Source organism: Hyaena hyaena, unplaced genomic scaffold, assembly GCF_003009895.1.
Source record: "Hyaena hyaena isolate Hyena2069 unplaced genomic scaffold, ASM300989v1 scaffold_1569, whole genome shotgun sequence".
NCBI classification, from domain to species: Eukaryota; Metazoa; Chordata; class Mammalia; order Carnivora; family Hyaenidae; genus Hyaena; species Hyaena hyaena.
Window position 1 is genome coordinate 54,554 of NW_024082203.1, and position 71,744 is coordinate 126,297.

General features: G+C 45.0%; 1 protein-coding gene across 2 annotated transcripts; it reads left to right on the forward strand.

Moving 5' to 3' along the window:
- The first annotated feature begins 28,852 nt into the window (after window positions 1–28,852).
- On the forward strand, window positions 28,853–54,281 carry CAPN14 (calpain 14). 2 transcript variants are annotated; one of them, XM_039224226.1, is made up of 20 exons: window positions 28,853–29,077; window positions 30,317–30,386; window positions 31,209–31,327; window positions 31,465–31,601; window positions 32,269–32,443; window positions 33,051–33,116; window positions 35,413–35,498; window positions 36,773–36,847; window positions 37,903–38,066; window positions 39,229–39,401; window positions 42,049–42,254; window positions 43,232–43,268; window positions 44,179–44,235; window positions 45,737–45,794; window positions 48,389–48,453; window positions 49,763–49,831; window positions 50,710–50,788; window positions 51,395–51,511; window positions 51,862–51,917; window positions 54,255–54,281. In XM_039224226.1, the coding sequence occupies exons 1-20, from the start codon at window positions 28,853–28,855 to the stop codon at window positions 54,279–54,281; spliced, it is 2,061 nt and encodes a 686-aa protein (XP_039080157.1). The 2 variants fall into 2 exon arrangements, with proteins under 2 accessions (XP_039080157.1, XP_039080158.1); XM_039224227.1 differs by lacking the exons at window positions 28,853–29,077; window positions 30,317–30,386; window positions 31,465–31,601 and having other exon boundaries at window positions 31,305–31,327.
- Window positions 54,282–71,744: the final 17,463 nt, after the last annotated feature.

Here is a 71,744-nt window from a genome sequence, read left to right on the forward strand (position 1 = left end):
ATGGTGACTGTGGATAACAAAGTTAATCACAAAGACCAGCACAGTCGCTCCCTTCCAGGAGCTCCATTCCAGGTGAGCTTTCAGAGAGTGACCAGGGGCATTCTTTTTGTCTGTATAATCTGAGGAGGGCTTCCCAGAAGGCACAACTATGCTGGATCTCGAGTGATGAATCAGAGAAGCGACAGAGACTTCCAGGCTGTGTAAGGGCATTTGCAGAGGTGTGAGATCATGGAAGAAGTCAGGGTAAACAGTTTCCATAGGCTAGAGTATCAGGGTTCAGGAAGGTAGAAGGGAGTGACCCAGGCCAGGGCAGAAGGTTCTGTTTGCTGGAGCAGAAACCATATAGTGGATAAAGAGCCAATAATACTGGTATTACTCTTACTTGTTAATATTAACGAGGTGCTCACCACGTGCGGGGCCTGGGCTTAGTTCTCAGCAAGCATGTTGCATTAAACTTTCACAGCAGCTGTGATGCAGAACATATTATCTCCAGTGTCAGTGAGGAGAATGGGGGTGGGGACATTTGGCCATGTGTAGGCAAAAGGGGTGCATTGTCTGTATGGAATTTAAACAGTAATAAAACCAACTCGGCGTCATCGGCTTTATCCTAGCTCCATTCTGAACAGTGCCAGTGATAAAGCACTCCTCCCTGCCGGGGCCAATGGCTCCCATACACTGCCTGGCCACAGATCAAGGCAGAGTAGGCTAATGGTCCTGGCTGGACTGCTGATGTGGGCAGCGGTCAGAGGGGGACTGGAGGAGCAAAACAGGCTGGAGGCCAAGAGACTGGTTCGGAAATTCAAAACTTTATGAGACAGCGGCAATTAGGATGAGGATAGGGTCATATTCAAGAGACTTTTTATGGCTTAGAATTGACAGATCTTGGTAGGCAATAAAGGGAGGAGATGAAGGTAAGGCTGAGTCTGGGATGATTCCCAATTTTCTACTGCAGGAGATAAGATGGTTGGAGATGCTGGTCTCCCAGTCAGGGGAGTCAGGGAGAGGGTGGATTTAGAATTTAAAGGTGATGGGTTCAATTACCGGATCCTCTGGTATTTCAGCTTTTAATTCTTTGAGGAAATTCCAGACTGCTTTCCAGAACGGCTGCACCAATTTGCATTCTCACCAATAGGGCCTGGGGGTTTCTTTTTCTCCACAGCCTTGCCAACACCTGGTATTTCTTGTCTTTTTGATTCTAGCCATTCTGGCAGGTATAAGGTGGGTATCTCATTGTGGTTTTGATTTGCATTTCCCTGACGATGAGTGATGTTGGGCATCTTTTCATGTGACCAGACTTATCATGAGGAGCACTGAGCAGTGTATAGAATTGTTGAATCATTATATTGTATGCCTGAAACAAATAGGCCCCTGTATGTTAATTATACTTCAACAACAACAACAACAAATTAAAATACATAAAGATGATGTGTTCAGTCTGAACACATTGGCTGTGGTCGGCAACAGCCATGAGAGCTCCAAGTGGAAAAGTATGGTGAAGCTGCAGGGATTTGGGTGGGGTTATCAGAGATGGGTGCTGGCTAGAATCTCTCCACATGCAGCTCAGATCTCCTGACTGCCTCCTTGAAGCCCAGAGCTCGTTGCTTCTTTGTACCCTTGTTGCGCTAACCACTCAGATTAATGTTTCGCCCTTGGTGTTTATGTTAGCATGGGCATCTGAGCACAGGGGCCAACATCTGAAATAACAACTCATATGGCTGGCTTGGGAATGGAGCCATCAGAACAGAGACACTTGTCTTCCCAGAGGAGCCTGGCCTCAGGCTGTGCTGGGTGTAGAGAAGTAAAGAGATATCACAATACATAAAGCCAACAAAACATCCAAAATATATACTTAATGCCTGTACATCCATCAGGAATAGGAAAACATTCCAAATAGAAGAACCGCTAGGAAAAAAATGCCAGAAGACACAAAAATTCCTTTTACAAAAGTGTTTATGTGAATGTCCTTAACCATAAGAAAAGATGTTAATCCTCAGTAGTAGTATCTGGAGCTTGGGAGGTCTGGGTCTGACCAGGATGGCCATAGTGCCAGGGAAGAAATCAGGGGATTCCACTATGGAAATATTTCAATATTTTAGTAACCAGGACAGCCAGGTTGTTGTGTGCCACTGAATGTGAGTGTCTAATTTCCTGAGTGTGTGCTGACACATCTAACTCTAGCTCTCAATCCTGCACAATTCTTTGGAAAAGGACCAAGCTGTAGTGCAGCATTTCTATATACCAGCAAGAGTGACAAAGAAGAATCTTATTAGATACAGTTTACAAAAAAAAAAAAAAAGAAAGAAAAGAAAGAAAGAAAAAAGAGCTTAGGAATAAATCTAACAAAAGATGTGCAAGAAAATGATAAAAGACATTTGAAGAAGTTCTAAGTAAACAGGAGAGCCATACCAAGTTTAATTATGAAAAGATTCCGGGTCTCAAAGCTGTGAATTTTTTTACAGCATAATTGCTAGACTCAATAATTGATAGGATGTAAATTAAAATCTGAATAAGGTTTTCCCTGGAAGTTAATAAGATGATTCTAACAATAGTCCAAGAATAGCTAAGAAGGAAGAGGAGAGGAAGGAACTGGAGGAGGAGAAGGAGGAGGAGGAGGAGGAGGAAACATAAGGAGGAGAAGACAGTAACACAAATAGAAAACAACTGGATGAAGGGAACTAGCCCTAGTGGACGTCATCATCAAGCTGCAGTGGTGAAGATGGTGTGGTTTTGGTGCAGAGATAGGCCAATAGAACAATGAGCTAGCCAATGTGGAAACCTGATATACAGAGAAATTGTAATAGAGGCCACATGTATATTGCTACAAGGTCAGGAGAAATATTTTCAACAAAATAGCAGAAGTATAAACTGCAAATGAAAAGATTAATAAATTTGACATTGGTAACCCTAAGCACTAGTGCTCAACTGAATACAAAAAGACTGTGAACAGATATTTACAATACATAAAACCTTGGGGCGCCTGGGTGGCTCAGTCGGTTAAGCGTCTGACTTCAACTCAGGTTATGATCTCACGGTTCTTGAGTTCGAGCCCCAAATTGGGCTCTGTACGGTCAGTGCAGAGCCTGCTTTGGTTTCTGACTCCTCCCTCTAGGCCCCTCCCCAGCTCATGCTTTCTGTCCGTCTCAAAAATAAATTAAATCAAAACAAAACAAAAAAGCTCATTAGTAGTCAGAGAAATGCCAAGCCACCATTAGATAACACTTCACACCCACCAAAGCGGCCAAAAATACAAAAAGTTGGATGATACCAAGCGGTAGCAAGGATGTGGCACGTTGTGTGATGCGTAGATTGGCACAAACACTTTGAGAAACAATTTGGCATTATCTGGGGAAGCTGATCATGTGCACCTCCTCCTCTCTGCGGATCTGGAGAACCTCTGCACACGTGCCCAGAGAGATCAGCATAAGGATGATTATGGCAGCTCTGTGCGTGGCAGCAAAATATTACAAACAACTGAATTTCCCTGACCAAGAAGGTGGAAAAATACATTTTGCCGTGCTCATTTCATGAAATAAATTTCTTTTTTTAAAAAAATATTTTTTATTTATTTCTAGGAGAGAGAGAGAGAGACAGCGTGAGCAGGGAGGGTCAGAGAGAGAGGGAGACACAGACTCTGAAATAGGCTCCAGGCTCTGAGCTGGCAGTCAGCATAGAGCCCGACGCGGGGCTAGAACCCACGAACCGCGAGATCATGGCCTAAGCGAAAGTTGGACGCTCAACCGACTAAGCCGCCCAGGTGCCCCTTCATGAAATAAATTTCTTACAAATGAAATAAATTCCACATAATCAAATAAATATGATACAAAAGAGAAAATGCAGGAACAAGAGCAACCGATGACCAAATGCAGCGCCAAGTGAACAGAGTGAGGGGAGAGCTTTTATGTGGAGCCTAACATCACTTCTCTCAACTTTGAAATCTTGCAGAAACCGCAGTGAGCTGTTCACGGATGCGTAGGGGTTTTTGAAATGTGAAGTGAGGAAATATAAAACCATCAGGAAAGGGGTGTTCTCTCGAGATGAGGAAGGGGAAAATGGAACTGGAGATAGGTACAGGGGGCTCCAACTATATTTGCAATATTTCATTTCTTAAGTTTGAACATGGATACTTGACTGTTCATTTATAATTTCCCTATTTTTGAAAAAAAACTCTGGTCCTTGGATGCACAAAATTCGATTTGTTTCATAATCTGTGGCTTCACATAAACTCTTTGTATCTGGCGTTTTCAATTCATTTATTTTTCTATTACTTAACACATTTTAAAATAAGATAATAAACACCTGGTGAACCCATCATTCAATCCAAGGACTAGGAAAATAAGCAATAATTTACATCTATTTACGTGTTTCTCCCCTGTGCTTCTGCTTCACCTGGAATTTGGTGTGCTCTATTTCTTTGCTGTGTAAATTAATATTAGCACATATATGTGTAAGCCTTGAGACACTAACTTACCTCTGAGGGCCTTACTCTAATCCTCTACAAGTTAGTAACCATACATACTTGGTAAGATTAGCTCCTTGGAGCTCGATAAACAGCATACCAGCTGCATGTAGTCTCCTGGAACTCAGTTTTTTCCTACTCACCATTATATCAGCAGGGTTACTTTTCAGACCTCTCTGCTCCTGGGTGCCCCTCTCCCACAAGGTGCCTCTCCCAAACCCAGTACTTGTCTCCTGTATTCTGTCACCCTGACGACTCACAAAAGTTCCCAGACAACACAGAGCCAACATCCTCGCTATGTGATATTGGGAAAGTGGCTTCACTCTCCAGGCCCCAGCTCCATGGTCTCTGGAATGGAGAGAATAACAGGATTTTTCAGGATTGGAGGAGAAAATGAGATTGGAGTGTTTAGGGCAGTGCTTGGTCCATTGAGAGTGTTCAATATATGCTGTTAATTCTTCACATGATGGTCACCCTGACTTTCAGTCACTGCATGTGCACTGCCCTGCGCTCTGGACCTGTTTAATAAGCAAGCACATAAGTCAGTGAGTAGTTCTTTTGGTTCTTTTGTATCTTGACCAGAGATGGCTCACTGACTCAAAAGAATACAATTGCTAATAGCAGAATTTGTGGCCTTCACTGTAGGTTCTTGGGAGCCATACTATCAAATCAGGGACTTTCCCTTCTCTTCCCCTTTCTCACCAAGATCACCAAGGTCTGGCCAGAAGTAGAGGGAGAGATAGAAATTTTAAGGGCAACTTGGAATAAAGGTTTGTGTGGCTCAGGGAGGCTGGAGGAGTTAGGATGGTTCAAGGGAGCACCAGTGTCCACAACCCTAAAACCCAGACCCCTTTCTGCCTGGCCCCTGAGTAAGTCATGTTCACTCATTTTGTTGGCCTCCATTGGAGGGGCAAGTGCTTCGAGTCAGCCAATTCCTATTGTTGAGAATCAGGCTAAGCTATTTAACCTCTTTATGATAACATTATCATCTGCGACACCAGACCTGAGAATGACACTTACAGCGCTATTGTGGGGATAGAATAAAACCGTGTAAGTTGGGGACCTAATACAGTTTTGTTTTTACATCTATATATCTATTTATAGATATAATTATAGACTAGATATACAGCACTCAGTAAATAGTAGTTCACTTCCCCCTTGAATGAATGACAACTGAATACACAGAAGGACAGGGAAGTCTGGAATAAAAATAAAGAGATTAGTAAATCATGCTCCAGAAGTTTATAAACAGAGAAGGAGCTGAAAGACAGGATCAGGCTGAGTGAAGTTGTCCTGTTGTCTAGGAACTGCTTTCTCCATTCATGCCATTACTGCCACACCTACTTAATTGCTGGGACATGTGTCTGGCATACACGGGAGCCCTCATGGGCAGGAACATGGTTTCATCCTTTGGTGTATCAGGAGCAGAGCTAATCTGGAAGGCCCAACAACCCAAAGACGAAAGCCCACACCATAGAGGCAGTGGTGTATGCCTGCGTGATGAGACCTCATGGCTCAGTTTTCTCCTAAGGACCTCATCTCCCACAGGCAAGACATATGTCATGTGGGGGATGTGAGCTATAGTTAGAAGACCTCCCCACCATTACTTTCAACCTCAGACTCTGCTTGTGTAGCACCTGCGATTGGAGGGAGGAGAGAGGAATGGGGCAGGAGGGGGTTTTACTCTTGCAGCATCTGGTCCTCATAGCAATCCTGAAAGTGGAGTTAGGGGTATTTCCCAGGGAGGGACACTCAGGCACAGAGAGGTTGAAAGCTTTGCTCACTAAGCTTCTTCTACTGACCTAGCCATCATTCTACCTCCTTTCCCCTCAATCCACAAAATGTGTGGGGCATCTTACCCAAATCTCTAGAATTCTAAAAGACAATTTAACCCCTGAGGCAGTAGATAAAAGGGGAAAGGACATGTAGGTGGGTGGTGCAGGGAGAATATTGGGGGCAGATGAGTTCATCCCAGGACTCCTTGGAAGTGAGGAACATGGGTGGCTCCCAATTCCTTGATCAAAGCAAAACAGAAGCAAGTTCTTGGTCTGCATTCAGGTGCATCGATCTTTCCCGGCCAGCAGTATTGGACTGCACCATTCTGCTAGACAACCTTCCTGGGGTGAGAAAGTGACAAAGCAGTGAAACACCAAAAGCACAAGAATCCAGAGCTAAAGGAGCCTGGCACCAGCATGAGTCATGAATTATCGTTCGCAGGTAGTAAGTCTTATCCGTCTGTCCACTAGGGGGAGCTAGAGGAAGCTCTTGGAAGAGGAAGGTTGGGCTTGCATCTCAAAACCTAGCCCAGATGCTCATGGCTGGCTCTGTAGGTAGATCACGCAAGGTTTGATTCTGTGTTATGAGTTTGAGCCCCATGATGGGCATAGAGATTACTTAAAAAGGAAAGAAAATCCCTAGCTCAGGGGTAGTGCTGGCCCCCAAGCTTGACTCATGACTGAAGTGGCTCTTGATGAGCAGAGACTAGATATGTGAGCAGCCTGCATCTGGCCAGTGATTATAAGACAGTAAAGTCGGGGCACCAGGGTGGCTCAGTTGGTTAAGCATCCGACTTCGGCTCAGGTCATGATCTCACAGTTCGTGGGTTCGAGCCCTGCGTCGGGCTCTGTGCTGACAGCCAGATGACAGCCAGCTCAGAGCCTGGAGCCTGCCTTCGGATTCTGTGTCTCCCTCTCTCTCTCTCTGACCCTCCCGTGCTCACACTGTCTCTCTTAGAAAAAAAAAAACAAAACAGAAAAAAAAAGACAGTAAAGTCATCACCATCACAAAAGGTGCACGAGCAGAGGGAGTCCTATAACAATAGAAGATATAAGCGGTCATTATTTTAAAACACATATTTTAAATACACATTTTAAAACCAGGCAACAGTGGAGGTTATAGTCTGCTCACATCTGTAAAAGTCAACTGCTCAGCAGCTAAGTGTTGCTTTTTCTCTATTTAAAATTGCATGTGTTTTAATTTTATTTAGTTTGCATTTTGCTTTCTAATTTTGATTATATATTTTTTAACTTACTGAAGTTTACCATTGTTTTATAGTAAAAGCTATTGATTTTGTTCTTTGTGATTCCATTACTACACTAAACTTAGAGAGAATTCCTTTGCTCAGAAACTTGAGGATTTTTTTTCTCAAAATTGTTCCATAATTTGATATTTTTATACGTAACTTTTAAATTCATCATTATCTTCATTGTTGTTATTGTATAAAGTGATTATAGATGGTTCTAGATGCCTTAGCGGTTCTTTGTTAAATAATCTTCCATTCTTTTACATGGCAAGTCTTCTTAAAGATAAATGAGTACAGGGGGGCCTGGGTGGCTCAGTTCGTTAAGCGTCCCACTTTTGATTTAGGCTCAGGTCATGATCTCCTGGTTTGTGGGATCTAGCCCCACGTCAGATTCAGCACTGACAGTGCAGAGCCTGCTTGGTATACTCTCTCTCCCCACACGTCTCTCTGTCCTTACCTTGCTTGCTCTCTCTCTTTCAAAATAAATACATAAACTAAAAAAAAAAAAAAAAAAGACAAATTAGCACAAATGATAGAAGAACATAAAGCCTATTTCAGAATTATCTGCTCTGCTGCAGTGAGAAATTTGTCTATTTTTAATAACATGCCATTGAAATCACTATGATCTCATGATTTTAATATCTGGTATGAATATCCACCCTCTCTTACTTATGTGGTTTTGAAATTTCTTTGATATTCCCTTTCCTCTTGTCCGCATTGTCTTCCTCCTCCTTCTCTCTCTCTTTCTCCATCTTTTGTTTCTTCTAACTGAAAAGTAGTTGTGAAAAGTAACTGTGCTGTTTCCCCCAGTCAACATCATACCAAGAGTATTTCACATATCTTAGAAAACTATTCAAATAATCAAATTGGAATGGATACTAATATTCAACTACATGGGAACTTCATTAAGTGAATTAGCCATACTCAATAATGGACGTGTAACTCATTTGCAGAATTATTGTGAACAACGATAAAAACTCTATTTCAAAGTTACCTATTGTGTTTTAGTGATCGTAAGTGAAAGAGGAGTATTTTTGTGCATATATCTTCATCTATGGTTTTATTTATTTAATATATATTTTATAAATGGAATTATTGGGGGGCACTTGGGTGGTTTAATTGGTTAAGTAACCAACTCTTGATTTTGACTCAGGTCACGATCTCACAGTTCATGGCAAGTTTGAGCCCTGTGTCAGGTTCTGTGCTGGCAGTGGAGGGCCTGCTTGGGATTCTCTCTCTCTTCCCCTTTCTCTCTGCCCCTCCCCTGATTGCTCTCTCTCTCTAAAATAAATAAATACACTTTAAAAAATGAAATTATTCAAAACATTGTTAATGCTTTTGGTACTTATCACCAAATTGCTTTCCAAAAGAGGTACATTAATTTATATCCCTATCACAATGGTATCCAGAGTGCCTAGGGATTTTAACCCTCTTTAGCACTGTATGTTATTAATTAAAAATATTCACCAGTTTGGGAAGTGAGCAATGTTATCTCATTTTTAAAAATTAATGTATGCATCATTACAAAAAAGTTTGAAATTTTTTGTGTGTTTAGTAACCACTTATAGTTCCTCCATAATTGTTTATTTTTGTTTATCCTTCCTTTTCCTAAAAACATGTAACATTTTTCTCATTTTTTTGAACAGACCTCCTTATTTACAATAAGGACATTAGCCTCTCATGTGTTTATTCACCAAGAATAATTTTAAAGAAGTTTTGTCAATGAACTTCTCTGTTTCGTCACCACTCTGCCAAATGGAATCATTGGGATTTTTATAATCGAAATCTCATTAAAGCTATACATTAATTTTAAGAGGATGAACATTTTGTAGTATTTACTTTTTCCATCCCAGATGGTATGACTTCTCATTTATTCAAATGTCTTCTGCATCTCTATAAACTTTTTGTAGTCCCCATCAAATGGATCAAAACATTTCCTTTAAGATTATTCTGTTATTTTATATGTTTATTGTCACTCTGGTTGAGGTATTTCTATTATGATAACTTCTAACTGCTTATTGTTGCATATAGGAATGCTATTAGTCTTCAAATATTTAAGTATAGTTGTTTCAGCTAATACTCATTAATATAATAATTTCTAGTTTATTTTTAGGCTTTCTAGTTATATGAGGCTCATTCAGCATGTTTTTCCTCTTTATTAATACTATTTTGGTTTATAATTATGTTTCACATTTTGGTCAGGATTTTCAGAACATGTTGAAAATTTAAAAGAAAGCATTCTTGTTTTGTTCCCAGTTTCTAGATGCCTATCTAGAATCTTCTTTCTTTGCTCCCTTGGCTTGAGAGTTGTGATCTCTATCAGCATTCTTTTCTTTTTGGTCAGATAAAAACTATTCTACTAGAACAGAACATCTAGGATGTAGCATCCTCTCAAATTTAACAGGCACATAAATTTGTGTGCATGTAGAATCCTACCTACCTAGTTACAATGTATACAGTATGTATGCTAAGTGTTCTTTTTTAGAAGCCTGGGTAGCTGGTGATGCATTAATAGAAATGAGACCCCAGGAGGCCCTTGGGGAGCTATCTAGTGACAGTGGCCAGGACACTGAAGCACTGTCCCAGGATCTTCCCAAAGGGTCTTCCTTTACAGGATGGACCAGAATTCACGTGAGATTTAATTTATGGAAAACTCAGTGTGAATCAACACTTAGGAGTTCTCACACAGATGACTCATGTCATTTTCTTGAGGCCAGTTCAAAGTGTCAAGAGAGAAACTGAAGCTTAGTACCTAAAATGAGGCAGAGCAGGGGACATGCCACAGTTTTTGTGAAGTCTAGGGTCTGAGGCTGAAGCAATATACCCCAGATAAGGCCTGATGTGGCATGTTTAACAGCGAGGGAGAGTCCTTTCATTGTATTGTGAGGAATTTAAAGAACTAAAAAATTTAAAGTTATATTTGAAGGGCTATCACATGGAAGGGCAAACACTATAGATATAGACTGAGCCTGAAATAATCAATCTATTGCTGTGCTATCACCCACTTGCAGATTTCAGTTACCATCTATCTACATGCTGGTTAATCGTAACTATCATATATGTAGGCATCCCTTGGTAGTCCCGTAGACAGCACACTCAGTCCTGGGGGTTGGGGTTCTCAAAGACCCCTCTAAAAGTACTGAATCTAATCATATGGAATAATCATAATCATTTTAACAAAATTTATTGAGTGCTTATTATGGCTAGCCACTGAACTAAGTACTTTGATCCATTACAAAATGAATAGTTGAATTCTTCTGCTAATCTTACCAAGTATGTATGGTTACCATCTTGTAGAGGATTAGAGTAAGACCCTCAGAGGTGAGTGTCTCAAGGCTAGCTGTCTGCCTGAAACCAGTATCCAAAGGGTTAATGGGACTAATAAACACAGCTGCAACTTTTTACCCTGGCCTCTCTCATTAGTCTTTAAAGCTGCCTGACTCTCCTTGGAGAGGAGAATTTGGGACATTGTCCTCCTCTCTCCACATCTGACTTCCTCTCAAATAATCCCTTTCCTTGCAGTGTCCTCCGGGTCCCAGTGGTCGTCTCTGCTGTGCATCAGGAAGATGAACTTGGGTACAGTTACACAACCAGCAAGTGGTGTCGTCGGGTTCAAGCTCCAGGTTCATCTGTCTCTGAAGGTAAGCTCTTTCTAGGACACAAACACCACAGTTCCAGAGAGGCCAGATGAAGGTAGGAGACACTGAGCATTGGGGAGGCCCAGACATGAGAACTCTCTGGGTGACTGATGTTTTCACAGCTGCTGCCTCATCCCAGAAGGCTATCTGAAGCATGCTTTTCAGTTAAAGGGGTGTTTAGCCTTTTATGTTTTGAAAGGCACAGGCAAACCCTTCCAAGAAACTGTGAGAGGACCACCTGTTTAACACAAATCTCTGCCACGTTTCTGTTGAAGGCTTTCGCCCACACAACTCCACAAAAGCCTGTTGTTTTCCGGATGTAGAGAAACCCCTTATTTTTAGAGAATGCGAGGGTGAGGATGGCTAACAGACATGCTGTTAAGTTAGGAATTCCTTTGATTGCAGACCCTGCAGCCTCCTCGATAGAGACACTACTTAAATGGTTATACACATGACAAAACTCTCAGGAATTAGCCGCCATATTGGCAAATCTGGTGGAATCATCACCCACCTGGGATGCTGCTGACTTCAGGATGTTCCCCGCCTTCTTTCTTGGATCTTCTGGGCATTAGGCACCTGTCTTACTCATTTTTGTGTCCCTGGGATTATGGGACATGGTTTATTTACCATCAAGACTTCTTTCCTAGCAGAAATCTTGCCAACACCTCTCGTAAGGAAATGTGGAAATTGTGTTATTTCCCCCAGCCGTCAAATTTCCCTATCATAAGCATCATAAGAGAAAACAAACTTTCTGCCAAGAAAGATAGGCCAGGTCACAAGTCAAAAGGAAAATAAACAAACCAACCAAAACAGAGATATAAGCAGCGGTAAAATTATAAGACACTTAGGGGAAAATGATGTCAGGAACAAAGTAAGGGGCAGGGAAAGGAATGGTTAGAAATACATTCCACAGATGCATATTGATTTGGACAGGCTTAATAATGCCAAGAACACAATTAAGAATAGAAGCAGAAACAAGATGTATACAGTGAGACACTGAAAGAAAAAAGTCTAGACAATATTTTTTTAATCTGTTAGGGAACCAGACCTAGAGCCAGAAAAGAAATGAAAACAAATCATATTGTAGACCTTTTTAACATTTTCTGTCTTTGGATAGTCTTTCTTTGAAGGGATAGCCAATAGCTTCATAACTGTGTGATTTCTGGGTGTGCTAGAAGGACCATCTTACAAAAAGGATCTCCCCCAGTGGCTTACTATTAATAGATGAAAGTCTATGCTTCAAGGTCTGTATTTTGTAATTGAATCATTGACACTTGACAGTTAAACTATTATTAACAATGAGCATCTTTTCATGAATTAGGTTATCAGATTCCTTCCAATGGTCATGGGAGAATACATGTCAAAAAAAAAGGGGAGGAAACAAGGGTGCTGGACGAATGCATGTTTCACAAACTTGCAACACAAATGCCAGAGTGTACTACCCATCTAAGTGAAACCTCAGGTGCCTGTTGAACATAAGCGTATCCCACATATTGTCCAGTATGACTCCCAGTGCTATACAGACCTGCTCCCCTAGACCAGTACTAGATCAAAGAAGGTAGGGTAGAGAGGACATAGCCAGAATGGAAGGTGATGGAAGGAGGCTCCTGCTTCTGCTTCCATTTAGCTTCTTTCTACCCATAATTTAGTGTCCAATTCTGACCCAAGACTGAGAAAATAGCTAGGTCCCAGTTGTGAGATTTTTGTGGGGCCTTGAAGTCTGTTTAAATATCTCTGCTTGTTTGCTTTTCTATGACCAAGCCATTGCCTTGCATCCTAGTACCTCAAAGGGCTCCCTGCCCAGGACCTGCTTTCCAGTTAGATAGATATCAGATATGCCTCTGCCACCTTTCTAGGAAGCCAGTTGTGCTCTGTGGTCAGGTCAGTATTGCTGTTTTGGACCATCTCTGGTGCTACCTGCCTGCCTGGTGCTTAACTTAGCTTATTTCTGCATTTCTTCACCCTCTCCGACCCCAGACCATCATGCCCCATCTCCCAGATCTGCATGGTTCCCAATGTACCTCCAGATTCAGCAAATCTTGTCAATTCAAGTTCACTTGGGTTGTGAGTTAGAAATAAATGTCCTTGAAATTCTGGTAAGCACTCTGACAATTTAGGAAAATACTCTCTTGTTGAAAAAACAAAACAAGACAAAACTTGTCTGTTTTTATTTCCAAACTTCATCGTGAATTTCTTAAAGAATATCTTCCTATGACATTCTGAAGATATTTTGAGTGTAAAGAAATTAATAACTTAGGTATTAGAACTTACTTTGGATTCTTGGAGATGACTCTTAATTTTTGAGTTAGCCCACAAAGCTGCTTTTTATAATCTTGGTTTTTGGATGAATTTCTAATGTTTGAAAGTTGTATATGGAATCACCAATTTTTCCTTGCATTTTTCTGAACCTGATGTGGTCCTCTCTCCCAGTCTCACAAATCAAAGCCTTTCCTCTTACCATGTTTGATCCTAGTTTGGAAAACATGGAACCAATGGAACAAAATTCAAGCGAGGAAAAGCATCAGAGAATAGTACAACTGCTCAATTGTTTTCATGAAGCTTTGGTGCTGCCAGAACTACCAAAAGCTCCAATTCCTACCCGTAGGGCTACCAGAAGCAACCTTTGCTAAAGCAATAATCCCTCATGATTGTCTTTCTTTACTCTTATACCTGCACAGAAGGCAATCGGTGCAAGGAATAGTGAGAGCTTACTCACAAGTACTTTAGTGGCTTTCTCCATTTACAGTTGTGTTGAACACGTAACAGTTTTTTGATGTGAGCTGAGTTAACAGAAGTGAGCATGAATGGACACCTTTGTGCAGTTCTATTTACCCTACTTGGCTCCTGAACTTTATCCTCAACTGACTTTTTCGCTTACTGAAATAATAAAAAATATTGCCCGAAATTCCAACAATCAGGAATTGGTTTGGATAAGGAGTTCCCCATTTTTAAAAAGTATAGATCCTTAAAGTAAGGTTAAGAATGTATGAGCTGTTCACAGATGTATGAGAACTAGTTTCGTCACATGGTTTTCTGGTAATCTGAAGGAATGAGAATTTTGCATGGAGGAAAAGGAAGGAGCTGCTTTGGAGGGAGCACTTAGGAGGGAAGGATGGGTTGGTGGAGGGAGCTTGGGCTCTTAGAAAGGAGAGTCCTTAGAGCGCAGTAAGAAGGTGCTAGCGGAAAACTAGTTCTCCTTTGAATGTTTGCTCAAGGCAGGTCCCAGACAGAGTCATAGAATCTTATAACAAAAAGCTGAGAGGTGATGGAGCATAACTTCCTCATTTTATGTAACTGACGGAGTCTCAGAGAGAGGAGGTGACTTGCCCAGCTTCAGAGTCAGTGGCAGAATTTGGACCTGAATCCACATTTCTTGACTCCTGAGCTAGTGCTCCTTCTCCAATGTTCTGCTGCATAGCACACGTTAGGAAGCACTCCTTTCCCCCTGGGATTTTCCTCCAGGACCCAGAACTCAGGAAGTGCTTGGGTCCTACTGCCCCGGAGCTTCCATAGGTCACCAGAGCCCCCCCACCCCCCCGGGAATGTCACCACTTTTTAAGTCTTGTTTCCACCAGAAAATGGACTCCTGGATTTGCTAAACTGCTCGTGGTCCACAGCCCACTCCTGGGTCAGGAACTGCCCATGCCATGCAAAGACAGAAGGACTCATCCCTAGATGGGGAGAGGATATCTGACTTCTGAATGACTGTAAGTCATAGGACTTTTGTGAGAGGCCAGTGAGCCTCCCTGGCGATTTGTTTCCTTCACGTCAAACAGAGGTGTGTCAAATTCTCCGGAGTGTGAAAGGAGGAAATGGCCCCTGGGCCTTGCCCTCTTCCACACAGTTTATCACAAGCCCAGTGACAACCTAACAAAAACAGCTCTGATATAGAGGGAGCCCCAGCCCTGTGCTAGATATGGGGCAGGGTACCCAAGGCTGAGGGACAGCCCCTAGCCGGAAGTTCCTGAAACGATGACCAATACCCAAGGAAAGATCAGTGCCAGGGTGAGGAGATAAAAATGAAAGTGTTATGTCCGAGACATAACTTGGAGACTAATAATAACAGCAGTCCTCTGGATGCACATTGATCCCTGCAATTTTTATAAAACATTTTCACATTCAAGCCTTCAGCAAACATCATCCTCAATGGGGAAAAACTGAGAGCTTTCCGGAACCCTGAGATCAGGAACAAGACAGGGATGTCCACTCTCACCACTATTGTTTAACATAGTGCTGGAAGTCCTAGAATCAGCCATCAGACAACAAAAGGAAATCAAAGGCATCAGAATTGGCAAAGAGGAAGTCAAACTTTCACTCTTTGCATATGACATGATTCTCTACATAGAAAACCCGACAGACTCCACCAGAAGCCTACTAGAACTGATCCAAGAATTCAGCCAAGTTGCAGGGTACAAAATCAACGTACGGAAATCGGTTGCATTTTTATACACCAATGATGAAGCAACAGAAAGAGAAATCAAGAAACTGATCCCATTCACAATTGCACAAAAAACCATAAAATACCTCGGAATAAACCTAACCAAGGATACAAGAGATCTGTATGATGAAAACTATAGAAAACTTATGAAGGAAATTGAAGAAGACACAAAGAAATGGAAAAACATTCCATGCTCATGGATAGGAAGAATAAATATAGTTAAGATGTCATTACTACCTAAAGCACTCTACACATTCAATGCAATTCCAATCAAAATTGCACCAGCATACTTCTCAAAACTAGAACAAACTATCCAAAAATTTGTATGGAACCACAAAAGACCCCGAATAGCCAAAGTAATACTGAAAAATAAAACCAAAACGGGAGGTATCACCATCCCAGACTTCAGCCTCTACTACAAAGCTGTCATCCTCAAGACAGTATGGTATTGGCACAAAAACAGACACATAGACCAATGGAACAGAATTGAGAACTCAGAAGTGGACCCAAAAGTATACAGCCAACTGATCTTTGACAAAGCAGGAAAGAATATCCAATGGAAAAAAGACAGCCTTTTTAACAGATGGTGTTGGGAGAACTGGACAGCAACATGCAGAAGAATGAAACTAGATCATTTTCTCACACCATGCACAAAAATCAACTCAAAATGGATAAAGGACCTGAACGTGAGACAGGAAACTATCAACACCCTAGAGGAGAAAGCAGGAAACAACCTCCTTGACCTCCACCGCAGCAACTTCTTACTTGACACATCCCCAAAAGCAAGGGAATCAAGAGCAAAAATAAACTGTTGGGACCTCATCAAGATTAAAAGCTTCTGCACAGCCAAGGAAACAACCCAGAAAATTAATAGGCAACCAACGGAATGGGAAAAGATAGTTGCAAATGACATATCAGATAAAGGGTTAATATCCAGAATCTATAAGGAACTCACCAAACTACACGCCCGAAAAACAAACAACCCAGTGAAGAAATGGGCAGAAGACATGAACAGACACTTCTCCAAAGAGGACATCCAGATGGCCAACAGACACATGAAACGATGCTCAGCATCCCTCCTCATCAGGGAAATACAAATCAAAACCACACTGAGATACCACCTCACGCCAGTCAGAGTGGCTAAAATGAGCAAATCAGAGAACTCTAGATGCTGGCGAGGATGTGGAGAAACGGGCACCCTCCTACACTGTTGGTGGGAATGTAAACTGGTACAGCCCCTCTGGAAAACAGTGTGGAGGTTCCTCAGGAAACTAACAATAGAACTCCCTTATGACCCAGCAATAGCACTGCTAGGAATTTACCCAAGGGATACAGAAATGCTGAGGCATAGGAGCACATGTACCCCAATGTTCATAGCAGCACTCTCCACAATAGCTAAAACATGGAAAGAGCCTAAGTGTCCATCAACAGATGAATGGATCAAGAAGATGTGGTTTATCTATACCATGGAATACTACATGGCAATGAGAAACAATGAAATCTGGCCATGTGTAGCAACATGGATGGACCTTGAGGGTGTTATGCTGAGCGAAATAAGTCAGGCAGAGAAGGACAAATATCATATGTTTGCACGTATAGGAGGATTAGGAGGAACTTGACGGAGGAACAAGGGGGAGAAGAAGGGCGGAAATGGTGGGGGAAAGGGAGAGAGGCAAACCATGAGAGACTCTTGAATGCTGACAAAAACTGAGGACTGATGGATGTGGGGGGGAGGGGGGATGGGCATGGAGGAGGACACTTGTGGGGATGAGCACTGGGTGTTATGTGGAAATAATTTGACAATAAACTATTTGTATGTAAAAAATAAATAAATAAATATGGTCCGGAAGTAAAAAAATAAAATAAAACATTTTCACATTCATGACCTGATGTATTATTAATAGGGCTGAATCATTATTCTGATTTTTCAGAAGAAAACATTGAAGTCTTCTTAACCAAATAGGATTTTATCCCATCTTTTGAGTCCTAAGCCCACTACCCCGCTGTCCACATAACACCTTCCGACCAAATAGTGTAAGGATGGGTTGGCTGTTTAAACACCAGATGGAGCCAAGATCCAAAGAGCTCTGAACTCAGGAGGAAAACTTTGTGTTTGACTTATCAGTGACAGAAAGACATGATTTCTTGATCAATATGATGAAAAGTTAGTGGACTATGATGCCCCTGAGACTGAGTTTTGTCTCTACTGCTTAGTAGCTGTGAGTCTCTTGGCAAAGTAACGCTCTGTGCCAGTTTCGTTTTTGTAAAATGGGGATAATAGTACCATCTCAAAAGTTGTGCAGATTCAGTGAGACTCTGCATGCGGTGTACTTAGCATCGTACCTGGCATGTTACAAGTGTCCCATAAGTGTTGGAATGTTGGGTATTGTCTTAGTCTGCACAGAATGTCATAACAAAAAATCATAGACTAGGTGGCTTAAAAAGCAGAAATGTATTTTCTCATAATCCCAGATCAAGGTGTGGCAGGGTCCATTTCTGGTGAGATCTTTCCTTCTGGCATGTGGACAGGTGCCTTCCCACTGTACCTGCATATGATACACACGCGTGCGCGCACACACACACACACAGATAGAGAGAGAGAGAGGTACTCTTCTATTGGATAGCATGTCACCATGACCTCATTTATTTACTCATTTAATCCAAATACACCTACACAGAGGGGTTGGGGTTTCACCTGTCAATTTTCTGGGAAACACAGTCAGTCCTTCACATTTATTATTACCAGTATTATACCAGTATTATGTATTTTCCTTATCAGCACTAAAAAATGAGTGAGGTGATAGACAGTTGCACAAAAAGACCAAGGTATGTAACATTAGAGTCAGAGCAAATGCTGCTGCAGAGAAGCTGGTAGGAAGGAAGAGGAGGAAGGAGTTCTAGAGGTGAGGGAATCTTTACCACTGATGGTATTGAGAACCTGCCAGGCATTACTATGTCCTGGGAACCCAAGGAGTTCAAGTGTGGAGTCAGGAACATGAGAGCTGACTTATTCTCTGTGCTGAGCTCTGTATGATCTGTGCTGGGAGATGAGCATGAGGGTCCTGGAAGAGCCAAGAAATTCTCATTGAAGGCAAATATGGGAGCACTACGCAAAACTTTGAGGGAAGAATAATCAGTGTGGAATGCAATAAAACCATCAACAGAGATCATTTCTAGCCCTGACTGGCCAAAGACAAGAAGACAAAGTGGACTGAAATGGAAGACCCAGAAAGTAGGGTTGGGAAAGAAGAGGGAGATCTCTCAATAGCACAGAAGAATCAAAGTGCTCCTTCTCGGCAGAATACGTCCCCAAGGGTGGCATCAAACTCTGAAGACCACAAAAGAAAATAAATGTTGTATTATTTCCTGTGATGAAATAATGTTCTAATCACACTTCCAAATGCCCTCCCTTATCTGGAAGTGAGAAGATGACTAACTCTCTCTTGTTGAGACATTACTGGAACAAGTTCTGTCTGTATGGTTTTCTACGAAAATAATTGGATTTGTGTAATACCTTCACAAAGCCTGGGTATCCCCTCCCTTCCAGAGAACATACCATGGGGAGGAGCCAAGGCTCTGGGAGCCAGGAACTCAGACTCACAGCAAAGTGCATGTATCTAAAAATGCCCATATATAAGGTTCGTCTTGGGCAGCAAGACTAGAGGCTGTCCATTTGCTTTAAGAAGCAAGATCTTCAGTGCAGGTAAATTTCTTTAGTTCCAAGAGTGGGTCCAGTTTAGTCCAGAGCCCCTGGGGACCTCAGAAGAGTCTGGGTTCAGAAGATGAGAGAAAGATGGTTGCTTCTCCTGGCTTGAACTTTGCAGGTTAGAGTGTATATGGGAAGAGCCTTGGAGTCTGGAGACCTGAATTTTGTTCTCAACTTTGTCATTTGCTGATCTGTGTGACATTAAGGAATAGACTTCAGCCCTTTGGCCTCAGTCTCATCATTAAAATAAGGGGGTCTTTGGGTCTAGGGGATCTCTGAGGTTCCTCCAGCTTTGACTTCTATCCATGGTTATTTTGTGGAGTAACTCATGCTTCTAGGTGCTGACATTTCCCAGGACTCACAGCATTCCAGGGGGCTTCTGAGCCTCCTTAATTTTGGATGGGATATAGAGGTGACTGGTTTCTGTCTGGAGCCCGGTGAGATCCTGATGTTCTGGGAGGTAGGCTGTTTTCTGGGTGCTAAGAGACAGGGAGGCTCGTTTGACGTCTGTGAAATCAGATGTGAAGATGATACTAGTGCTGCTGCTCACATTCTGTAAGAGGAAAATAGTCCCTGAAGGAAACCAGGATATGCCTCCCTAAAATGTGCCTCTTTGTTATAAAAATTATTTTGAGCTGAAGGCAATTGAGCAGCAGTAAACACAGAAAAAGTTCTCCCTTTTCTGCCTACAGGCAGGAAATAAATTTTCCTTTTATTTGGAGACACACTCTTACAGGCCCAGAGAAGGTGATAGAGAAATCTACAAACATAACTAGTTAAACTAACCCTTATCTTCCTTGTTCTTGTTTTAGATAAGGAAGTTCCTATCTTAGTTAAAGAAGATAAGGACTAGCTAGTTTTAGTTGGGTTACTGCTAGCCCAAACTCCTTTGTCTGGTCAGTTATTCGGATTTATTGTTTCTTTGTCTAAAAAGTATGAAAGCTTCCTGCTCTGGCCACGTTGAGTCTTTATCCCATGTTCCCATATAAAGGCTCCCATGTTCATGTAAAAATGCAATACATTTGTGTGCTTTTCTCCTGTTAATCTGTCTTTGTCAGTTTAATTTTCAGACCCAGCCAGGACCCTAAAAAGGTTGAGGAGAACTTTTTCCTCCCCTACATCTCTCACATAGTTGTGATCAGTATGGTGCTAGGACTCATTTAGAGTAGAAATCTAGAAATCACTGTGGTTGGAGCCATTTGCTGGCCTCTGGACATTAGAAGTCACTAATGGAAGCTCTGGATGATTCTAGAGGAAGGTAGTCAGCTCTCAGCTCAGTTTGTAATCCTTTTTTGTGGTTTGGGGTGGGATGCATCCTGGATATGGGTTAAACATTGTTGTTCCAGAAATGCCAGTCTTCAGGAACTGAGGACTAGGACAGTGATCCCAACCTTGAGTCAGTGGAGTGGACCTAGATTTTTCAATCTGGGGAATCTCCCTGACAAGATAGGGTGAGAGGGTGTCTTTGAATTTTAGAATGAAGATTCTTAGACCTGGTGGGTGCCAACCATTATACAGAGTGAGCACCTTGGAGTGAAAAGAAGAAGGCCATCTCTAGAGGGAAGCCTGGCCACTGATCTTGATTTCCTTGTGGGCAGAAATTAATTCATCCTGTGCTCCTATCATCAACAGCAATGCCTGGCCCATGCAGAGGCACTCAATAAAGCCTTGTTTAAATGAGTTGAATCTACCACTTTTCAATCCCCTTGTAAATTTCCCTACTGACCAATCAATCGAAAGGAGTAAAATAGATTCACCTCTTAGTGGTATAATTGGCTTTGTGATAAATGTGTCCACCCCAAGGGTAACCAGTAAACTGATTTCTAACACATAGATTGGTTGTGCCTTTTTTTGAAAGTTACGTAAATGTCATCATAGGGTCTTTGTGCCTGTTTTTTGTTTGTTTGTTTGTGAATTCCATCCGTATTATAGAAAGTAGTTCTTGTTTGTTCATTCTCAATGCTGTATAGTAGTCTGTTGTGTGAATGTAGCCCATTACTATTTATCCATGTTCATGGGCATATGGGTAGTTTCTCAGTCCAGGCCTACTTTGAATAATGCTGTGATGAATACTATTGTATATGTACTGTGGTGTATACATTTAAGCATTTTATTGGGTAATATCCAGGGATTATTGTGTCATGGGATGTATATATGTTTAGCTTTAGAATATATAGACAAATAGTTTTCCTAAAAGATGTTTTTGATTGACTTTCTTTTTCCAAAGTTCTGCATTAGATTCTAACTGCCCAGCTTGGTATTCTAGAGTGGTATAAATCATAACCTATGATGCAGGGCCATCATTCCTCAAGTCCAGGACTGAGCCTTCATGGGAACAGGGATTGCTCTTACTCAGCATCCTCCTACCCAGTTCACACACCTGAACAATGGTCAAGTAAGTACTAGGTCATAACAGATTCAGGACTGTTCTTTCCAGACAGCTCCTTTTACAATGGTCTCTGCTTCTCACGTAAGATCAGAGACCCTTAGAATACCTTTCCTAAGGTGAATACATTGGTACATCAGTGAGGAGACTCAGCTGTGAGGAGAAGATCAAATGTGCTGGAGGGGCAGAGAGGGCTCGGGGAGGAAGGGAAACCTGAGCTGAACTTTGAAGGATGGATGCATTGGAAAAGGGAGAGAAAGAAAAACCTTGTATCTGTGTGCACATAAAAAGATAAGCTGAGGTAGAGGAGAGGTATGTGCTGCAGGCTGTTTACACAGAAAGAGGCCAAAACACCAAGAGGTGGACCATTTGCTTTGAAGCCATGGGAAGTGTGGATCTGAGGGGAGTGGTGTGGAATGGCCACTCAGAAGGTAAATGCAGGATCAGTTGGAAGAAAAACTACGTCTATCTTACCAGGTAATGTAACACTAAGTCTTTGACTCTTTAAAAAAAATTTTTTTTAATATTTATTATTTATGTTTAGTGAGAGATAGATAGGGAGGGGCAGAGAAAGAGGGAGACGCAGAATCTGAAGTAGCTCCAGGCTCTGAGCTGTCAGCACAGAGCCTGATGCAGGGCTCGAACTCAAGAACCATGAGATCATGACCTGAGCTGAAGGCGCTGCTGAACTGACTGAGCCACACAGGCGCCCCAGTCTTTGACTCTTTTAAGATGCAGATACTCCGGAAAAAATAAGAGGAACTAATTTAGATCTGTTTTAAACCTCTTCCTTATTCCAATATGTTTTGAAATGTTCAGAAAGGAGAAAAAATCAAAGAGGTTGGTCCACTAAAAGTGTGGAAGGTGGTGGAGAAAAAAGGGCAGGGACCGACCCTTGGTGGGAGCTGTAAGACCAGAAGCAGGCTTTGGGGAACAGAGTGACCCCACTCGGGTTCTGGATGAGGGGCTCACCCCCACAAGGGTAAACAGGCCAAGAGAGCATTGCACTTCCTCAAAAGTCACACCTGTACACAGAGGTGCTGAATAGGGTAACCACCAAATTCCTTCTAGCCTGATATTAGGTTCATGTGCAGTGAGTGACATCATTCCACACAGGCTAAGTCAATATTCCTAAGCCCAAAGAAAGCTATCTCCCCAGAGGGTTCTGTGCTTCTATGAAGCCACAAATTTGTGTCTGTGCAGTGTCCCATGGAATCAGAGGGAAGATGGGGCAATTGGGAGTGGGTAGAGAGCTTCAAAATAGTTTAACATCTCTAAGTAGGCATGCAATCGGCCCATAGGAACCTTCAGCAACACTAACTAAGCAGGGGGCTTTCTCCCTCTCGTACCCCCAATCTACTCCCAAGGTGTATGTTCCCTTTGGAGACTCCTTTCTCCTTGAAGGCTGACCTTGATTTTACTTTGTTCCCCAGGGTGTTTTGCCTTGGAACCTGCATAATTCCCCTGGAACATAACCCCAAAGCCAGCATGGATTAAAATGGAGGGCTATTAATGAAGCCCCCAAAAGCAAACCTCAACCTAACTCAGTTCTCAGGGATGTGATCAGGATGACAGAAGAGAAGCCAAATGATTGACTGCTCAGAAAATAAATTCACATGCTATATCTCATTTCGGTTTCACATCAGGAGGGGCAGAGAGGGCAGGCTTTATCATTCTTTACATTTTGCAAATGAAAAACCATCCATTTGTTCATTTAGTCAGCCTGTCAGCAAGCATTTATCAAGCATCTGTTTATTCATGATATATTTCCTGGCTTTGTTGAATCCAGAAAAAGATATATACCATTCTTATCTTCAATAGCTCATAGTTGGGCCACATTCCTCATTGTTTTCTCAAAGACAAATGTCTTCTCCAATAAATAAATGAAGGAATGCTTGGGGTCTTCTGTTAAAAACTATATCTAAACTAGACCTATCTAAATAGTAAAAATTTTCATGATCCTTTCAAACCATTAAGTTTGCTATTGGGGAGGAAAACTTTACTCTGCCTTCCCCAACTTTGGCTAGTCTAAAAATTAAATTGACATGAAACAGATTAACAAGAGAAAATCAAATTTAGTTATGTAAGAGGGGTCCATAAGAATATGGCAGTCAGGAAATTGAGGCTTATATGCCATCCACAGCTAATGAAAAGGAGGTAAAGTTCTAGGACTTGAAAGGAAGGAGAGACAATCAACAGGAAGATGAAAAAGAGGAAATATTTGGGGAACAAATGTTTGCTGGGCCTATAGCAACAATGGGAGATAGAGAGGAATTTTAACCAACAGACTTTTCTAGGTCCTATCCTGTCTACCATACCTATTTCATACTGTACTGTACTTATCGATGTAAGTAAGTAAGCCCACATGCCAAAGAGACATTGTTTGGGGTGGCAAATTTTGCTCCCCTACACTGCAAAGTAATTTCCTCTTTTACAACCAGGTCATGATATGTACACAGAGATGTGGGTTTTCCTATTCATAATCAGTACCCACAAAACCACCTGAAAATTGCCCAGGAATGTCTGATGTCATTACACCTAAAAAATGAATTAGAGACAAGACTTTGGTACAGAGAAATGGCAGGACACATCATCATGTCTTTTTGAGACACAAATGTAACTGTAAATGCTAAGAATATATAAAAAGTTAATGAATCAATTAGAGATAAAATTCTGTTCCATTAAGATAAATTCTTAATGATGGGCCCAGTTAATCACATTTTATTCTCTGAATTCCTACTTGGAGCCTACCCCTGTGTCTAGCAGTGTGCGATAACAGTCTATGTGAATTAGTGCTTTAAGCAAACTTGTCTATAAAGGGCCAGCCAGTAAATATTTTAGACTTGTTGAATATATGATCTCTGTTGCATGTAATTACTCTGCTGATATAATGTATGTTGCAGAAGTAGCCATAGACAGTACATAAACAGGTAAGTATAGCTTGTTTCAATAAAATTTATTTATAAAAACCAGTGGTGGGCCAGACTTGGCCCATGGGCCACAGTTTGCCAACTCCCACTTTCAAGGTTTTTCAAACTACTTTACGTAGTTATCTCTTTTGAGTTCTAAAAGGGGACACAGTATATGTCAGCTCAATTTTACAGGTAAGGAAACTAACTCAGAGAGGGTAAGGGGTCTGCCCACGGTCACATGGTAAGAAAGGGCAAACTCAGCCACCTCCTGGGTTCTCTAATCCCAAGCCGAGTGCTCCATGACCACTGTACATCACCTGTGACACAAAAGAAGTACAGTCCCTGCCCAAGATAAATCAGGCAGGGCTGACACTTTGTCTTGTTCTTTTGTTCCAGCTGTCGAGAGCCCGGAATTGATCATGTTTCTAATCTGATGCTTTTTATCATGCAGACAGACCATTGTACGAGAAGCCTAGGTTTCTTTTCCAATTTTGCCTCTGACAGCTTGGTGGGTTGTGGCAGGATGCCAGAGTCCTCTGGAAATCAATCATCCCCTAAGAGGATTCTTTAGATCCATAGCACCTCTGAATGAGAATGTGGCTCTTGCTTCTTTTGTTTCTTTTCCAGAGCCCTGTCTCTACTCTTATATGAGTTAAGGGCTAGGTGTCTGTGCCTAGCATGGGTACACTGTCTGGCACAGAGTAGGTGCTCAGGAAAGATGTGGAATCTCAGGGCAGGGACTCAAGACATGGAACACTCAGGTGTTTCCGCTGGCAGTGCCCCTCTGTTCACCAGCCCGTTAGCATGCAAAGACCTCATCTGGATTAGGAGCACTAAGGACACCCCTCACCACCATAAATCTCCACCTTGCCTCTACTGTCTGTAGAGAAGTCAAGGACAGCCAATGTACAAAAGTGAAGACGGAGGCTCTGAATATTTATTTGCTGAGTACAAATGAATCTTCACATGAATAACATGACAGAGGAGTCTAACACTCTCTGGGGAGGCAAGAGAAGGATGCACAGACATGGATGGTATGCCTTTAGGCTGCACACTTGGATATTGTGTGCCCCAGTTAGCTTTTCCACATTCATTTCCATAGTCTTATGCTAATGGCCTGCTTCAGCACTGTCTATTTACAGTAGTTAAAATTAATTTCCAAATACAACCAGGATGCATCTGGCCCTTGGCTGAGAGCTGTGGCAATCTGAGAATAAGCTGATTTCACCCACAGCTTGTAACATACAGAGGACATATAAGAATTGCCAACTGCCCAGGTCTGGGTCTAGACTCTCCTTAAAGTGCCTTAGGAATACTTATTTACAGATAAGATATTGGTGTGTGGCCTCACTCTGAAATTTGGAGGGTGAGAGGCTCTTGTGTTGGGCACTTTATCCTCTGAGCCCCACAAGGCACCAAGACTTGTTATGAGATGGCATGTTTTCAGGCATGGAGAGGAATCTGAGTGTGACCCAGCCCATTGGAGGGAAGACATGAGCCTGGGTCAGGTTCTGAAGCTGAGGGACCTGTTATTATCTGTCACGTCACAAGCGGTAAAGGATTGCTTTTCAGGCTTCAAGGGACAAAAGAAGTAAGATTTAGCCTCTATGTGGTTTTGTGTTTGTTTATAAAGTGTGAGTGTGGTGGAGGAAGCTTTGCCTGATCGTCCATATCAGGAAGAAACTCAGGGGGAAAACACGACGCCCCAGTAACAGCATTCGGATCCCTGTAACCCTGGCTAGGATCATGCTGGGTCTTCCCCCAGGAAGTATACATGCACCTGTGACAAAAAAGAGCAGCCGGGAATCAGATTGCCCTAACCTCAGAGAGAGGTCAAGAGTGCGAGACAAACAGCATTCCACTAGTGTTAATCCTGTGGGGGATGAAAATGGGTATTAGGCAGGGGAGGTTTCAGTGTGTGAATCACTCAGAGCAGAGCCCACAGAGAGATCCAAGGACAAGGCCGTTTCATGAACTGGTCCCTCGCAGTGCCCGATGAGCTAAATACAAAACTAAGGGTAAGTGTCCAGGAAGTTTTATAACAATTGACCAAATAATTTTATTTCTGTTGAACCTGAAAAGAATTTTTAAAGGAGGGCTTGTATTTTGTATGTCTTTTTTAAAATTTCATTTTTCTAATAATTTATATTCATTAATTTCTGTGACAAGCTGAAAATAAAAGAATATACATGCATCACTAGTGATAATTTGAGAAGCACCAAGTAGAGGAATGAGTGTCCTAGGTGGTAGGCAGTGAGTCAGTAGACAGTCAGGGTGAGGGAAACTTAGTGAAGGCCAGGTAGTCAAGGAAGGCTTCCTCGTGGAGGAGATAAAGTTGGACTTTGGGGGATGAGTAAGATCCCCCAAATGGGGGGGTGACAAATGGTGAGGACCCTCAGATCACCCTACGGCTGTGAGGAAGTACTCATACTTGGCATAGACTTGTTTGCAGACTGCTTTTAGTGCATATACAATCTGTCCCAAGCACAAATGGGAGCTGTTGGCACTGAGGGCTGAGCACTGTTATGGGAGTCAGAGCCCTGGGTTCTGGATGGGTTTCTGATGAAATTTCCCCCATGCAACCCTGGGAAGATCATTTGATCCCCACTAGGCTGGAAAAGCCACATGGGCAGGGACTGTCTCTGATGATGCCTACTTAGCTCAAGCCCGCCAAATGACAAATTCTCAATAAAATTTTGGATGAGCCAATGGATGAATGGGTTTTAGTTTTAATACTTAAAAAATGAGAGGGGCTAGATAAGACTGGTGGGTTTCAAACCATAGAATGAGAAACCTTGCAAAGATGTACTGTGGTACATCCTGCTTCTACCATTGACTTTCTCTACAATTTCTTTTGAAGAAGGAACCCTACAGCTAAAATAATTTTGGGGAAAATTTGATGATTTCAAAGGCCTATTCTAGCCTGACATTTTCAGATTCTAAGTAGATAGGAATGCAAATAATAGAGGCCATAAAAACATTGACTTCCTGAATCACCACTGCACAAAGATAGATGTAGGAAATGTAAGAAAGTGCTAGAATATTGGGGTTGGTGGGGTCCCATTGGCTTGCAGAGCTCTTAATGTGAAGCTTCTTGATGAGCTTCAGAAGGAGGATCCACTGATCTCCCAAAAAGGTATGTAAACTTTTACATGCCATTGACTGTCACTTGCGAGTGCCGTGGTTGCCTGTAACAGACACAGACAACAGTGGGTGATGTAGAGGACACTGCAGAGTCTGGCCACTACTATTGCTTAAGTAAGCCAATGGCTTATCTTTCTCATGTCATAAGTCTAGAGGCAAGCCACCAAGGCTGCTATGTTTGTTCAAGGAAGTCCTCAAGATCCAGACTCCTTCCAGCACGTGGCTTTTTCCTAGTGGTTCCAAGACAGCTACTCCATCTCCAGGTGTTACATCTGCTTTCCAGGAAGAGGAAAGTCGGGGGAGTCAAAAGTGGGGCCAACTGGGAAAGTTGGAAAAGTCACAGCTTTTCCAAAAGCCCCATCTGGTAGACTACCACCTTCATCTAATTGGCCAGCACTGTATGGGTGGCCAACTTGTCCTATAAGAAGTTCTGGGAAATCAAGTTTTGTAACTGAGTGATCCAAACTGGGATCTTATTAATAAGGCAAAGGAGTGAATGGGTAGGTACAGACAACTGTGTGTATTTGCCACGATATGTATATGAGGTTTTTTTTTTTTTTACGTTGCCAAAAATGTCTTTAAGGAAAGAGTTAATTTTGAAGAGAATATAGAATGAGGAAAGCAAGAGATGGGTAAGACAGAGGAGGGTGTTAGAGCAGGAAGAAGGACATGTGTGAGCTTAGGGGTGACAGCAAGCAGGCTCTGAGAAGGAGGACAGAAGGGACAGCCACCACTCCTTCCTTGTCTGGCACTGGGACCCTCGAGCCCAATGAACTGAGCTTCTGCTTCCTGTCGCTCTTCTCCTCACCTGTCCGCTAAATAGAAGTGTTCCAGTGACACTGGTGTTGTCATGGGCCCAGGACCCAGCCTGAGGCTGGAAAGATCCTTCTTTTCCTTCAGGCCTTGGTTGGGGGAGCCTGGACCCCCAACTCAAACCCCAGCACTGGAGCAAGTGATCGAGGACCCTCACTCTCTAGGATAAGAACTGGCCCAGGGGCTCCAGCCCATCTGACCTTCCCTCCATCCTCCTCCTCTCTGGGGGAATGGCCAAGTGTCAGGAGGCAGCGAGTAAACTGAACATCAACTCTCCATTCCAGGAGCAACAGAGACCATCCCAGAAGACCCCAGGGGTCCGTATCCACACTCTGCCATGTCTCTGTGTCTGCCTTTCCCAGGCAGATGGAAGATGGGGCAGAAGAACTCATTGGGAGGCTCCTCACAGCTCCCCAAGCAGGACTACGAAGCCCTGAGGGAAAGGTGCCTGATGGAAGGCCGCCTCTTTGAAGATGACAGCTTCCCGGCCAGCCTGTGCTCCGTGGGCAGTGGGCCCCTGCTTCGGAAGCTGCCTCCTGGCCTGCAGTGGAGGAGGCCTCCGGTAAGGGAGGGAAGCATCTCCTCAACACACACAAACACGCACACACAAGAGGTCAACCTGGACCAAAGAATGGCTGCCAAAGAATGTTGGGTGTTCCAGATGAGGTGTCTTACTGTCATTGATCTCCACGTCAGGGGAATGGGGGAGTGCTCATATTCCTATTTTCCAGATGGAGAAAAACAGGGGTGATGCTGAGAGGGGTCTGAGGTGTGGCTCTCCCTCAGCCCCTACCCAGAAATACACTGGGCAACTGTGGCCAAAGTACAGTTTGGCCTCATCTGAGATGGTAGGGACCCCTGAGTCTCTGCTGAGGCCATCTGCCAGAGAGACACATTTTCACATATCTTCACTCCTAACCCCAAAATCGGGCCCATGGAACATGTAAATTAAGAAGCTATTCATCACGTTACAACAATGTTCTTCACTTTATAAAGGGCTTTGGCAGTTCCTTTAAAAGGCAACTTAATGTGTTCAAAGGCAGTCTAGCCCCCGCCAGACTTGATTTACACAAAAGATTTCCCAAACACATCTAGAACAAAGTAAAGTCAGCATATGCTACAAATTCTCCATTCTTCTGTGTCCTGTCCAGCCTTCTCATCAAAGTCTGCAGCCCCACACCAAGTCCCTTCTGTGTATAAAATTCCCAAGTGGGCTTCCCAAACTAGAGAGCAGCCATGATCTACTTTTCCCAGAAAATTTGGAAACTGCTGAAATAGAGACTGTCATATACCTGACCTTATGAAGCTGTGAGAGTGCAGAACCTGAGGGGTGTAGTGCTCCCCATGGACCAGAGTCCACCCCTTCCCACCTCCCACCATCGTCTCACCCAGTATCTCAGCACAGAAAGGCAAAGAAGCCATTATTTTGGGGGTGGGGTGGGAAGGAGGAGTAGGAAGAAAGTGAGGAGGATGTGAAGATCTGTAGGAAAAAATGATAACACCTTCCAAAAGACATACTTCCATTTTAAATGGAAACTCCAAGAAAAGGCATTGTGGGTACAAGCCCTGTACCCCAGTACCCACGCAGAATTCTCCAGGACTCTGGTTTATGTGGGCTGCAAGAAGGAATGAGAAGTACAAAGGGCTGTATCCATGCCAGATTGTCTGGACCAGCCCTGATTTCATATGAATCCTATATCTATGTCCCCACAAGTCCAGTCCTCGGGTATGGGACACTATGGTCGCTGTAGCTCCAGGAGCTTCTTCTTGGTCAGAAGGACAATTCCATCTATCCCTGCAGGAGCTGCACAGGAATCCACAGTTCTATTCTCCCAACGCCAAAAGGCTGGACCTGTGCCAGGGAGTGGTAGGTAAGTCTGCACAGCCCCTGGAGACACAGACCTGGTACCTACAAGCCTGGCCCAGCCCAGGCAGAGTGGGGGTGGGGAAGAGGGGAAGTTAGAGGTCCCAATGGGGGAAAATGGCCACCCTGAACACCACCTCAAAGTGTTGTGGCCTTGCTGGGAAAATAACCACAGGCCCTCTGAGGACATATGAGAATGCCAAAACTTGCCTAACGATAATCCTCATTACCAGCTGTCAGGTATAAGTTTTGTCTTTGGAGAATGTGCTCTCTCTGCTCTAGTCCCCTTAATGAGTCCTTTGAGGCACACCAGATACCCCAGATAGAGGCCAAGTAAGTCCATCCTTATCTCAACTTTCTTTTTAGGGGAATAGAAAAAAACTTTGGCCACAGGGAAGGGAAATATAGTAATACTCATTTCACAGACAGAGAAATGGAGTCCAGAAGGGTCGAGACTTTCCCAGGAGAACATAAATCACTTACAGAGGTAGAACTTTAGGAAAGTTTGATCACGTTTGGGTCCAAGTTCCTGAGGATGTGGCATTCAGGAGCTAAAAGCTGGTCCAGGAATTCGGCTCAAGGAATCTGGCTCAATTCTTGGTGTCAAGTTGAAACTCCAGCCAATGCTCCTCCCCACCTCCTGCTCACTGTCTTCCTCTGAGTAGATCTTTCCTTCCTGCTAAACTAGGCTATAAGCCCACAGAGGATAGCAATTGGGACCAGACATTTCTTACATGTGATAAGTCCTCAATGCATTCATGCAGACATTTGTAGAGCGTACGTGCACGTGCGGCACATCCACGCAGAGACTGTGTCCTCTCTGGCTTAGGCGACTGCTGGTTCTTGGCTGCTTTGCAAGCTCTGACTTTGCACCAGGACATCCTGAGTCGTGTTGTTCCCCTGAATCAGAATTTCACTGAGAAGTATGCTGGCATTTTCCAGTTCTGGGTGAGTATCCTCCTGGTGCCCCAGCCTGGAGGAAGCCATAGGAAAGAAGGTTCTTGGAAGAGTCATGTCTTTGCCTCCTGAGATGACTGCCTTTCCATGGCAATCTTTACTCACCAGTGGGCACTTTCTCCTTCCAGTTCTGGCACTTTGGCAAGTGGGTTCCTGTGGTGATAGATGACCGACTTCCTGTGAATACAGCCGGCCAGCTGGTCTTTGTCTCTTCCACCTACAGAAACTTGTTCTGGGGAGCTCTTCTGGAAAAGGCCTATGCTAAGTAAGACAACCACCAGAAATCTTTTCCCTTCCCTTCCCTTCCCTTCCCTTCCCCTTCCCTTCCCTTCCCTTCCCTTCCCCTTCCCTTCCCTTCCCCTTCCCCTTCCCGTTCCCTTCCCCTTCCCTTCCCCTTTCCTTCCCTTCCCTTCCCCTTCCCCTCCCTTTCCTTCCCTTCCCCTTTCCTTCCCTTCCCTTCCCCTTTCTTCCTTTCCCTTCTCCCTTCCCCTTCCCTTCCTTTCCCCTACCATTTCCTTTCCCTTCCTTTCTCCTCCTCTCCCCTCTCCTTCCCCACTCTCTGTCTTTCTGTTTCTATCTCCTCAATGCTGAGAGAGAGACCAAGAGGAAAGAGGTAAATTTGATGAAGTGAGACACTGAGGCATGGCTTCTTGAATATAGAAGTGATGTATTCAGAGTCTCTTATGTAGATTTTACCCCATCTGAACAAGCATTCTGAAATTTTGTCTTTTCCCTAATGGACGGAGTTACTTGACAAGGAGGGGAAGTCAGAGTGTAGATTTTCCTTTGCCCCTGGGATGGAAGGAAGGAGTTGCAGGCACATGCCCAGAGAAGAGCCAAGCAGGGGTTCATTAGACTCACTTGGACCATCCCAGGCTACAGTATAAATACCCCTTCCCCTCTTCTTCCATGTTTACTTCTTCCCTGGACAGGCTCTCTGGCTCCTATGAAGACTTGCAGCATGGACAGGTGTCTGAAGCACTTGTGGACTTCACTGGAGGGGTGACAATCACCATCAAGCCAGCAGAGGCCCCTGGAAACCTCTGGGACATCCTCACCAGAGCCACCTACAGCAGAACTCTCATTGGCTGCCAGACCCACTCAGGGGTATGAGCGGGCTGTGTACTAGCAGAATGTCCTCTCCAGCTCCCATCAGCTTCATCCACCAACTTGTGCTCTCACCTCATTGTGGGCCCTGAGACTCCTGCCCAGCTCCTACACCTAGAGTCCTGATGTTCAAACCCACGTGGCCAAGTGAGCCTCGGGGCATGCAAGACCACAGTAGAATGCAGACGGCATGCAGGAAAGGTTGCTGACAGTGACTAAGTGTCGACCAGGTGCAAGATGCTTTGCTAGCACAACTGGTCTTTACTACCCGATTTAGTAATAACCAAGGACTTGGAACTAGAGTGGGGAGTTCTGGGTTCAGCTTTGCCCCCAGGAGAAAACACCATGTCACCCCACATGATGGTTTAGCAGCTCTGAATCTGAATTTGTCCTGTGTGAATGGGATGGGGACCACTGCGGAATGGCACCCTGACTTAGAGGCTCTAACGAGACTATGGGTGCTGAAGAGCTTTGACCACAGTGAGGACACAACGTGTTTCTCTCCCAGACCTCCCTATAAGCCCTTGCTTTGGCCACACAGGTCCCCATGACCCCCAAATAAACTGTACACAACAGTGGGCTGACAGGAGCTCTCTTGTCTCCACAGAAAGAGAGGGTGCTGGAGAACGGGCTGGTAGGTGGCCATGCCTATACCCTCACAGGAATCAGAAAGGTGGGTAGAACTAGCCCCTCTCTATCCCTTCAGGCTCCCCCTTCTCTCCTGAGGCTTCTCACCAAGGTTCTGGTGAGTGTTACTAGCTGTGCCCAGTCTAGAGAGGCAAATTCTCTGATGGGTTTTATAGGCCGTCTGCTAAAGCAGGTGGTGGGCTCCCTGCACCTGTGCACCTATGTCCTGGAGTGATGAGGTGGGTTCGGCCTTTGCCACCTGCAGGGCACCATCCTGGCCCCTCTTGCCCTGTGGCAGCCCAGTCAATCAGCCATTCAGCCCTGCTGATTAGGGGCTCCCAATCCTTCCTTGAGACCCCTTCACTCTGGGCTGCCACTGATGACCTTCATATTTAGAGCTTCCCACCCAAATTCCTGCTTCTTTCTCAGAATTTCCTTTTCACCAACCTCTCAGGTTCTTTTCATTGCTATTCATCTTTCAAGTTGTGTTAAGCATTGAGGGAAAGATGAATTGAACAGGGTCCCTGCCTACACAGAGCTTATAGTCAGGCATGGAGACACATCACACAAGAATGGTAAGAAAGCAAAGTAGAAGGTGGGGACTGGGGGTGGCGGGTAGAATAGGCAAAAGGATTTCGGGGTTCAGAGGGAGGAGAGAAGACATTCTCCTGGTTGGGTTAGGGTTGGGGGAAGTCAGAAAAGACTTTGTAGAGGAGGTGACATTGGGCTGGCCCCTGAAGGGTGTGTAGTGAGGGTGCTCCTGGTGGAGGGGGCCACACAGAAAAGCACGCAGGTAAGAAATCCACTGGTTCTGTCTTAAACACCCTCTGATGTCCTCTGGAGAGCCTGATGTCCCCAAGTCCCCCAATTCCCTTTAAGTGTTTTAAATTTCTTGAACTCCACTGCCACCTGATTTCTTTTTCTTCCCAGATCTGTTCCAGTTGTGTGTGTGTGTGTGTGTGTGTGTGTGTCAAGAGCTTTTCACTTATTTTCACAGTCCTTTAACAAAGAAACAGAAAAGCTGTTGAGTAGAAAAAGTGAGGGACAGGAGAATTTATATCGTATGCTACTTTTTCTTTAAGAAAGAAAGGGCACTAGGGGCGCCTGGGTGTCTCAGGCTTGGCATCTGACTTCAGCTCAGGTCATGATCTCATGGTTTGTGAGTCTGAGCCCCTCGTTGGGCTTTGGATTCTGTGTCTCCCTCTGTCTCTGTTCCTGCCCCACTCACACTCTGTTTCTCTCTCAGAAATAAACATTAAAATTTCTTTTAAAAAAGAAAGGGCAGTAATGATATATATTCTTATTTGAATACAGAAGCATTCAAAGGGTATGGAAGGAGAGTGGCTAGAAATGGAGTGGTCTAAGCAGGCACGAGACTGCTAATAGAGGCCTTTTCATATAATTTTTGCTTTGAACCATGTATTTTTACCTGTTAATAACCATCTAAACAAATAAGATATAGTCGACCTGACATTTCATTGATGTTCATTTTCTTTAGCTGATAATTCTACCCTGCCTGTGCAAAACGTTAACAACAGGGAGTACACGGTGAGGTCAATAAGAAACTGTATTATTGTTTCAGCTTTTCAATATAGCACTTATATGTTCATGTCTGTATTTTGTTTCATGTTTATTTAACATATTTACCAAAATTACTATGCACTAACTAGCGTCATAACTGCTTTACAAATGTTAACATTAACATTTGTAGGTATATTAGTAAACTGGGGCTGGCGTAACAAATTACCACAAGGCGGGTGCCTTCAGACAACAGAAATGTATTCTTTCCCAGTTCTGAAGTCTGGCACTCTGAAATCAAGGGGTCACGAGAGCCTCTGAAGTCTCTAGGGGGGGGAATCTTTCTCGCATCCTCCAGCTGATGGTGGTTCCGGCTTCCTTAGCTTGGAAAGAAGAACCTAATCCTTTTTTTCATCTTCACATGGCCTTCTCCTCTGTGTCTTTCCCCTTCCCCTTCCATTCCCTCATCCCTGGATTTAGGATCCACCCTAATCCAGGTTAATTTTATCTCAAGATCCTTAATTTAATTACATCTGCAAAGACCCTTTTTATAAATAGGATCACACTGACAGATTTTGGGAAGACTGGTCTTTTGGAGGCCCCTTCAACCCATTGCAGCAGATGTGACTATTAGCTTTCTTTTGCAGATGAGAGAACGGAACGGACACAGAGAGGTTAAGTTAGTTGCTGTTCCATCAATGCTCAGGGCCTTGAATCTTCCCTTTCAAGGTCTCATCTGGCAGGCACGAGTCTCATGCAGATATCTGCAGCATTTGCATCTGGCACTCAGCCCAAGCACCTAAATTGCTTCTCCTTTTGCACAGGTGACCTGCAAACTGGGACCAGAATATCTAGTCAAGCTGCGAAACCCCTGGGGCAAGGTAGAATGGAAAGGAGACTGGAGTGACAGGTGAGCGCCCCACACCCACTGGCAGGGGCGAAGAAGCGGTCGGGCAAGCCTGCAAAGGAGGTTGCCGTCTGCACACAAATTCCAACATGTTCTTTTGGTCTCCAGCCTGACCAGGAGAGCTTTCAGATTGGCGAAGGTCAAGCTCTCACATTTATGAGATGCTTAATGATATATAAATGTTTTCTCCTTCATTATAATAATTGAGCTAATGTTTACTGAGAGCTTGCCAGCACTGTGCTAAGCTGCTTTGAATTTTTTCTCCTTGCCCACATTTATTTATTTATTTATTTGAAAGTAAAATTACATTTACTTCAAATGTGCAGAGGTCTCCCCTATTTGCAGTCTGGCATATTTCCATCAAGCACTTTGAATTTTTATTATCTCTTTTATTCTTTAGTCCTCTGAACAATGCTCTTATAAGGTAGAGAGTTTTGTCCCCATTTTACGGATGAAGACTCTGATGCTTGGTGAATGAATTCCTCAAGGTCTCACAGCATGACTTGAGCAAGGTGTTTGGTGTCTAACTCAGTGTTCTTTCCCTGGTTCAGTGGGCTCTTGAGCTGCTGAGTCAGAGGTAGACCGATCTAGATTGGCCTCGACCTTCTGGTGACTGGTCATGACCTCTGGGCTTTCTGCTCATATCGGAATATGATTCCCTGGGTCACCCTCTAGGTATTTAGTTTTGGGTGGAGTCTAGCTGACATTAGTCTAGATGACATTGTTTCCCTTCTCTTAGGGGTCAGAACACTGTGCTGCCTGCTATCTAACATCTGAGGACAGATTTTTTTTTAAATGTTTTGTCCCATTTTTGGTTGTTTATGGTGAGGAATTAATGTGGAATTGATGCAGGGAAGCCTTACTCCTTCACGGTCAGAAACAAGTTCAGAATGACGGGCTTTGAAAATACAGAGTACCAATGTAGGTTCAATGTTCTCAGACATTTTGTAACTTTGTGACTTCTGGAAAGTGACTTAATGTTTTAACCTCTGTTTCCTAATCTCTAAAATGGCAATAAAAGCCCCTACCTTGAAAAATTGTTGTTAGCCTTAAATGAAATAAAGTATGTCAAGAACCTGGCCCAGAGCTTGGGACACAGTGAGGGATGAGTTAATGTTACGTGTTGCTTTTATAAAGCAGGACGTGAGCTGTGGTTGTCTGCAAAGCAGCATGAAGATGAGGTAGATAATGACATGACAGGCATTTACTCACGCGTTTCTCTCATGTCCTCTATAACCCTTTCATTCCCCACAGAAACATCCCTTTTCTGTTTTCAGCTCAAGTACGTGGGAGCTACTGAGCCCTAAGGAGAAGATTCTGCTCCTGAGAAAAAGCGATGATGGAGAATTCTGGTATCTGACTTGGGGCCTCGGGACAAATGCCTTGGCTTACATTTGGATACCCAGCCTGCAAATATTTATCAGGTGTCACATGTATGCCAGGCACCTTGTGTATAGAGATCAAGAAGACTATTCTAGCAGGCAAACAGCCCCTGCAAATGGTCACAGTCTCTATGGTGAGAACTGTGACCCTTGCCATGGCGTTCAGTGGACATCAAAGCTAAGCATGGGGCTGGCCATCTCCTTCTCTCTGATTTCCGCTCTGTATCAATACACTCAACCCCAAGGTTTTGCCTTTCCTGGCCTTAAAGGAAGATGGGGAAAGATGGCGTTATAAACTATGAGCCACCTCACTTGCATCCACCCTCCCACCCAGAGCACCATGATATGACTCCCACCCACCCAAAAGCCACTCACCTCTTTTTATGAAAAGCCACCAAGATGCCCTGAGCTAATACTGTTTCTGAGTATCTGACAGGAGCCCCATATCTTCCCTTTCCCCTTCGCTTTTTGCCCTTACTATTAACTTCCAGTCTTGTTCCCACGGCTCCTCTTCTCCCATTCTGCACCCTTTCCAGACCGCTGTGACCCCTCTCTCTTTGGAAGTTGTCACTGAACTCAAGAGCCCTGAAAATACTATTATTTCCACTTTACAGATAAGTAAACTGAGCATCGACCAGTTCAGGTAGTATGCCTTGAGCCCCAAAGTTAGCAAGTATAAGCTAAGAATTTTATCAATTAATAATTGAGAACCGACTTGTCCATTATTATTGAACATTTGTATCTTAATTGGATAGTTATGAATGCCTCAGTTCAGCCTTATCACCACAATCAGCAAAACAGGAACACTGCCGCTGCTTCCAGCGGTTGGGGGGGGCATCTCCCCCAGTGCACTGGGGTCATGGGATCATCATGCTGAACTAGCCAGGTCTGCTCTCCTGCGTCCAAGGCCAGCTCAGCGGTACAGCAGGGTGTGGTGTGGGGCTGGGGGCTGGGGCAGCTTGGTTCCAACCCCTGCTCAGGTCCTGATGAGTAGACGTCATGCCGTTCCCTCTTCTTCTCCACAGGATGACACTGAAGGACTTTAAAATACATTTCATGCTTCTGGTCATCTGTAAACTGACCCCGAGACTGCTGAGTCAGGATGTGGGCCAGAAGTGGGCATACACCATGTGGGAGGGGAGATGGGAGAAGGGGATCACAGCTGGTGGCCCGATGAAGGCGCCCCGAGGTAAGCATGTGCACAGGAGCCTGGACCCTTGGGGCTAAAGTGGCAGCTTTGCCAGGCAAGGGTGGGGAGGGGGGCAACAGCTGCTGTGGATGGTGGTGATGCTCTTGCCCTGCACAGGGCATCTGGCTGAGGCGTGAGGGACTTTACTGGCCAAGCTGCGTGCTCTGGCCTTGGGTTGTGTCCTCCTTAGCACCAGGAGGCCACAGGCACACATCCCATGGTAAAAGGGTGGCTTAAATCTTTGGTTTTAGGACAAGGTCATTTCCATGCTGAAATAACCACCTTTTATTTATTTATTTATTTACCACCACTTATTTATTTATTTATCTTTATTTTTGAGAGAAAGAGAAACAGTATGAGTGGGGGAGGAACACAGAGAGAGAGGGAGACACAGAATCTGAAGCAGGCTCCAGGTTCTGGGCTATCAGTACAGAGCCCGACACGGGGCTTGAACTCACAAACTGGGAGATCATGACCTGAGCAGAAGTCAGATACTTAACTGACTGAGCCACCCAGGCGCCCCGAAATAACCACTCTTTAAAGGCAGGATTGAAATAGTAACTGAATCATCTGTATCAGGCCCTCCTTGCCTAGAGTTTGATTGTGAAATAAAATCAAGGATTCCTAGCTCACCAGTTACAGGAGACAAACGTGTCTGAATTCTCCAAGCGGAGAGGTTCCGTGACTACGTCCTTTCTCCACAATGGAGGTGCTGGGCCATCTCTTTGGAAGGAAAGACCTATGGGCTACAATCTCAGCTGGCCAGGCGCCCTTTGCTCCAGCTTCCTCCTCCTGCCAGACAGGTCCTCCCAAAGTCTCAAGCTGCCCTGCAGCTAAGGCTTGGTCCCTGTTAAAATGCAAACCTCCCCGAGATCATGGACACGTTCTCCTCCATGAGCTAATACAGTCACTTAATCGGGCAGTGAATGCACTGGGCAAACGGCCTTCAACAGCGAGAAGGCTCCCCATCTGGGTGTCTATAGAGGAAGGCGGAGTGGAAGAGGTGGAGTGGGAGGGCGGATAGAGGTGAGGCTGACAACCTGACTCTGTCCACATGGGCCTCTGGGTGGGAAGGAATCCCAGGGGAGGCGCCCTGAGTCTGTGGGGGCGATATGTGAGGGGCGCGGGGAGGCCTGACCCACCTCTCTGTGCTCTGCTCCAGACACATTCTGGAAGAATCCGCAGTTCCTGCTGTCCGTCTGGAGCCCTCAGGAGGGCAGGAGGTTCCGGATGCTCTGCAGCGTGCTGGTGTCCCTGCTGCAGAAGCCCAGGCACAGGCACCGCAACTGGAAGCCACACCTGGCCATCGGCTTCTACCTCTTCAGGGTAGGCATGGCCTCAGAGGGCGGGGCACGTGGCCTCATGCGACATGCCCACCATTGGTCATCCTTTCTTCCTGTTCCCTGACTTCCTCCCCATCTGCCTCTGTCTACAAAGGGACCTGGGTGTGGGCCTTGGCTCTGTCCCTTAGGAACCTGTGATCTGGAACAAGTCACCTCCTTGTACTTGAGCATCAGCTTCCTCATCTGCAAAGTGGGGACAATGATATTTAGGCAAAGGGTAGAATAGGAGAACGTCACGTGCCAGTGCTTCATTATGGTGCCTGATGCGCAGTTTGTATAATCAATACTGGTGTAGGTGTTCTTTTCCTTTCCCAAAAAGCCAAGATTGCCTTCTTTCCCAGAATTCTTGATGATGGATTAAAATGTCACTGACTACAACAGCGAGTCTTACGGGAGAGAAGGGGGCCTCTGGCTAGAGCCTCCTTATATATCAGCCTCTAACACTGTGGGCTTGTGCAAGAGTTGGATTCGTGCCTAATGAGGTCTCTCTTTTTTCTGTGTTTCAGTTGAGCGAGGTGAGTTCCACACTTGACCAGCTGGCCCTGGTTTGGAGTGCTATCCCCCGTGAGGTTTAGCTTGACTGTAACAGCCTTATGTAAGAGCTATGAGGATGTCTGGCACAAACGCTGGCTGCCCGTGAGTGTGGAAGAAATGAGCACTTGCCATTCTCTTATCCAAGGACCCTGAGAAATCCTTCCACGTCTATAGGGAGGTCTCCGAGCCTGGTGTAGAACCAATAAATCTTAGAATTTATTAAATCCCTGCATAAATAGCTAGAGGCTGTTGCAGCATAGGAAGAATGGTAAATCACATTCTTGCCTGAGTTTTGAAGCCCATAATAAAACAGATCTATAACATATGGGACCTTGGGAGACCATGCAGCCCACCTCTTCGGGGACAAGGGACAAAGGCTCAGGAAAGTGGGACAGAAACCCAGGCAGAGGGCAAGAACCATTCTGTCCCTCGTCTGCAGTGGGAGCCTGGAGGGATCAGTTAAGAAGGTGTGAGGTATCCCAGCCTCCAAAAGGGTGGTAGCTATTACTTTGTTTCCCAAAGAAACCAGAGGTGGAAAACTTAATTTTTTCAGATTAGACTGAATCAAGTAAAAGGATATTTATAAAAGAAACTATTAAAAAGAAAGAAACCATTTTTGCATTAGGTATCTTGGGTCAGTTTTGTTTTTTTCCCTCCTGTGGGAACACTGAAGGCTTCCGAAGTTGGCTATAAATTTTTAAAAAGACTTATTTATATCATATATGGGTCAGTCTACAATTAAATTGTAGACAGAACAAAACTATAAGCCAGTTAAAAATTTAAAAGGCAAGAGGCATCTGGATGGCTCAGTCAGTTAAGCATCTTACTTTTGATTTTGGCTCAGGTCATGGTCTCGTGGTTTGTGAGTTTGAGCCCTCCATCGGGCTCTGTGATGATAGTGTGGAGCCTGCATGGGATTCTCTCTCTCCTTCCTTCTCTGTCCCTCTCCCATACTCTCTCTCTCAAAATAAATAAACTTTAAAAAAATTTAAAGGCAAGAAAAAAGTCATACATGGATAAAGTAAGCAGTTAATTCTACCAGGAATCCTAAACGTAGGATAGCTAAAATGGCTGATTATAAAATTTAGTTCTGAGATTCCTAGATGCCAAGGCAAAAATGGCAGCAGGATGGTTCCCTAGTTCTCATTGTCTGAAAAAGAAAGCATGCATCATCAGGAGATATATTTTATTTCTGTAGCCTTGAGTGGAATCTGTGGAATATGTTTTTATGTGGGTGGGTAATTTCCTTGTTATCTGTACATAAACTGGAGGGGGGATCCTGCATATGGTCCTTGTCTCCCTCCACAACCCTGAGTGAGAACAAAGGGGAGAGGCAGCAAGAGAGAAAGATAGGGAAAGATAGAGAACTAAAGGAGGGAGAAAGGAAAGAGTAAGTGAGAAATGACTGAAAGAGAGAGTAAGAGAAAGATAATACGAGATAAAACAATAACAACAACAAAAAAAACCCACATGTTCAGGTGATGTCAGAGCCAGAGCCCTGATTCAGGTCCTCTGAACTTTTGTCCAGATCTCATTCTCCTCCACTGAGATGATGTAGAATGTCCAGTTTATGAGTACGTAGCTGTTATAATGTAGGCAGGAAGATGTTTGGTGGTCGACCTGTATCTATGACCATAATCATGTCATAATTAGCCTTGAAATTGTATTGCATACATGGAGGCCACAACAAGAAATGTAAGGAACATGGACATTGGTGGCTCAGCTGCCCTGAGTTCCAACCCTGGCTGGGACTCTTACCAGCTAGGTGACCTTGGGATATGACCTAACTTGTCTGAGCCTCCTGTAAAATGGAAAGTACAGGCATGGTGATGTTTCTCCCATCATTTATATATGATGTTGTTTCTAATGTAAAGTCAAAGGAACTGACATGTCTTTACTCAGCCTCACACAGGGTTCCAGCAATGGTACCCATTCCTGACATGTTCTGGTTTTTCCTCTCCACTCCTCACCCCTCCACCCCTCCACTGGAACAGGTAGGGTTTGGCTAATCAGAGACTGCCTGTATCCTATCTCCTGGACAATGGCCCCAGGTATCAGGCCCTGGGTATCACCTGACCTGGGGCTCTTCCATCCTCCACCCACAGTACTATGGTGACCAGAGGAGACTGCCCCCTGAGTTTTTCTGGAAAAATGCTCCCATAAGATGGCCTGAAGCATTTCTCACAGAGAAAGAAGTGAGTCAGGAACTGCAGCTGGAGCCAGGGACCTATCTCATTGTGCCCTGCACCTCCAAGGCTGGCCAGGAGGCGGAGTTTGTCCTGAGAGTCTTCTCCAGGAACCACATCTTTCAGTAAGGACACGGGACTTCCCTGGAGGTCGGGGCCTACTGGGGCCAGGGGTGGTATGGAAGGTGAGGTGGAAATGGCAGAGGACAGGGTCTGTGGCCAACACAGAAGAGGGGTAGGGAGGCTCTCCCCGCATGGAGAGCATCCTTCTCCTCTTCCTCCCCACGCTTCTTCTAGCAAATGAACAGCCTGCTAGACATTCAAGAGAAAGAGCTACAATAGACTTGGTCCCTGCTCTCCAGAAGCTCAAGTCCTGGAAAGGACAGGGACATATGAGTGGTTATTTTTGCTATCCTGTGTCCAGTGTAAGCATTTATCTGTATAGGGTATTATGAGAACATCAAGGAAGAGCATCTGAGTCAGTCTTCCATGGTCCTGGGGGGAGATAGGGGTGACTTCAGGAAATGTTAGTTACTAGGAGATGCATAGGGGTTGTTCAGATGAGGGGAGGCTGTCATCAATGTGCAGGCTCAGATGTTGTCAGTGTGTGTAGGTAAATCAGTATACAAACACATCCCTGCCCAACTTATTCTTCTGCTTATGATTGTTTAGACACGACAGCCCTTCAATGCTTAGAATCTAGTTCTCTTTCTTTTTTCTTTATGGTTTGGCACTAGGTAGTTTGACTTGACCTCAGGCCTCACTGCCTGTCAGTGCCAAGTCATACATATGAGCAGGAGTAGTTTGATGTGGGTGGGGAAGATAAAAGGCATACGGGCATAGGGCTTGGTGTGAGCAAAGGCATGGGGATGAGGAACAGCACCAGGCATGTGGGGAGGGACAAGCAGTGTGCTGGGCCACGTGGCTGGTCTGTCGACTTCAAGCAGGAGAAGTGGGGAGTAAGGCATGAGAGCTGGGCAAGGCCCACACAGTACATCGGCTAAGGAATGTGGAAGATGTGTTCCCAGGGGAGTGAGAATGTTGACCAAGATGCTCCCAAGGTGGTTCCCAAAATGTAATTCTGCCTTTTGTTTTCCCTCAGTGAAATTGGCTGCAATTCCAGTGCTGTCTTCTCTAAGGTACATAGGCATGTGGCATTCCACATGTGGGACTGTTTCCAAAGCCAAGATGGTGGGCTTCTCCCCTCACATTCAGGCTTGACGGGGGAGACAGTTGGCAGATCCCGCAGACCCTACTCTATGGCACCCAGACTACGTTGCCTGCTGTGCCCTGAGAGCACCTGGGTTCTGCTGTTTTTCTATAATTAAAAAAAAATTAGGGGTGCCTGGGTGGCTCAGTCGGTTAAGCGTCCGACTTCAGCTCAGGTCATGATCTCATGGTTCGTGGGTTTGAGCCTCATGTCAGGCTCTGTGCTGACAGCTAGCTCAGAGCCTGGAGCCTGTTTTGGATTCTGTGTCTCCCTCTCTCTCTGACCCTCCCCTGCTCATGCTGTCTCTCTCTCTCAAAATTAAATAAAACATTAAAATTTTTTTTAAAAAATTATTTTGAGATAGAGAGCATGAGTGGAAGAGGGGTAGAGAGAGAGGAAGTGAGAGAGAATCTGAAGCAGGCTCTGCACTGTCAGCACAGACCCCAATGTGGGGCTTGAACTCATGAACCGTGAAAGCATAACCTGAGCTGAAATCAAGAGTCAGACCTGACTGAGCCTCACAGGTACCTGCTGTTTTTGTGACAGGAGAGCTGCCCTTCTGGTCACATCCTTGTCTTTGAAGGCCCAGAGCCCCAGGCACCTGGGTGATACATTTACTTGCTTTTGCTTCTTTCTACCTGGTGTTTCTTTTGACCATTTTATTGTTTGCTACTTCCCCAAAGGCAGTGATTATTGGAGAAACAAAGGATGTGTGAACACTGTAGTAGAAAACTTAAGACAGTGCACAAGGTCAAACTTAGGGATCATAAGATGTGAGGGTATGCATGAGCGTTCATTTATCCAAATGAATAAGTCTTTCTGTGTGTCTGTTCCTATAGGAAATAGTGGACGAGAATGAAGGACAGGATGAATTCTTCACTAAACTCTTTGAAAAGGTAAGTTGGCCGTGTGTGGTGGTGAGCAGTGGGTGAAGCAGGGGACTGTGTACTGACCCTGTGTACAAAGCATGATGTATGGTTACTCTTCCCCAAATTACCACTTTCTATTCAAGTCCTCAAGTTTTCAACAATTGGGTAGAACTGGATTGTCTCCAGTAGGCTCCTGTAAAATGCTTATCTGTTCTTGGAAGCAATATTGATTAGTTGTAGGAGAAACAGCTTTAATCTGTAATCCCCAAGAAAATGGACTATAGTTGAACCAAGGGTCCGTGTTGGCAGTGGTGCAGAGCATGGTCAAGACAAGCCCTAGAGCTCTGGGGGAGCCCAAGGAGAAAGACCCCTAGGGTGGTCACTTAGAGACCGGATAGGGCTGGTAAGAGGGCATCAGGGAAGAGTAGAGCCTGGGGCTACGTATTTGGTTCCTTGAGTTCTTTCCTTGGCTTGACCCAGATCAGGAGGCCAGTGGTGTGAGCACAAGGCTCTGGAGGCCACTCTGTCCCTAGCCTGTAGGACACTAAATCCATTGAGAAATAGGGCAATAAATACACAAGATATCTGGGGTCTGACACCTTAGTGAGGTCATTAAAACTAGAAGACCATGAGCTCCTTGTGTTAGTAACACTCTGGATTTAATTCACAATATGCCTGCACCCTGTGTTCTCTCATATTCACCCCTGGCATTTTGCCTAATGTAGCCAGAGAAGATAGTCAGACTCTTACATGTGTTGTTATAAAAGTTTTCCTCCATACCAGGGGTTTCCAGACATTTTTGGTTGCAGTTCCTTTATCTAATGGAATCTCACTGAGAAACTCAAATTGTAAAAAACAGATACGAAAGGTATATTGTGAATATGTATCTATTTTATAAGCTCAACTGTATGTTGCTTATATTTCATTTATATTTTTTAAAGGTAAGTGTTAATGTAAAGGGTGATTCTGATAAACCCTAAAATTAAAATTTGGAGCCTTGGCTGAAGATGTCTTATTAAGAATAAAATTCAGGGGCACCTGGATGGCTCAGTCAGTTAAGCGTCTGACTTGCATCTTCAGCTCAGGTCAGGATCTCACAGTTCGTGAGTTTGAGCCCTCATTGGGCTCTGTGCTGACAGCTCAGAGCCTGGAGCCTGCTTTGGATTCTACATCTCCCTCTTTATCTGTCCCTCCCCTGCCCATGTTCTGTCTCTCTCTCAAAAATAAATAAATGTTAAAATTTTTTAATAAGGATAAAATTCAAACCAAATAGTTTGCTGAACTTTGGAAGCATCTTGATAAAAACCCAATTTGAAAATCACCATTATTAGTCTGCTTCTTAAGAGTCCTGCCCTGCTGGGACCCCTGGACTTGACCCCCAGCATCACTTATTCCGCCCAGAAATGGCACGTGTACACGCTGAGCTGATGCGAGAGTGGATTCCCAGCCCTCTTTTGCGGCTGCTGCTCTGCATCTAATGAGCCTTCAGTAATGATGGTTTTCTCCCGCCTCTCTGCTTCCACTTTAGTATCCAGAAATAAACGCAGTGCAGCTGCAGAAGATCCTGAACCACATGACCTGGTCGAGTGAGTATTTCAGAGTCATCCTGTATGTAAGACTCCAGGGACACAACTTTCCCAAACTCTGGGTCTGTTCTCTTTCCCCTGTGGGGCACGTGAATTGCTGCATGATGGTCCCCCTGGCAGCTGTGTCTTACTTCAGGGTGGGTCATGTGGTCTGAGAAAGCAGTAGAGAAATTTACGTAGCTTGGAAAATAGTGTTTTTGGTTTTGGAGGTTTTTTTTTTTTTTTTTGCTTAGTTTGGGTGTGTAGAGATATATGGCTGTGAAAATAAATATTTCTGATGTTTTGCAAGCTTGAGAATTTGAGTAGAATATCTGAGCACTTCTTTCTTGGCATATAAATTCCATGTGGAAGACTGTACCTGACCTGGTACATAAATATTAAGTATTGACAAGCTGACCAGGGAATTTTCTAATGAACTCGTATTTAAATTGACCAACCTATAAAAATCTGAAGGAGGGGGGCACATTCCCTTAGGGGGCTGCAAATGGCTAGTGTGGATGCCTTTATAGGAAGCTTGAGATAAATTATTAAGAAAGCATAAAGTCCATGGAAAAAATTTTATATGTATATTTTAAGAGAGAAGAACATGCTTTCTCCAGGGAGAAAGATGGACTTCAAAATGAAAAAAAGTAAACCAAACAATTAAAGGGTATTTGCCACCTAAGATATGTTATGGGTTCTCCTTTAAGTGAAGCCAAGACTTCAAATCCAAACAAATTATAGTCCAGGGTGTTGTATAACTCCAGCTTGGAGTTATTTCCAGATGGTTCCTCAAAGCCAATTCAAGTATCATAAAAGAGCCAGAAGGAGAGATTCTAGAAATTATAGACTGCAAGAGTTCCTCCACATATTGGAAAAAAAATTCTAGGGAAATTATCTAGAAGAGATAGTTTGTGCACATTTACAATTTTTAAAAAATTGATCACAAGTATGCAAAATGGTTTTCCAAAGAATGTATGGAAAAATTGCTTTCTTTTAGTTCTTTGAAAGAATTTCTGGATTGGCAGATCAGAAAACTACTGTGGGCTTGGGAAAAATCATTGGTAAAGTATCTGATGATAAATGATGACATGTGGGTTGGAAAGTAGCACCATGATATGAGTTCCATTCCCAAGAGTCATATAAAAATAAAACCAGAGGGGTAATTCCATGATACAGATGAAGAGTCTCTAAGTATAGACGAGAGTCTCTGGTTTCTACCCTTGGTGCCCTCCATCTCCCCAGCTTTCATCAATGACTCAGAAGAAGACATGGGAGGTAGGCTTTTCAGATCTGCAGATGGTACAAAGCTGGGAGGAATCGTTAATATAATAGATAGCAGAATTGAAATTCAGAATGCTCGCAACAGGCTGTGCCCAAAACCAAAAAGATGAAACAGAGTTGGGATGATAATTATAAACTGCCATTTCATTATTTTTTTTTAAAAAATTGATTGCATAAGTTCCTAACAGAAGAGATCTCATGTTTATGACAGTTTATGTGAAAGATATCTGGTTAATTTAGTTGACCTGGAGCTTAATATGAGCTAACAGTTTCAAGTTGTTGCTAAATAAGCTAATTGAAATTCAGTCTACATTTAATGGAAACATTTAGATTTGTATTTTTGAAATTGTGTCCAAGAAAGATTAGAGACTAAGAAGTTTTAGAAAGTGTTCCATGAAATAAAAAGGGTTAGATTCTGTGGTAAATTGCTCTTGGGAAACTCTGCATTAAACAAAAACAAAATTTTCATGTTGGCTCCTCAATACCTATTATATGCTAAGATGCATGGTGAATGGAGAAAAAGAATCTATATATACAAAATATTTCAAATATTTGAACTCAAAACACTTTCTCTGTAGAACGTCATCTTTGGAACATAATTTGGGAAATGCAGCTTGAAATTTTGGGAAGTCATAGACCCATTGTACTCTGCTTCATCAAACTGTAGATGAAGGGGTGCATTCCAGTCTTGGTTCCACATTTAAGAGAGAATGTGGCAAAGCACTGGGTCTAGATGAAGGTGGAGAGGGTTTAGAAGCCATGTTTAGAATGGAGGGGAAACATCAAAGAGCAGACAGATGCCTGTTTATGTTTTTCTGGAGGCTGAACTTGGACTAGGGACTGAATTTTGCATGTGGTTCTTTTGCAATTAACATAAATTTCTCCTGACTGGAGCTGTCCAACCCTGTGTAAAAGTGAGCACCCATAACTGACTCACCATCCACCAACCATCCGAGGAAAGAATCCCCCCATTTAGGTGGAAATCCAACAAATTGATCTCTCAGATCTCTTTCAGATTTGGGGAGCCCATGACTCTGTGAGGGTACCTCTCTCCTAGGTACATAGGACTCCATTCATCTGACCCACTGTGGAAGAAGACCAGGCTAGAATCAGGTGTTCTCTGCAGGGTTTTATAGTGCTTCTTGGGTATAGGAATCACCACTAGGTCTTCTGTTTCTTTACTACCCTCTCGTTCCTACTCCGCCTTGTCCGCCATACATGACAGTCATTAGAACCTACAGACGGCCTAGATAGTGCTGCCTCTTTCTGTTCAGAAAAGGGCTGTGCAGTTTAGGCCCAGCCCCATGCAGACTCCTTCTGTCCCTCTGCAGGTCTGGGGAGTGCCCAGCCTTTCTTCAGCCTGGATGCCTGCCAGGGGATCCTGGCCCTACTGGACGTATCTTTTCAAGGTTTGTGGCAGGACACACGCTGCCGGTGGAGGGCTTTGCTCTGGGCCAGGATGCTTGGGTTTGAATCCCACCCCAAGCACTTACTATTTGTATGATCTTGGACACACCGCTTAGCCTCTTTGTGACTGCAGGTCCTCATGCACAGCATGGAGGTGCTATTAAAAGCTCCTCTGTAGTATCAGTGGGAGAATGCAAATGGGTAACCCATGCAAAGTTCTTAGTGTTGTCATCGATTACGTTTTCAGTATTAGCGATTACTAACAATAATCTTATTTCCTGATAGTGAGGATGAGGCGGCTGCTGGGTGGTGGTTAGTAGCAATCCCCCAAGTAACACGAAGCTGTTATAAGAGCCTCAGGGTTACAGGTTTTCCATTTGGTGCCAGGGCAGTGGCTGCCCCCATTTACAGATCAGGAAATCAGAGCTCATGCCACAGACTCTGCCTTCCTGGTTCTCAGTCCTCTGATGTTTCTAGCAAACCCTCTGCCTTTCTACGTGAACGATTTAATCACAGTTTAATGATCTATACTACAGAGAGGTATGTAGAATGCATGGTGGGGGCGGGGGGTGAATCCAAAAGCAGTTTTATAGAAACTTTGCAGATGGCATGGTCAACACGGGACAGTAGTCAGGTGTGCAGGCATTGGAAGAGGTCCCAGCCTCCTCACCAGATGCAGGAACTTCAGAAGCCCCCCTTTTATCATCCACTACAGGGGGGCCTGAGTACCCATCTCGCCTATGAGGTGAAAATGAAGCGTGTAGTTAAGTGGGTAACTCAGCACTAGAGCTACCCTAAGGACTCAGATAGAGGTGTGTGTGGTGATACTTTGACCCAGTCTCTCTGATGCAGGGGTAGTTGGACATGGTCCCAAAGCCAATCATTAAGCTTTCAACTTTTTATAAAATGACTAAGTAAAAGAGCCACCCTGAAACTGACTCCTTCTGAAGTTGGTTTTAACAATAACAAAATAAAAGAGTTACTGTATTTTGTTTAAATCATATCCAATTGGCTGTGTCAAACTACCCTGTCTCCCTAAAGGGTAGCTGTTTCTCACCATCATCACCACCATCATCAGACTTCTCCCAGTGTGGCTGTGTTCTGGCTCATTCTGTCCTTTCCCAGCAAGGGCGAGGGAGACCTGGGCTGGACTGACCAGCCAGCAGAGGCCACATAGGCATATCAGACATGGGACAGGGCTGTCCACAAATTGCACATTGTTGTGTGGAGTGCCAATTGCTGCTCTCAGAGGTGTGAATGCAACTCCCCTGGTGGCTTTAACCTTAACCTATTATCAGCTTAATGCGACAGGCACCGTGAGCATCCAGGAGTTCCGGGACCTGTGGAAGCAGCTGATGCTGTGTCAGGTAAGAGCAGGTGTTAACCACACCTCCCTGTGGGAGGAGCAGAGGTGGCAGTTCTGCAGAGCTGTGAGGCACTGCTCCCCTTTTAGCCCTGTACCAGCAGTTCACCCAACCTGCTCTCCCCTCCCTGCAGTGGGCTGGCCTTCCTCTTTCCCAGACTCAGAGAGCCTGTTGCAATAATCTTCTGGATTTTTTTCTAAAAAATTTTTAAGATTTATTTATTTTTGAGAGACAGAAAGAGAGAGAGAGAGAGAGAGCACAAGCAGGGGAGGGGCAGAGAGAGAGGGAGACACAGAATCAGAAGCAGGCTCCAGGCTTTTGAGCTGTCAGCACAGAGCCTGATTCAAGGCTTAAACCCACAAACTGTGAGATCATGACCTGAGCCAAAGTCAGCTGTTTAAACGACTGAGCCACCCAGGTGCCCCTGTAGTTTCCTGGATTTCTAATGTGCAAGTCTGATCATGCGGCTTCCTTATTGAAAGCTGTTTGAGACTCTCCATGATCTTCAGATAAAGTCTAAACTCCTTAGCATGCCATTTAAAGTCCTGCATCAATTGGCTTCTTCTGATTTTTCCAGTTATTACTCACAACTCTCCCTCTCGTCTCCTGAGTCAGAAAGTTGGAAGCCCTTCGAGATTTGGATGATGTGCCTAATCAAGTTCTTTTGCTGTGCCCATGACAAAAACAGAAGCAAAACACGCTCCCTTTCTCCCAAGTTGGGACCCTCTGCCCATTCCTGTACTGGTAGCAGGCCCTGCTGAGGGCACCTCACACTGGCCTGGCTGATAGTGCACCGCAGCCTAGATGCTGGGACATGAGGGGCTCTCAGGTGCTGCATGGAAATGCCTGGTTCCTGAGCCTTTGGTGTGTCCTCCCCGCAGGAGGTTTTCCACAAGCACGATAGCAGCCGCTTGGGATACCTGAACAGGATGCAGCTGCAGGCCGCCTTGGGGGATGCAGGTAGGCACAGGTGGAGCAGGTGCCATAGGGGAATGGGGGAAGGGAGGGGTGCGCGCCTTCTAAAGTAACTCTGATGTGCAGAGTTGCTCCCTGAGTCCAGAGGCCCAAAGATGTGAACCTGCAAATAACAGACACATTTTTTATTTCTTTCGCTATAGTCATAGCTAACTTTTTTGAAAGTTGGGACATCTGCTCTCTCCTGTAATCTTCAACACCGTGTGTTAACCCCCAATTCACAGAGGGAGAAGTTAAAGCTCAGGTGATTTAGGTGAGCTGTCTAGAGTTTGAATCTGGTATGATCAGGCTCCAAAGTGGATGCTCTTGACCACAGCTGAGCAGACTGCCTCCCACCTTGAAGGCCAGTAACCCACTCGATAAAACGATCCTTGTGCTGGTGGCCTAAGGGGGCAGGAATGGGGAGTGGAGATTAGACAGATAATGAACTAAATAATTAAACAGTTCATAACGAGCCCCATAAAAGAAGATCCCCATGTTTTTGGGATTCAGGTCCTGGAAGGGGAGGGACAATTTAAATCAAGGGGCCTTAGGTGGAGGAGAGGGGATATGAGGTCCCTGGCACACATGGTGGGTGTGTGTCCAATGCAGGAATCATGCTCAGTGATGATGTCTGCCAGCTGATGCTTATCCGCTATGGCGACCCCAACCTCCAGATGGACTTCGTCGGCTTCGTCCACTTGATGCTGCGTGCAGAGAACATGGAGGGTGAGCTGGGCTGGAGGGGACTTCCTCCACACTCCTCGTGGATTGCCCATTTGGCCCCAGTTGAAGCAGGAGAGAAGACAGCTCCCAGGGCAGAAACAACAGGCCAGGAGCTGTGGAGCATGCTGGCTCTGCACCCGAGAAAGCCGGCTATGTCGCTCCAAACTCATGTAGAGCCTGCCTGTCCCAGAGACAAAGGTCTGAGGCAGCTCACTTAGACTTTATAACGTGTGGCTGCACATGGCTGCTCACAGGCTGACACTGGGTTTGCAGGTGAGGGGATGGATGGAGGAACCAGTTTGTAAAGTCTCTAGCACACATTATCTGTGTTCCTTTCTGTTGCATGTTCACAGATGCCTTTAAGAACTTAACCCAAGATGGCAAAGGGATATACCTCCGGAAGCCAGAGGTAAGAGCTTCTCCATGGGGTTGATGTACCTCATCTTAAGCAGAGGTGGTCACAGCATGTCCAGTCTCTTGTGAAGGAGCAAACTTCTGGGCCTTCGTTCTACTGAGTTTGGGATGTAGCCCTGATTTCACTACACCTATTCGTCTATTTGCCAGCTCTTTACTAAGGACTTACTCTGTGCTGGGCACATATACAGGGACCAGGAGACTGACTCAGGGAACCTGATAACTATGACCACAATAATGCCATGTGACAAATCCACCCAACTTCAGCAGTGACGGCAACACTCATCGAGCTCCCCCAGTCATGTGGCTGGGGGTCAGTGGGTCTTAGCTGGCTGGCTCATGATCAGTGGGTGAACGGAGGCTTTGCTGGAGTACATTCATTGAGGAAGCTCTGGCCAGGCTGGTCTCAGGGTCTCATGACACTGGCAGAAGCACAGGGAAGCAAGCTTAAACACACAGGGTCTCTGAGATCAGGCACATTGTACTTTGCAGCTTGTTCTGTTGTCCAAAGCAAGTTACATGGCCAAGCCTACTCCCAGCATTTGGGGAAATAGCCTCATCATCTGTCATGAGAGGAGCATCCAAGTCACTTGCAGGGGGCATGGACACAGAGGGGGTGAAGACCCAGGCCAGCAATGAACTCTAGCACAGACATTAATAGGAGAGCTGGTCTGAATAGGGCATTTCAGAGTCCTTTCTGGAAGAGGTGACATCGAAGTTGAAACCTTGAAGATCAGAAGGAGCCAGGGAGGCAGAGTGGAGAGTAGGAAAGGCTCCCTCCTCTAGAGGGAATATTGTGTGCAGTCCTGGCTAGAGTATAGAGAATGACAAAATTGGCTCAAGATGTCTGGAAAGATCAGGGTCATATCTTTTTCTAGAGCTGGTCTAGCTTTCCCCATAAAGGCAAGGATTCTGATCTGTCTGGATGGCCTCTCCTTCGACCTCATGCAGTGTGCTTTGCATGTAATAGGAGCTTGACAAATGTTTGTTGAGTGAATGAGGTGGAAAACTGAGAAGACAAATCTGTGCCTGACACTGATTGTCTTCCCTGATCCTTCAAACCTCATGGATTTACTGAGCACCTGTTATGTACCAGATGTGATGCCAGGCAAGGTTTGCTGCAACGACATTGGAGTCTGCAATTAAACCATCTGTTCTTGCTTTGTAAAAACACATCTTCTGTATGGGCTGCTTAAAAAGGTCCTAGTGAAAGCTGAGATTTCTTCCTTGACCTCAAATGTCCATTGTTCACATAATATTTTACCAATATATTGGGACCCTCAGCATGTGTCTCACCTCAATCATGGCCACATTTGAGTGTGAAGGTAAGATTCAGCTAGAGGGACAATAGTTAGAATCTTCTGAGCCCATCTCTGTCTCAAATTCCCAAGTTCAGGTCAAGATCCCAAGCAGTGCTTCCATAGTGCAGACTCAGAGCAGGACGTCATGGATGTGCAAGTGACACAGGGCAGCCCACATCCTGAGCAGGCCCCAGCAATGTGGGAAGACAACTGGACTGGGTCCCAGGTAGAACCCACAGCACTCCTTGTAACTAGCTGTGAGATCCTAGGCAAATCAACTTCAATATACCTAGGCCTCAGCTTCCCCATTTGTAAAGTGAATGAGCTGGGCTAGGTGATCTCTAAGATCCTCATCAGCTCTGACCACCTCTGGCTCCATGAAAGGAGATCCTTAGGGCCATCCAAGGAGACCTACAGGGAGTGGCAGCCAACTTGTTAGAATTTCATGCTGGTTTTCTCTGATGCCATTGGTAACTTCACATTATCATTTTCATCACCACCATCAGCAGCATAACCATTTTGATATAATTAGCCTGGGGAGTGGATTCTCCAAAGGTTCTCTCTGTGTGAGTTAGAGGGACTGTTCATCACACCCACATAAAGCTATCAGACAAATGGGATCTTAAATGTAAACATGTAGAATATACTCTAATGTATTTCTGCTACCCAGTTGGTCCACACACCTGCACACCGCTGTCATGAGCATACCAAATTGAATTCATGGTGGAAAATTGCATTGAGGACTGAATACAGATTCAGCCTGTATCTTGGCTATCATCATTCACTGGCACCATGAGAAGTCAAGGTTGATTATATTTCAGGTTGATTTATACTTACTACCAGATGGCGTGGTCCCTCTGGCTAAACCATCCATTAATGTCCTGTCTCCATGGCTTCCCAGGAATGAAGGGGAGGAGGTCTTATGTCTTGTGTCAGGCTCCAGGGTCCGGCGACAGAGAAATGAAGTATCCTTAGCTGAATGTCACAGGTGGGCCAGCTCTTATCATAATTTGCTTCCCCATTATATCCAGTGGCTGATGATGACTCTGTACTCCTGAGAAGGCTGGAGCCCTGTGTGCCTTCACTGAGGACTCTGCATGTGGCTCAAAGGTAGCCTTTGGCTGAGATCAATCCACACTCAGAACATTTACTATTCTTCAGGACCGCGACTCCAGTCATCGCCTTCTCAGCTGTGAAGATTTCTTTTCTGCAGATCTTCTCCTTGGATAGGCAGTGTGCAAAAAAGAGAAAGGAGTTAGCAAAGATTGCCCTGGACTTGTAAAGACTAACTGTCATTCTCTGGCCACAGTCTTGTAACAGCAGGGATGTTAGCTGATGTGGTCTAAGCAGTCTGACTCCAGAGTTGGTATCTCAACCTTTAATAATACTGCCTCCATGGCTGTCTGATTTATTATTTTTTAACTTTGAAAAAATAAATATTTATTACTTATAATACCTGGAAATTACATAGCACCCCTAGGGCCACACATTGGGGTCATTGTGAGAGGGAGAGGGAGCGGGAGAGAGAATGCTTGGGGTTCTCCTTTTATTGGGGTTGAGGATGAGGTCTCATGCGTTCATTCTCTATTGGTGAATTTTAACACAAGAGTGGGAATTTAAAGTGTAAGAAGAGGGGGAGAAAAACATAAACAAGAGATTCAAATGGTCAGTTAGAGAAATGAACCAAGATCTCTCTCTCTAGACCTGTGACTGGCAAATTATTTATTCAAGATGCCTGGTCACCCAAAGCCTAAGTCGGGCTCTTCCATTACAAAAGAGAAAATACCAACATCTCTCAAGGCCAATGCTACAAGGCTGAGAATGAAACCCAATGCATGATGAAGGCATAGTGGATGAGTGGAAAGAGCCTCAGCCACTGAGGATTTTATTGAGCCACTCAACCAACTCTGGAACCATCTATCTCTAGACTTATTGCTGATTCAATGATAAGCCTTTTTACAGTTTATGTTATTATCGATCACATTTTTGTCACTTGAAGATGATGGCTGTCCAATTTAACCTTAGCCAAATGCTATCCCATTTAGAGTATTAGTCTAGGTTTCAAGATCTAAAGAGGGACTAATATGTCCCTAAACAACTGTACCAGCACCTATATATTGGTGGAGGCATTGGCTAAATTTCAATTGTGTGGAGGTGGGGTGGGGCTATATTGAGCTTTTAAGAACACAGAATATGAGAGGATTGGCAGAGTCCAGGTGGTTTGGGCTGGCTCTGGCATTTGAGGTCACTGGATGGTGTTGTGCTACAATGTCTTCAGATGATTGAATTTGGGGACGGGGGAGGTGGGTATAAACCAATGGATTTAAAACACCTGAATTCTCAAAGGCCTTCCTTCATGTAACAAATGTCAGTCTGTTTACTTGACCGATGGACTATCAGATCCATTTTAAATGAGTCTCCAGACCTTCTCTGTACCTACTTTATTTTTACATTTTAATTTATTTTTGAGAGAGAGAGAGAGTGCAAGTGGGGTAGGAGCAGAGAGAGAGGGGAACAGAGGTTCTGAAGCAGGTTCTCCATGGACAGCAGAGAGCTCTATGTGGGGCTTGAACTCACAAACTATGAGATCATGACCTGAGCCAAAGGCAGATGCTTAGCCAACTGAGCCACCCAGGCAGCCCTCTGTGTACTTACTTTAAAGAAGAACAACAAATCTATGCTATATCATAGAGTTAATCAGTGACTGGGGAGTATATCTGATTTTCTGTACTACCATGCTGGCTCACTTTTACAGCATTTCTACCAGCCCAGAACCTGGAAGAAAACCAGTATAATAGCCGTTTCCCAAAGCCCATATATTTTATGCATAGGTTAGCAACTCAGAGCCACTCATTAAAATCTTATTTATTCTCAATTTCCAAACTGTTCTAATAAACATGTCTGATTTCTAAACCCATAAAAAACTAAAGGAGGAAGCTGAATGATGGGATAAAAGGGTGCCCACTGGCAGAACAAAAGGAAACTTGACGGTTTGGATAAATGGGCCCTTAGCAGGAGCAAATGCTTTCTAAGCCTGGCTTAGGAAGTATAAAGGTATTCTACTTAGAAAAACCTTTAGTGATTCCAAATGATGAAATGTGAAATGGTTTTCATGAGGTTACAGGTACATGAGGTATTACTAATTCTATAAATGATTATCATGTATTGTAGCCAAGATTTTTATGCTTATTTATTTCTCAGTATCCCTGTCTTTACATTTTGGCACTGTAAATATTTGTTTTAATTAAATAGCTATTGCTTTGGTCCCACAAAGGCAATTTGGAAGATATTTGGGGATGACCATCATCTTGGTCATGACACTTGGGCTACAGTGTGATGGTTTGCTTGGTGCAGATGGTATTTCTATCTAAGTTAGTTAAGTCTGATAGAACCTCCCTTCTAGCTTCTCGATGGTCTGAACTGCCCTCCTGTGTCACTTATGTGTTACCTTCACTCACCTGAATCTGTCACTGTGGCAACTCAGAGATGCTCTATGCCCTGTTGACCCCCTCCTCCGTTCCTTCCAGTGTCCTCCCAAGCTGAGTTCTGGAGACCAGGAACAGAGCCGTTTCTTCCCCCAGATGTTCCTTCCCCATCCTCTGTCACTCCAGGGCATGTGAGGCAAGTAAAGATCCGGGACAGGACACACCACACAAGGGTCAGAATGAAGCCAGGTTGAAGGTCTGAGAGGTGGACATCTGTATTTCCCAGAAGTCAAAAGCCAAAAGTTTTATTGTGACCAAGATGAGCGGGAAGCATGCATACCTGGAGCCCAATGAAGGAAGAACAAGGAATCAGTCCTCAGGTGCCAAGACAGGTGAAGTTAGGGAGCCTAGAAAGTTGGGTTGTCCACCATCCAGCCAAAGCAGGCAGAGAATAATGGGATGAGCACTGGTGCAAGCTTTTAAAATCTCAGGGAAAAAAAAAAAGAAAATAAGGACCCTCCCTGGTGAAAGAAAAGGAGTTACAAGAGGGAACTAAAATATCTGTCCTTCCTTTATACCTGTTTTTTCTCTTTTCCTTCTCTCATGTTTTGTGTAAAAACTCAGCCACCAAAGAGAACCTTCTAGATTCCAGTTGGAGCCTGGGGCAGGGCTCCTGACTGTAAATAGCACTGCTTTCTCGCCACCATCACGCTGGGTTAGAGAAATGATTTTAGCCTCTGGGATTCTCAATCTGATGGTTCCCCAATGAAATATATGCATTTATATTTATAATGGGAAAAAAGGAGGAAATGAGTTTCACGGGTCAGGGGTAGGGCAAAGTGGGCCAGCTGTGCCAGGCTTAGTGAGGGAGTGGACTGTGTGTCCAGCTCTCAGGGAGCTCTGGAAAGATGGCCATCTGGGGCCGCTGACCTCACGTCCTGAGCACTATCTCTTTTCCAGTGTCCTAAGGATACAGGGTTACAAAACCCAACAGAAATGAAAGTGAGGAGAGGCTGGGGAGGAGCATTCTACTTGGTGACCTTGGGCCTCAATTTACCCATTTGTAAAATGGAGCCCAGAATGTCTACATCACTGTCTCATGAAGAGGAAATAGTGCCAATGTACTATAGGCACTCAATAAATAAAGCATCCTCTTCATAGTGATGGCTCTTTGGAAACACCCAAGATTTCGTAGTCCATTTCCACCTTCTTCTTCTTCCTCCACATCCCCTCTCTGAATATTTCAAACCATTTGTTTGAAGTGTGGCCTCAGGAGGACTTCCCCAATCTCCAATGTCAGGGACTCAGCCCCAGGGACCTCTGAGAAAGTGACTGTCTCATTCTTAAAGCTTCTCTTAAGTCAAGCAGAGAGAGACGCTGCCCTCTGCTCGCCTGCAACTTCGGGAGCATAGAAGTTGATGCATCATTGCTCAGCATCGCTCCTCATCAGGGAAATACAAATCAAAACCACACTGAGATACCACCTCACGCCAGTCAGAGTGGCTAAAATGAGCAAATCAGAGAACTCTAGATGCTGGCGAGGATGTGGAGAAACGGAACCCTCCTACACTGTTGGTGGGAATGTAAACTGGTACAGCCCCTCTGGAAAACAGTGTGGAGATTCCTCAGGAAACTAACAATAGAACTCCCCTATGACCCAGCAATAGCACTGCTAGGAATTTACCCAAGGGATACAGAAATGCTGAGGCATAGGAGCACATGTACCCCAATGTTCATAGCAGCACTCTCCACAATAGCTAAAACATGGAAAGAGCCTAAGTGTCCATCAACAGATGAATGGATCAAGAAGATGTGGTTTATCTATACCATGGAATACTACATGGCAATGAGAAACAATGAAATCTGGCCATGTGTAGCAACATGGATGGACCTTGAGGGTGTTATGCTGAGCGAAATAAGTCAGGCAGAGAAGGACAAATATCATATGTTTGCACGTATAGGAGGATTAGGAGGAACTTGACGGAGGAACAAGGGGGAGAAGAAGGGCGGAAATGGTGGGGGAAAGGGAGAGAGGCAAACCATGAGAGACTCTTGAATGCTGACAAAAACTGAGGACTGATGGATGTGGGGGGGAGGAGGGATGGGCATGGAGGAGGGCACTTATGGGGATGAGCACTGGGTGTTATGTGGAAACTAATTTGACAATAAACTATTTGTAAAAAAAAAAAGAAGTTGATGCATCATTGCCCAGCTTGCCAGCTGGGGGTTTTCTGGACCACTGACCAGGAACCTTCTGGAACAGTCTTCCATGAGACCACATACTGGCCAGCATTTGCTCCAGAGATTCCGCTTGGCAATTCAGGTGTGATCTAGCACCTACCTAATAGTGAGAAGGCATGGTGAATTCACAGTCCTGAATGCAGCCACTCACCCTTAGACTTCTGTCCCCACTGTGATGCTCTGTCCTGAGGGGCTCATTGGCTAACTTGGCTGGTCAGCACGTGATGAGGCCAGTTGGGTATTTGTCCATTTGTCCATCCAGCCATCCAGCCAGACATTCATCCATCTGTTGGAAGATACTGGTCAGCTTCCTACAGTAGGTCAGGCACTGCGCTAGGCACTGGGGATCAGAGTGGCCATCTCCTGGGGTGGCGATGACTGACAGGTGGCCTGGTACTGGGACGAGTGGGGTGAGGTTTCTTGGCAAATGACACCTAGTAAAGAAGCACCAGATTAGACACTGAGGGCAGAAAGACAAGATTCCTGATGGAATGTACTGCCTGGGGCGGGGAGGTGAAAGACCCGGAAGTGAGGAAAGCGGGGAATGGAATGGTATGTTAGGAACACAGCCAGTGGGTCAGAGGAGCCAGAGTTTAGCTCTGTTTGAGGGAGCAGTGCTGGCCCAGGGGGCATAGGCAGGGGGTGGCCAGGCCTGTGCAAGCTCTGTCACGGCCTCCGGGTCCTCTCCTGCGGGGCTGAGGCATCACTCAAGAACTTCAGACCTCATCCTGAGATGCTTAGGTCCTTCCTCTCCCCCATCAATGCTAAGAAGTCAGCAGGGTGCAGACATTGACCTGGGAAGTCAAAAGAACTGAGTTCAAATTCCTGCCTTGCTTCAGGGGACCTTGATGAAATGACTCCACCTTTCTGAATCCCCAAAGTGTCACTGATAAAATGGTGAGAACAATACTCACCTGACAGTTTGTTAACATAACATACCAGCACTTCTGGCATTTGGCAGTGCACTTGTGAGCTCCACCTGATTTACCTGGAGGCTGCCCGCCTTCCCACATTTGTGGCATGTGCTGAGACCACACCAGCACTAGATGGCGATCTGTCCCCGCGCAAGGGCTCTTCATGGCCCGGCAAGTGATAGCTTCAGCCCTCAGCTTGGGAAACTGGGCTGCTTGCCTGACTCTGCTCAAAAGACCAGCTTCAGTCCCCATCATGCAAGCTCACTTTCCTTTTCCTTTTTTCTGCTTCCTTTTTCATGAAAGCCCTGTACTTTGTTTTATAAATACTGTCCTCTAAATAACGTATAGCTTTTTTGTTCTGAAAAAGCAAAACTATGTTTTTAAGCCCTTATTGTAAATGCAGCTCCTTGAGAGGTAGCACCATGCCCAGGCCACTCACCCATGTACCTCGGCACCCGCTTAGCACCTAACCTGATGCTTAGCTCATGTTTGGGATTTACTGAATGAATGAACAACTTTGAAGTAATTCAGGCGAATCTTGTCATGAAAAAGTCAGTGTATATTTGAGATGCTAACCAAAGATGGTTGTAGATAAGGGTTGGCTTAAAGAAACATGCGATTTTCCTCTAAAAGGGCCCCTTTGATTGGCCTAAGGTACAGTTTACTCTGATGTCCTGTGCTGTCCCCTGGTCCCAGGGGCAGTTCAAACTGCTGTTGAAAATCTCATCAGACTCTCTCTGAAGACATTCTTTGTATTTGGACGTCCTGGGAACTTGGACATGGTTTTCTTTTACAAGTTCAGAATGCCCCCTCCCAGAAGCGTTCACCAGCTGGGTCAACTTCCAGAGCCTGTTGCTGTCAGGTTACAAGTGACTATGGAAGCTTCGTGAGCAGGATGAGGTGACTGACCAGGAGTCAGACCCAGACGAGGGGAGGCTGGGTTGGTAAGTCCTCATCTCCATCCCCAGTGTGCTCAGCTACTCCTGCTTGCTGAAGAAAGAGACCAGAAGTTGTGCAGCCCGACCTAGGTAGGGGTGGGGAGGTGGGGGCAGGCAGAAGGCTCTGGCCTCACCTTGTCAGGGAGTCTGGGTGTTTTTCATTCCCCTGACCAGCGACCCATGGGCCATGGGCCCTAATTTCTCAATTCAACTATTCTTTTTAAAAGTTATGTGTGCAGACAGAGGAGATTGTATTGTATCACCTCTCAATCTGCCTCTGTCTGGATTTAACAGATTTGCAAGAGGCTGGTCTGAGTCCGGCTCCAGCATTACTGGTGTAAGTTACCTTAACGAGTTGCTAGTGTTCATATCCACAGGCCAGAGGACGCTCATGGTTTCTGAGCCAGGGCAAACCAGAGGCCACAAGGCCCTTGATGCCTGAGACCCAAGCTTCAATTCTGTTTGGAAAACATCTCTTTGAAAGCTTCGGTACAAAAGCTCTAGTTCCCAGATTCGTTTTTGAATTGGGCTGAATCAAAAGAGTGAAGTGATTGTTGTCTTTGTGTTGACTTCACATTGGCCTCACATCACGTCTCCCTCAACAGGGAGCTTCACCAAGCTGGACGTTCCACTCACACAGCTCTCAGACCAATTCATTTGTCAACAGTAACAATGGGAGGTGGCCCTGAGGAGGCCACACAGCCAGCCACAGCACGGGCTCTGGGTGAATGGAGGTACCCCCAGGCTGCCTCTTCTGCCCTTTCACCCCTTGGTACCACACACACTGGGGGGCGTGGGCCCGGTTCAGGCCCCTCAACAAGGCTGACCTGTGTGCTAACCCTCTTTCCCATTGCCTGTGGTTGGGGATTCCCTGGGTGCAGCTCAGATGTTTAACTTACAATGAACATTCTTTTCCTGGTCTTTGGCTTCCTTGAGAAGGGAGAAATTGGAGACTGTTAGAGGGCCTTTGGCCTGGAGCTTAGCACTGAGAGGACCATGCTATTCTTGGGGTGCAGACATTCCTTTCCTCAAACTGCCACCATCTCGTCATGAGTGGAGGAACTTCTGGAAAGAGTGGGCTGCAGGCAGGCTTTCTGTGGCCTCTAGGAGGGTGTAATACATAGTTAGGTTTGCAGGCATTGCCTGGAAGTGGTCCTATGAGATTGTTGCTCAGGCCTGCCCCTTGCTCCCTATCCTTTCCCTGTGCCTGTGAGTGAGTGAGTGAGTGAGTGTGTGTGTGTGTGTGTGTGTGTATGCATGCGCAACACCCAGGCTTCCGGGAGTGATGGCGGCTTCAGATCAGGCTGGGCCAGGCTGTGAGGCTTAGGAGCTGAGAGGAGAGGTCTGAATTCTGTGCATCCTGCTGTAAAAGGTGGGGTCTTCCAGGGGATGGAAATGATCTTGTGGGGTGGGGTACTGGTGAAACTGGAAACATACTTGACCAGAAGCCAGAGGTCTTGAGCTTACATCCCCTTGGCCACCAATGGGCTGTGTGATTGTGTGGTCTGGGGAAAGTCATGTCACTTTCCAGGTATTGGTGTGATCATCTTCTGATCTACTGGTAACCCCTGCCCTACAGGATCGTGGCAAAGATCAAATAAGATTTTGAGAGTAAGAGAGCTTTGCACACAGTAAAGTAGGGGTTTTGCACACAGCTGGGGTTACAGTTCTAGGAATAGACCTGGCATTATGTGCATTTGCTGGATTATTTGAGAATATTTGATTTGCTCTCGAAAATAAGAGAAACCAACAAATGAGGATACATCAGACTAAGGGTAGAAGCAGACGGTTTGAGAGACGAGTTAGATGCAGATGAGGGGAAGCACGTGTGTAAACACAGGAAGGGAGGAAGGAGCTGAGCAGACACAGAATATTCATCACTTACTGAATATACATGAGGCATACGAAGCACCAAACACTCGGGAAAAGTCAAACATACAAGAGACCCACGAGGCTCTCCGTGTTCAATCAGCCGCCCATTGGTGCCACCCATATGGCCCCATTCTAAGCCCCGGAAGTACAGATAGAGAGCCACGCCTCCCAGCTGACTAACTGGTGAGCTATAATTGTGGCTGGCCATCACTCCCTCCTGTGTCTCTCTGATGGAGCACCTGTGCACTTAGGCTCCCGCCCCTTCTGTCCTTTGGGCTCCTTGCTCCAGCCTCCACTCTGGTGCTGTAACCACACCATCTGCAGGAAGGGCTGATGGGGCAGAAGGACAGACACAGGAGCATTGTACAACCCAGGATTCAGTAGTATGGTCCTTCCAACCTCTCCCACAGCATTTTAAATGTGCTAACTACCCCGTCTCTCCCCACTTGCTTTCCACTGTGTTTTCAGTTGATCCAATTAACCATGTGATCTGAGCCTCTGGCACTGGTCATGGGCCTTTCTGTTTGGTGAGTGGAATAGCTTGCTAATGGTGGGGTCGGCATCTACTGCTACAGCAGGGTCATTCCCCCCGTGGCACCGGGGGCCAGAGCAGGGACGTGGGAGCTGGGGGCAGGACTGAGCACTTCCAACTGTCTAGCGTGGCTACTGAGATGTGGGTGCTATGTCTACATGTGTGGTGGGTGGCCCCTCAGTGCCCCCTCTCCACCAGCCGTCAGCATACAGACCACCTCCCATGCAGAGCACTGAGCAATGCCGAAGACCACACACCTGGACCATTTCCCAGCAACCCTGCCTCTCCCTCCTCTTGTCCTAACTGAAGAGGAAAGAAAAGCGTCAGAGTCCAGCCGCCGCCACATACTAGCTGTGGGATTTAAGTGAGTCAAGCTGTGTTTTGGTTTCTTTGTTAGTGAGACCAGGCTCTAATAACAGCTGATGTTTATTCAACAACCCCAAGCATGGATAAGACAGATAGGCCTTTACTTTATTTTACTTTACCATATGTACTTGGATTTATTATTTATATAGTTTTTGATAGGAAAAAATAGGCTAGGCTGGATCCTAGTGCACAGGGATGAAAAGGGAGCTCCTGTTCTTAAGGAGGTTGTTAGAACATGGTTGGAGGAAAATGCAAGAAAGTCAGCCCAGTACAGGGTGTGAGGAGTGCACTGGGGAACTCAGGTGAACCTGGGAGTCTCAGAAGCATTATGGAGGACATATGCTTGGTGTGAATTTTTTTTTTTAACATCTATTCACTTTTGAGAGAGAGATACACTGTGAGTGGGGGAGGGTCAGAGAGAGAGAAGACACAGAATCTGAAGCAGGATCCAGGCTCTGAGCTGTCAGCACAGAGCCCGATGCAGGGCTTGAACCCATGAGCCGTGAGATCATGACCTGAACTGAAGTCAGACGCTTAACCGACTAAGCCACCCAGGCGCCTCTTTTTGGTGTGAATGTTAAGAGTTTCCCAGGGAGAGAGAGATGATCCAGGTGGAAGGGATGGCCTGGGACAGGACTGAGAGGGATAGTGGCTATAGCAGGATATAGTGTGTTTGGAGAGATCATTCTAGTAGCATAGCAGAGGACAGATTGGCAGAGGTAGAAATGAGAAGTTCAGAGAATGTAAGTGGCCTGTCCAAGGTCTGCAGGAAGTGGTAGGTTCTCATGATTTATCTCCTTCTGGGCCCTCTCTCCTCTCCAGCCATGGAACCCCATAAGGCCCTGATAGGTGTCTTTCCAGACAGGTCTGCTGTCACCCCCCACCCTCACGGCTGAAGGATGAGCTGCTCTGGGGAGGGTGGGGCTAGGAGGCCACCCTGCCCCACCTCATGTCTCAGAGACCCAGACAAAGGCCAGATTGAAAGTGTGATGAGGACAGGGCATCCTGGAATGGGGTGTACAAGAGGCTGCCCTCAGCCCTGCTGTCCTGCCTAGGTCATGCTCCATCAGGAGGGCACTAAGGGAGGCAGGGAAGGAGGGGGGCTCACAGGGCTTGGCCAGAAAGGAATTTCTGTTCCATCTGTCTTGTGAGGTGTGTACTAAATGCAGTCCAAGAAGGAAATGGGGCTCTGTTCACCTCCCTGTGCATTTCTCTCTCCCAATCAAGCCCTGATGGATCCTCCTACAATAAGACGGTTTCCTCCGAAGGACCATATAAAGACTTTGTAGTTGTAACAGGGGATTGGAGTAAGGAGAGATTGGCTGATAAAACATAATGAGAGAGTGAAACAAGGCAACACGAGCAGGGAAAGAGTCGTGTGCTCTCCCCAGGCTGTGATAGGGTGGCCAAGGGAGAACCCCCTCCCCTCACTGAGAGCTGATCCAGACTTCAATGAAGAGAGCCCATCTGTGGCTCATGAATGGCAGAGAGATCACTGTGGTGCCATATGGCAGAACCTATGGAAATCTGAACTCTGGAGCATGCTGGAAATCTGCCCTCTAGGGCGCCCGGGAAGGTTCTCACCAGGGGTTTCTACTGCTAAACTCCCTTTAGGTGCCCTTTTCTCACTCAAAGTATTGAAAAGGCATGAGTCCAAGGGTTGAGATTTAATAAAAGTAGTCATTTTTACTGCTTCATCTAAGACATTCTTAACGAAATTGGCATATTTTCTTCCCCTTTTTTATTGCAAGCATGTGGTGGGGAAGAACATAATGACAGTGTGCTGTCCAGTTACAACCGGGAAGATTTGTGCCAGGGCATCTGTAGTTTACCCACCATTGCTTCTGCACCATTGGTGTAAATGTCAACACAACGCACGAGAACAAGAACAGCTTGGCACTGTTACATATACAGTTTGACTCATCTGGGCCCTGGAAGGACACACAAACCTCCTTGGGGAATTGCTGAGCTAAATGACTTGCCCAAGTTGCAACTATGAAGTAGAGCCCGAATTCAGATGTTGGGCTTCTGGCTTGAAAGCCTGTGCTCTTTCCACCAAAGCCGTTGAGGGCCTCAATAAATAGCATATGTCTTCCTTGACCAGATTCTCAACAAGTTGATCACTTCTCGGCCTTTTGGCTAAGATCAAGTGCAGATTCTCAATAAGTAGAGAAATACAACAAAAGTAGAGTCTAAGTGTCATTTTTATTACTGGTGGAGACCAGGTTGGAAGATGTAGCATCCAGTCTGTCAACTGGGTGGGGTCGATCATGGCAAGCCCATTCAGCCATGCAGCACTGGCTATGTGTGTGTGGAGGGTGGGGTGGGTGTGGAGAGCATTGCCCCAGAGAGACAGGGTAGCATACGGGCAGTTTGTGGCTCTTCACCCCCAGGAGGTAGAGGACAGAGCTGAGCTGAGTGTGGCCAGCTATTCTTGAGTCTTGACCTTCCCAAGACAGGGAAGAAGCCCAGCCTTAGGACAGGATTCTCATTCCACAGTTGGGATGCCTTCTCTCCACCCCATGTCTATGTCCTCATTCTATCCAGCTGATGACGGTCTCCATGTAGCCACTTCCCAGGATTTCTCATCATTTCTTGGGTATGCCCAGCACCCCTCCTAATGCCTTTTTCAACTTTCTACATCATATATTAAAAATAATCAGTTGCTTTTTTTTTTTTTTAGACAGATAAAGCATGTTGGAGGTCTCCTTAATGAGAGGCAGTGGGAGGCTGGAGAAGAGAAACAGGCTAGTTTCTAGCTAAGCCACCAACAGCATGTGGAACCTTCCTAGCTCAAGGCTCAGCTAGTCAGAAGTCTCTAGGTCAGGACACCCAGAAGCAACCAGTCTCTGGGTCTCCACCCATTATGCTCATGTATTTGTAATGTGTCCTGAGAATTCAATCCATCAACTGTCAATGGGGGATTCTCCTTTGGAGTGACCAGATGGGGATGCCCACCCTCCAGGAAGGGCCACCTCTGGGCACCTGCAAAAGCAAACAAATCATTAGATGGCTAAACAGTGAGATGAGCCTGAGCTGCTGCAGCAAAGGCCTTCCTAGTGATTAAATATTTGTGCTGCCAGCTGTGCACTCCTGTCTCCCTGGATGCCCTCTACACAGCCGGGAGCTCTGCTTCCTGACTGTGCGCCATCGGCTCTCAGTTACTGTCATCTGTGCTCATGCTTGTGCAACATCAGTATACTCATGTGAATGCATGGAACTTCCATGGCCATCCACGCCATCCAGCTCTATGGATGATTTCATGTTGATTTGCATTGCTGAGTGCACAGGGCAGACCTCTGTCACCTATGGGTGCCCTCTCAGCTGCTCCCACAGCCCAGTTCCCTTCAGTTGATCCCCCTCAGGAGTGTGGGTTCCCCTCAGGCTTGAGCAAAGGGACTCTCTGTGACCTGCCCTACAGACTGCCCTTAAAGCACCACATGGGTCAGTTAATTTAACTAATAGCTGCTACCTTGAATGTTGCTAGCAGCCCATGGGAGCTTGTATAAATATCCCCTAAGCCAAAAATAATAGGAAGTGTGCAGGGACCTTAAGCAGAGCCAGCCTTTGATTTTAAGAGTTTTGGAATTTGAAACTGAAAACTCTTTTTCCTTGCAAAGAATTAAAAAAAAAAAAAAGATAAGGAAACAAATATTGCTAATAGGCACTTAAAAGCTAGTCTTTAGGAGAAACAAATACCCTAACCCCCAGGTCTGTATCTTCAAGTATGAATTCCCTCCGTTGAGCCCTGGATTTATGAGGTTTCATTGGGGATTACCCATTTGTTTCCTGTAGTTCAGTCTCTTCACTGGTTCTAGAGCTCTCACTCTTATAGTCCCAGAGGGAAAGTGGTCTGGAAAGGAGTCTGTTTGCTTCAAAACTGGGGCTTTTACCTTCATTGCTTCCTTGGTTTCAAGCCATGAACTTGAGGGACGTGGGTACTTTTCATGTTGTAGGGTACCTGACACCTCCCTAGTGTGTGAGGGTCCTTAAATCAGAATCTCCGGGGCGGGGGGGGGACTTGAAGCACACAGCTTCTAGGGCCCCGTAGATCACCTTCTTTATTTTAACACACGACACTTTTGTGGCATGTTGCATTCTTCAAGTTTACAGATGATTTTGTATTGGTTGCGTCTTAGAATGGCTCTTACCTGGGCATGCAGGGAGACACCTTATTTCACCACTTAAATCTGAAATTCTGGGCAGAGGTGGAAATCCAGGTTTTCACAAAAGCTCCTGTTTTCAAAAAAAAGAAATCATTAAATGGCTCTGATATACACAAAGACCAGTGTTTGAGAATCCACCAACTTCTCCTTGTCAGGGTTCACATGTTCCATCCCTCTCCAAGAGAGGCTCCAGTCATAGTTTCCAGGACATACCAGACTCCTACCAGACACCTGTCAATCAGATGGGCAACTCTCACTTCCTGGCCTAATGGAAAATGCTGGTGGTCTGTGCGTTTCCTCACCTATGCTCCTGTGCCACTCTCAGACCTGCACTTTGTTCAGAGCTCCCCAACATTAGGGGATCTGAAGACGCCAAGGCTGACCTATGGGCAAGTCATGTGCCTTGTTGAGGAGAGGGTGAGGAAGTGAGTGTTTGGCTTCCTGGAGCTGGCATACACACATTAATTTTAGGGTCTTCATCTGCTTTGGTAGATAAATCACAAACATTTCCATGAATAACCACGTCTGTTATGCAAATTGGTTTCCATCCGCTGGTCTGTTGAGAATAATGTTCCATAATTACAACAGTTATTTACTTATGGGCAAATAGGCTTTCTTACCACCTTCTCCGTTTGAGTGAAACCTCCAACTGCTGCAGGAGCCTGTGTGTCTGGCTGGGCTGACCGGCACGGCGCTGCCTTTGTGAGCCCGTGGTCTGAGTTTGCATGTCCTGGGGCTGAGGAAGATCTAGATACATTCAGCCAGTGTGTAGAGATTAGGCTTCCTTTTAGCTTCTCTGTGCTAAGGTGTCTAAGACACGCTCTTCAGGGTTTTACAGCCAGTTGAAGAAAGTAGTCACGTGGAACAAATAGAACAGATTTGAGCCCTGAAATGTATGGTTCTATAGTATTCAGCAAGGAAGAAATTGCTGTGGTGAAGAATTCTCACATGGCTTCCTGGAGGGGAGCTTGTCCTTCCTGAAGGGACTTTGGAGGACAGGAAGGATGTCTTGAACCGATTCAGGTGGGAAGGCATTCTAGGCCGAGAGCAGAGGCTGGGGAAAGGGTCTCATGTACCATGGGCTGTTTGGGTGGGCTTCCCAGCCTGGAAGGAACTGATGTATCCTGAACCACTACTCTCTGGCTTGTGTCATGTGTCATGGCTTGTGTCAGGTTGACTTAGTAAGCCACTAACCATAGTAAGGCAGGTAGGAGTAGTTCCAGATAAGGGAGCTGAGGCACAGAGAAGTTAAAACAGATCGCCCGAGGTTACAAACCCAGGAAAGACAAGGTTGGAAAAGGAGACAGGGTCAGAAGAACCCCAAAGTTCTAGAACCCCAAGGAGACAACCTGGAGCATGACTCTATGTGATCTTGATGTTTGGTGAAATGACAACATTGGGAACACAAATCAGATTAGAGTGGGTGGCAGGGGAGTGAGGACAATGGTCTTGGTTTCTTATCTGGGGTCCTCAACTTCCCTCCCCCAAATGTCTTTTTCACCTTGATTTTGTAAACTGAACTCAAAGAATGTTGTCCATATTTTTATTTTCCATGTTTCGCAGATAAGGAAAATGAGACCAGGAAAAAGTGCATCACCAGCCACTTGAGCTTGTTTCACTAGTGAATCACAGAGCAGTGACTCTCTCTTGGGATGTGGTCTGTCACCTTAGTTATAATCAGTAATGATATTTATATCATAGGAGATTCCCTCCATACTTTCAGTACTGTCCAGAGGGCCTGATAGAGTGTAGTCTTTTGCTTTAAACAGTTTCTGTTCCAACATGGAAGAATCCAATTTCTACTGAGCAGAGTGAGTACAAGAAGAAGAGCTAATGGATCACATGCAGAAAAGGCCCCTTTGTTTGCCTGGCTGCCATCTTGATGGGAACAGATCAGAAATCTGAAAGACTGAGGGGCGCCTGGGTGGCTCAGCTGGTTAAGTGTCCAATGTCGTCTCAGGTCATGATCTCACGGTTCATGGGTTTAAGGCCCGCATCAAGCTCTGTGCTGACCGTTCAGAGAGCCTGGAGCCTGCTTTGGATTTGGTGTCTCCTTCTCTCTCTGTCCCTCCTTCACCCACTCATGCTCTGTCTCTCAAAAAAAAAATTAAAAATTTTTTAAGAAATCTGAAAGACTGAGTATGCTCAAGAGTACAGGTTATAGAAAGAGGTTGCTGACACATACAACTAAAAATTGAACCAGATAAACTAAATATAAGATTTCTCCCCTCACTATCTGGCATCGGGAGGGTAATTGAGAAAAGAAAGGGAGGCTTGTCAGAAAGATCAGATCAGCTATGGAAAAATAAAAGAGTAATAGTTTTCTGGACAGTAGTTATAATGTTGGTAACTCAGTGGCCCAATCACACGGGCACAGGGAGTTTTACAGAGGAAGCGATTTGTACATTACTTGTTGATACATTTATTCCATGAGTGTTTATTGAGCACCTACTTCATGTCCAGAACTGTGCAAGGCTGGGTGTTCAGAGATGAACAGACCAGTCTGGTTCTCTGTGATTCATATTCTAGTTAAAGAGACCCAAATATTCAGGTTTATTAAAATCAGCATGCTCCTCTGATGAGAGGTGAGTGTAAGGGGTTATATAAGACCAAGGAGCTCCTAATCCAGACCAGGAAAGACTTCCAGGCAGAGGTGATATCTACTTACCATGCTGCAGCCACAATGTCTTCTTGCAGTTACAGGCTCCTCCCCACTCCTAGTCACCTTCTGGTACTTTTCCCTCAGCATCACATGCTGCTCCTTCTCATTTTGACTGTCTACTCCCACATACCTCCAAGTCTTGGCACAAACACTACTTTCTCAAAGATGCTTCCTCTGGGTAACACCCCCCCAACCTAAATGATGATTACTCTGTTATTTTTCTACTATTCTATTCATTTCCTTTACAACACAGGCATATTTATATCTATGTAAATCTTTAAATACTCATCTATCTGTCCCACTAGGATGTAAGCTCCTTAAAGTAGACTTTACTGTGGTGCTTGGGTGGCTCAGTCTGTTGAGTGCCTGACTCTTGATTTTGGCTCAGATTGTGACCCCAAGGTCGTGGGACTGAGCCTCACATCCAGCTCTCCACTGAGCATGGAGCCTGCTTAAGATTCTCTCTCTCTCTCTCTCTCTCTCTCTCTCTGCCCCTGTACCCTGCTAGTTTGCTCTCTCTCTAAAATAAATTTTTTTTTAAAAAGTAGACTTTCTTCTGCTGTGCATACAATAATGTCTGCCACACAGAGGACTCTCAATAAATATTGGTGGGACACGTGAATTACCTTACCCACTAAAGGCAAGTCAAGAAACTGTCTGAATCTCAGTTTCTTCATCTGCAAAACTGGGATTTATGTATCTTCTTCCTATGGTTTCTGCAGTGTGATTGGCTGAGTAATGTCTCCCAAAGATTTTCATATCCTAATTCCTGGAGGCCATGAATATGTTACCTTATAAGGCAAAAGGGGCTTCGCAGATGTGATCTAATTAAGGACTTTGAGATGGGGCGATTGTGCTGGATTATTCAGGTGGGCCTGATGTAATCACTGGGGTCCTTGGAAGAGGCAGGCAGGAGATCAGCGGGACAGAAGGTGATGTGGTAACAGAAGCAGAAAAAGACTTGGAGGAGTTACGTGGCTGGCCCTGAAGACGGAGGATGAGGCCAAGGCCAAGGACTGTAAGTGAGAAAGGGCAAGAGACAGACTCTTCCCCAGGAGCTTCAGAAGGGGCCATGCTTGTTGACACATTGATTTAGCTCTGTAAGTCTCATTTTGGATTTCTGACTGCAGAACTATAAGAGCAAAAAAAAAAAAAAATTATGTTATTTTAAGCCTCTCAATTTGTAGTAATTTGTTACAGCAGCAATGGGAAACTAATACATGCTGGGATCAAATAAAATAATGCACGGGAAGACTCTTGGAAAAACACAAAGCCAGGAATCATTATTAGTTTATGACGGCTCACCCCTTGTTTATTACATTTCTGTGCGGTGCTACGTAAGTTCCAGGTACTATAATGAGGAGAGATGTTTGAATAATAGCCATACACCCCAAGGAAGAGTGTT

Coding starts and splice junctions, on each gene's coding strand:
- CAPN14 (XM_039224226.1), top strand. CDS start 28,853: ATGTCTCTGTGTCTGCCTTTCCCAGGCAGATGGAAGATGGGGCAGAAG. Junction 29,078..30,316: donor TGCAGTGGAGGAGGCCTCCG/GTAAGGGAGGGA, acceptor CTATCCCTGCAG/GAGCTGCACAGGAATCCACA. Junction 42,255..43,231: donor TCCAGGAACCACATCTTTCA/GTAAGGACACGG, acceptor GTTTTCCCTCAG/TGAAATTGGCTGCAATTCCA.